Source organism: Babylonia areolata, chromosome 25 (genome assembly GCF_041734735.1).
Source record: "Babylonia areolata isolate BAREFJ2019XMU chromosome 25, ASM4173473v1, whole genome shotgun sequence".
NCBI lineage: Eukaryota > Metazoa > Mollusca > Gastropoda > Neogastropoda > Buccinidae > Babylonia > Babylonia areolata.
Window position 1 is genome coordinate 13,166,919 of NC_134900.1, and position 68,756 is coordinate 13,235,674.

At 42.5% G+C, this 68,756-nt stretch overlaps 4 protein-coding genes across 5 annotated transcripts in view; 3 read left to right on the forward strand and 1 right to left on the reverse strand.

Annotated features, from left to right (window-relative positions):
• Window positions 1-4,462, forward strand: part of LOC143300044 (nuclear receptor subfamily 1 group D member 1-like) — a 12,188-nt gene extending 7,726 nt beyond the window's left edge. The window contains exons 4-5 of the mRNA XM_076613599.1: window positions 1,858-1,950; window positions 3,732-4,462. Of these exons, the coding sequence (XP_076469714.1) occupies window positions 1,858-1,950; window positions 3,732-3,910 (272 nt within the window). The 3' untranslated portion in view covers window positions 3,911-4,462. The remainder of the gene's footprint in view (window positions 1-1,857; window positions 1,951-3,731) is intronic.
• Window positions 4,463-28,145: 23,683 nt separating this feature from the next.
• Window positions 28,146-52,991, forward strand: LOC143299403 (transketolase-like protein 2). The gene is made up of 11 exons (XM_076612584.1): window positions 28,146-28,339; window positions 36,233-36,464; window positions 38,109-38,206; window positions 39,867-40,058; window positions 41,359-41,486; window positions 42,299-42,495; window positions 45,862-45,975; window positions 47,016-47,223; window positions 48,700-48,914; window positions 49,687-49,903; window positions 50,955-52,991. Exons 1-11 carry the CDS (start codon window positions 28,227-28,229, stop codon window positions 51,143-51,145), a joined length of 1,905 nt encoding a protein of 634 aa, XP_076468699.1. The 5' UTR covers window positions 28,146-28,226; the 3' UTR covers window positions 51,146-52,991.
• A 2,326-nt stretch (window positions 52,992-55,317) lies between these two features.
• LOC143299494 (large ribosomal subunit protein eL20-like) lies at window positions 55,318-59,416 on the reverse strand. The gene is made up of 5 exons (XM_076612735.1): window positions 59,334-59,416; window positions 57,525-57,704; window positions 56,873-57,002; window positions 56,196-56,305; window positions 55,318-55,473 (listed from the first exon to the last, which is right to left on the reverse strand). The coding sequence occupies exons 1-5, from the start codon at window positions 59,349-59,351 to the stop codon at window positions 55,381-55,383; spliced, it is 531 nt and encodes a 176-aa protein (XP_076468850.1). The 5' UTR covers window positions 59,352-59,416; the 3' UTR covers window positions 55,318-55,380.
• Window positions 59,417-63,912: 4,496 nt separating this feature from the next.
• The window catches only part of LOC143299413 (gelsolin-like protein 2), a 36,111-nt gene continuing 31,267 nt past the window's right edge, over window positions 63,913-68,756 (forward strand). Inside the window, exon 1 of one of the 2 annotated variants that reach the window (XM_076612596.1) lies at window positions 63,913-64,066. The gene's annotated coding sequence lies outside the window, so the exon portion shown is untranslated. Of the gene's footprint in view, window positions 64,067-64,415; window positions 64,613-68,756 lie in introns of those variants that run through there. The other variant, XM_076612597.1, reaches the window with a different exon arrangement.

The following is a 68,756-nucleotide window of genomic DNA, read 5'->3' on the forward strand; positions in this document are numbered from 1 at the left end:
CTTTTTGCGGTTATAGTGTGTGCATGTGCACCTCAAATGTTTACAGGCTGGTGGTCTAACATAAAATTCTTTGAGTCCTTGAGTCTCTCTCTCTCTCTCTTGCACGCACGTACGCACGCACACACCACAGGTGTGTGATGTTATCTCAGGACTAACACTACCGCGGTGTGTACAGTGATGTCAGGACTAACACTACAGGTGTGTACAGTGATGTCAGGACTAACACTGCAGGTGTGTACAGTGATGTCAGGACTAACACTACAGGTGTGTACAGTGATGTCAGGACTAACACTACAGGTGTGTACAATGATGTCAGGACTAACACTATAGGTGTGTACAGTGATCTCAGGACTAACACTACAGGTGTGTACAGTGATGACAGGACTAACACTACAGGTGTGTACAGTGATGACAGGACAAACACTACAGGTGTGTACAGTGATGTCAGGACTAACACTACAGGTGTGTACAGTGATGTCAGGACTAACACTACAGGTGTGTACAGTGATGTCAGGACTAACACTACAGGTGTGTACAGTGATGTCAGGACTAACACTACAGGTGTGTACAGTGATGACAGGACTAACGCTACAGGTGTGTACAGTGATGTCATGACTAACACTACAGGTGTGTACAGTGATGTCACGACTAACACTACAGGTGTGTGCAGTGATGACAGGACTAACACTACAGGTGTGTACAGTGATGTCAGGACTAACACTACAGGTGTGTACAGTGATGTCACGACTAACACTACAGGTGTGTACTGTGATGTCAGGACTAACATTACAGGTGTGTACAATGATGTCACGACTAACACTACAGGTGTGTACAGTGATGTCACGACTAACACTACAGGTGTGTACAGTGATGTCAGGACTAACACTACAGGTGTGTACAGTGATCTCAGGACTAACATTACAGGTGTGTACAGTGATGTCACGACTAACACTACAGGTGTGTACAGTGATGTCAGGACTAACACTACAGGTGTGTACAGTGATGACACGACTAACACTACAGGTGTGTACAGTGATCTCAGGACTAACATTACAGGTGTGTACAGTGATGTCACGACTAACACTACAGGTGTGTACAGTGATGACAGGACAAACACTACAGGTGTGTACAATGATGTCATGACTAACACTACAGGTGTGTACAGTGATGACACGACTAACACTACAGGTGTGTACAGTGATGTCACGACTAACACTACAGGTGTGTACAGTGATGACACGACTAACACTACAGGTGTGTACAGTGATCTCAGGACTAACACTACAGGTGTGTACAGTGATGACACGACTAACACTACAGGTGTGTACAGTGATCTCAGGACTAACATTACAGGTGTGTACAGTGATGTCACGACTAACACTACAGGTGTGTACAGTGATGACAGGACTAACACTATAGGTGTGTACAGTGATGACAGGACTAACACTATAGGTGTGTACAGTGATGACAGGACTAACACTACAGGTGTGTACAGTGATCTCAGGACTAACACTACAGGTGTGTACAGTGATGTCAGGACTAACACTAAGTGTGTGACATGATCTGAGGACTAACACTACAGGTGTGTACAGTCATCTCAGAACTAACACAAAAGGAGTGTACAGTGATCTCAGGACTAACACTACAAGTGTGTGACGTGATCTGAGGACTAACACTACAGGTATGTACCGTGATCTCCGGACTAACACTACAGGTGTGTACAGTGATGTCAGGACTAACACTACACACTACACAACACACACACACACACACACACACACACACACACAGACACATACAACACACACATACACACATCACGTGATTAAAAGAAGATGACTTTGTTTTTACCCACAGCTCGCAAGGGTCTGAAGAACCAGCGTGCTATCAGCAAGATCCAGTCCTTGTTCCAGCAGGCCCTCTACTTCCTGATGAAACACAACCATTCAGGTCAGTACCTGAAAAAAACGTGAAGAAACGTAGAGGTGAGTTTAACAACCTGTCGGCACTTCGCCCTTACGGTCAAGGTGTTTATGCCTGCGGTCTGTTCCGTGAAGGGTTGGTATGGTTGAGGTGAGTATCACTTGTGTGTGGCCTCCGTGTTGCTGTACTGAAGGTCTGACATGCACATGTTTTTGCTCTCGCAGCGCCAAATTCACTTTGACTTGCCCATGCCATACATGCAGCTCTCGGCGCAAGGATTTTCCTGACTTGCTGTCTACTTTGGTTTTTTTCTTGTTGTTGTGAAATTGGAAGACCTGTCTGTGACATCAGTGTTCAGATAAGGTGAAATAACTCTGTTTGCGTTTGATCTATGTATGTTGAGAAAATGAAAGAAATTTCTGTGACGTTAATGTCAGATAAGGTGAAATAACTCTGTTTGCGTTTGGTCCATGCATGTCGTGAGCATGTTGCCGGAATGTTTCTGTCAGAACTGTGCTGACTGAAAGCTCTGCTGCAGGTACAAAACATGGACTAAGCAGGGGAAAAGCCCCCTGTCTTTGACTGCATGTAAACAGGTGCCCTAAGGACTGCCACCTTGACATGGTGCGGGGGTGGGAGGGTGGGGGGCTTGCGTGCCTCAGGGACCCCTAGACCTTTGCTGGCGGGAGCTTATGCACCTGGCAGGGCCACCCAAGCAGGACAGGTTGTAGTGTAGAGGCTGGATGACAGGCGCAATAGCCGAGTGGTTAAAGCATTGGACTTTCAATCTGAGGGTCCCGGGTTCGAATCACGGTGACAGCGCCTGGTGGGTAAAGGGTGGAGATTTTTACGATCTCCCAGGTCAACATATGTACAGACCTGCTAGTGCCTGAACCCCCTTCGTGTATATATGCAAGCAGAAGATCAAATACACACGTTAAAGATCCTGTAATCCATGTCAGCGTTCGGTGGGTTATGGAAACCAGAACATTCCCAGCATGCACACCCCCGAAAGCGGAGTATGGCTGCCTATATGGCTGGGTCAAAACGGTCATACACGTAAAAGCCCATTCGTGTGTGCATACGAGTGAACGTGGGAGTTGCAGCCCACGAACGAAGAAGAAGAAGAAGGAGGAGGCTGGACAAAGCACGATCCGCTGGTCCTCCAGGTTGGGAGTTGGGCGCAGGGCTAACAACCAGGTCCCATGAAAGAAAAGCTTTGTTACAGAAACGGCAACAGAAGAAATCATATCCGTTGCTGCCCAACATGCTGGAGGGCTTTATGGGCATTGTCAGCAAGTGAGTAGAGGGCACAGATTGACATAAGCTTACAGCCGGGCCAACGGCAAAGTGAGAGCTGTATTATCAGTGGTTTCTCCATTGCAGTGGGAAATCATTTACAGTTTATTCTTTATGAAGGACTATGACTCTCAAACTAGGAGGCAAAATTGCACTGGCTCTTAGTGCTGCAGCCTTGGGGTCCAGTTGGCCTTTGGGAACTATTCCAGCGCCAACTGTCCTAAAACCCTCTTGGCCGAGAGAGTGGGGATGTAACTTGGGCAACACACTCCCCATTATAGTCAGATTCTTCCATTGACTGTTTTTACCGCGCCAAATAGGCAGCCATACTCCGCTTTCGGGGATGTAGTCAGAATTCTAGCCCAGATAGTCGAGACAGCAGCTGCCGCCTCTGCTGTTCTGACGGTCATAGTGGATCACAACTGACTATCATTATAAAAAATTTTTAAAAAGGTAGAGGGAGGAAGGAGGAGGGACTGACAGTTAGCTGATGTGTGTGCGTGTTGCAGATCCAGATCAGAAGTTCACCCAGCTGATGAGCCTGATCACCACCTTCCATCGCATCAACGAGGAGCACTTCAAGGCCCTCAACAACATCCGTATGAACACCAACAGTGACCTGTCCAACCAGTTCCCAGAGCTTCACAGAGAGATCTTCAGCACCCAGGACTTTGACGACAATGATTAACAGGGCACTGGGAGAAACCAGGCATCGTAGTTTGTTGTTGGAAAGATTCTAACAGGAAGATTCTAACAACAAAATTCTGCACACTATGATGATTTTCCGAAGCCAGGCGCTGCAGATGTAACAACAAAATTCTGTGTGCGATGATGATTAACAGGGGGCTGAGAGAAACCAGGCATTGCAATTGTTGCTGGAAAGATTCAAACGACCAAATTCTGCGTGCGATGATGATGAACAGGAACCAGGCATTGTAGTTGTTGTTGGAAAGATTCAAACAACAAAATTCTGCATGCGATGATGATTAACTGAGGACTGGAAGAAATCAGGTGTTGTTGTTGTCGTTGGAAAAGTTCAAACAACAAAACACACACACACACACACAGAGTCTGGCAAATTCAATTGTCAGACGTGTTAATTTGTTACAACTGTCGCATCGTGAGCTTAGTGACAGAAGTTGCGTATTATTAAGTGTCAGTTTGTTGGAGTTGGGTTGAGAGTGTGAAAGGAACGGGGACTGCACAAAGCGGTGGGCTTGTTCCAATGCGGCGAACCAGAAGGGGATGGACGGAAGAGGAAGTAAAACAACTGGGGGTAGAACAGACCTTGAACCTTAGCTTGGCTGAAACGGGAACGACAGACGACTGCAAGCCATCAACGTTTTTTTTTTGTTTTTTTTTTTTGTCTGAAGAGGTGAAAAAGACTCTTGAGATTAAAACAACTGTGCCATACTTATACATACATCGGGTGTAAATTTACTACAAGGAAAACAACTACCCTGCCCCAGTGATGATGACCATGATCGTGAAGGTGAACGGAAGACGGCGTCAGCAGAACATCTTAAGAGACCAGAAAGGTGGGGTCCACAAATCATCCCTTTCACAGAGAAAAAAACTGGACTCTGTGAGACTGTTCTTGCTTGGCAGGGCGATGAACAACAACATCGGGAGGAAGATCCAAGTCGACGACCATGAGTGAGAGGGGAGTGCGGAGTGAAAGGAAGACGACTGCAGTGAGCGAGCACACCATCAGTGGAGACATGACAAATTATTCCAGACACACATCATCCCAAATCCTGATTCCAAGACCATGGGCGTTACGAGGATCACAACATCAGTGGGGAGTTACAAAAATAACAACTAAAAAAAGATATATATATATATATATATATATATATATATATATATATATATATATATATATATATATATATATAAACACCCATATTTTGGCATCAGTGGGGAGTTACAAAAATAACAACTAAAAAAAATATATATATATATAACCCATATTTTGGCAATGAAATCTTAATGGCAAAGAAAAAGAAAAGTTTTTATGGTTTGAGCGAGAATGACAACTAACCTGCATCCAGATTCTTAGCGTGAAGAATCTGAAAACCACACGCAGGAAGGAGTGGAGAGAAAAACAGTCTCCAAGGACGCGAGAACAACACTAGGTGACCTGAGTGAAAGTCATGTTCAGATCAAAAAGTGGTGTACAGCTGTGTGTGTGCGTGTGTGAAAACTACCTGTGGAATGGGAGAACCACAGACTGGTCTTTCACATCTTGATGCCAAGGAAGGACTGGGAAGAAAGGAGGAGGGGAATGCTGAATAAAAATTTTTTTTTTTTTTTTTTTTTTAACTCCAACACATTTTGGATGGTCTCGGTGGTACCGTGTACTTGTGTATAAAAAGAAAAAAGTGACGTTACAGAAGAGAGAGACTGGAATTTTTTTTTTTTTTTTTTTTTTTTTTTTTTTTTTTTGTAATGAGATCTGTCTGTGTTGATGCCAAGAGAACGTTGTGGTGTTGATGGTGACAGCTGTGTGAGAGAGGGAGAGGTAGAGGGAGACCTGCAGTTGTCCCCCCCTTGGTGCTATGTGCGGAAGCCAGCAGTGCAGCATGAGTGACAGTCATGACATCCCACCACATCCTGACGAGGTGACGATAGATCACCACATCCCAGTGAGGTGACGATAGATCACCACATCCCAGTGAGGTGACGGTCCGTGTCATTCCACATACAAGAGAGCCGAGTGATGATGACGACGATGACGAGGATGCCGATGACAAACTGTCACATCACATCTGTGTGCCAAGAAGTGTGGCGGGGATCTGAGAAAGGTGAGAACAACATCAGTCAAGCACAAGACATCAGTCAGCTCCCCTTGCCGCACTCTACAAACAGAACACACACACACACACACACACACAAACCTTGACAGCTGAGCTGCAGAACAGGAGGAGAACAACATCGAGTGCGGTGAAGAACTTCATCAGAGAAACACGTCCAGAACTTGTTGCTGCCAACAACAACAAAAAAACCCATGAATGTACACGTGCCAGAGTTTCCTGTATAAAAGGATGAGCATTCCATCAGAGAGACCTTGATGTTAATAATGATGATTGGAGAAACAAAAACAAAAATTGTACAAACGACTGTGAGGATGTAAGGGAAAAGATAGTGCAGATTGGGGTTTACCATCAGAGCCGGTGTGTTGGCGCTGCGAGTAGTTTAGTTTGTGCAGTTCATGGGAACTGGGGAGTGGGAGGGGGGAGGTTACAATATAGGTCACCTGTCTGTCTGTCCACAGACTGTATTCTCTCCCTACTGGTTTTTTTTGTTTAAATTTTTTTTTGTTTGTTTGTTTTAATCCAGGGTCAGTGTGACTCGAGACTGGTAAGTGTACAAGTTGGAATATATTTATTGAAGGTGAACCTTGAAATTGATTCGCAGTCACAGGATGCAAGAAGCTGAACCAGTTGCTGCAGTATGGTATTTTTTGTTGTTGTTTTTTTTGGGGGGTTTTTTCTTCGTCTCTCAAAGAGTGTTGGACTGACTGGGGACAAAATGAAACATCACAGAGGGGCTGTCAAAATCGTCAAAGGTGGATGCAAGAAGAGGGGGGGGGGGGGAGACGGGGTTATGTAGATTGTTTCATGGTCTTCTTCCAGTCCTTAAGTGACATGATACACCATAGTGGACTGATGGGGTTTTTTGGGGGGTTTTTTGTTTGTTTGTTTGTTGTTGTTTTTTGCACCAGGCAGGAAAGTTATTATTAACTTAAGCATCCATATGTGGCACTTTGGGGTTTTTTCTTAAGTGTACTTATTTTAAAGATTGTTTTAAGGGAAAATGATCCCCCCCCCCCCCCCTCCCCCCCTCCCTCCCATGTGGATAAAGATTTCTGGCGCATTACGGACCGACGTTTTGTGTGACATTTGCACAGGGGGTTGTTGTCATCATGAATTCAGAATATTCAACAATGCAACTTCACACAGGTTTTTTTTACCCCCCCCAGGGTTATTTTGAACTGAAAAAAAAGAAAGTGGCAATGGAGAACCATTGTCAGATCTGCATTCTTGCGTTTGTTCTTTCCCAGTTTAAATCAACACAGAGAGAGAGGGAGAGAGAGAGAGAAAAGGGGAGAGAGAGAGAGAAGGTGTAGGCTGGCTGTTAACGCCCTTTCTTCCGACGTAGCGTGTCAATGATCAACAATTTTCCCCCTGAAATTTGGCTCAAAGGTTGATGAGGTGGAAAGCTAACGCCGTTTTTTTTATAAGTGACATTGTTAAAGAAATGTGACTGTTTGCACTGATTATCTGGGGGAGACAGGTGAAATAGAAATGGGAGCCATCTTGGTGGTGCCATGTTGAGGTGAAGTTTTCTGTGGCTTGTGGTTTTGTTTGTTTGTATATTTGGTTGGGTTTTTTTTTCCCTGTCGCATTTTCGTATTTTGACAGATGGGGAAAGAAAAACAAGAAAAGGAAATAAGGTGTTTGAAGAGGAAAGGAAGCCATTTCTGTCCCTTTGCAAAATAGTTTTCTTATGAAAATAATTTTTAAGATTGTGTTCAAAGGTAGAATAAAAAAAAAATTTTTTTAAAGACAGAGAGGGTTGAAGTGAAATAAAAGTCATGAATTAATTGAGAAAAATGAAAACAGGTCAGAGACTTTGATGGGAATGAAATCTAAAAGAAAGCATAGCAAGAGAGAGAGAGTGTGTGTGTGTGTTTATATGTGTATGAGCGTGTGTGTTGATAGAGAGGGAGATGATTAGCTGATGGAGAATGCAAGAACAGCATTTGACAAGTTGTGCCCTTTTTAAGGTGTTTATGGTGAAAGAAGATTGTTAGATGGTCAAAATGTTCTAGCATTGACACCGTGCAGGGGTATGCATGCCCCCAGAAAGATAGGTAAATAATCCAGCATGTTTGCCTCTTTCTTTAACTCACTCAGTACGGCCAGTCCTCTCTTCTCTTCTACACAGACCCCTTGGATGTCCAGTGATTAAATGAATCAAAGAAAAAGAAAGGAAGAAGAAAAAGAAATTGGATGATGTTTGCCGACTATGCCAAATACAGAAAAGAGGACAGAATCTAATCTCGTACAGAGTTTATTATTTGCAAGAGTACTGACTGTCTTGTTTTGGTTATTTCAGGGATGGGGATAGATAATGCAGAGAATGTTTTTAACTCTCTCCATACGAACGGCGAAAGAGACGATGTTAACAGCGTTTCACCCCAATTACCACCATCAAAATATTGCAAGCGGAAGGTTCTTGTGCTGAAGAGGTGAATGTTGACAAAGAATACCACAATTCTGACGATGGAAGCTAAAGGTTGGGTCATTCAGACACCCACTGGACATCCGAGGGGTCTGTGTAGAGGAGAAGAGAGGACTGGCCGTACTGAGTGAGTTAACAGTTCTTATTAAACAAAGAATTGGTGTCATTATGACGGCAAAACTGACAGAAGACAATGGCAGAGACTGCCGGCAGGGTTTATGGGATGGGCAGACCTTGACCTGAAACCCAGCACATTTTTTTTTTACAGTGGGTCAGACTGTGAAAGTTTTTTTCTTGTGTGTGTGTCTGTCTTTCTCTCTAATCTGTGATTACTTTTCTTTTAAGAAAACGTTGAGAAAGCAGGTGATTCATTTTACGTGAACAGTTACTCAGGAATTTTTTTTTTTTTTTTTTTTTTTTTTTTAAATGCCAAAAAACAACAAAACAAAAAAATTAGAAAGATACACTGGATTTTTCTCATAAATCTTCTCCAGAGAAATAGCACTAAGCACTTCAGTCTGTTGACTGACTGGTGAAAAGATTTGTACGAATACTTATGAAGATAGGTAACTGTATTCTTTCTCAGAAGGGAAACGAGTAACCTTCACTGTCATTGGCGAAATTAGCAGCTCAAGATTTACTTTGAGAAGAGAGAACATTTAGAAAGGAACGGCCAGAACGTTATTCTGATCGAAAGAGAACACGCACACACAGAAATGAAAAAGTGAACAAGTTTGGTGACACTGAACTAGGTAAAAGACCAAAGGGGGCACAAGGCAAAGTGTGGCTGTGAGTGTGTTAATAATCTGCAGGAACTGTTCAGAATTCATGACGTATGTGGAGTGATGGCCTAGAGGTAACGCGTCCGCCTAGGAAGCGAGAGAATCTGAGCTCGCTGGTTTGAATCACGGTTCAGCCGCCGATATTTTCTCCCCCTCCAATAGACCTTGAGTGGTGGTCTGGACGCTAGTCATTCGGATAAGACGATAAACCGAGGTCCTGTATGCAGCATGCACTTAGCACACGTAAAAGAACCCACGGCAACGAAAGGGTTATTCCTGGCAAAATTCTGTAGAAAAATCCACACCGATAGGAAAAACAAATAAAACTGCATGCAGGAAAAAATATAAAAAAATGGGTGGCACTGTAGTGTAGCGATGCGCTCTCCCTGGGGAGAGCAGCCTGAACTTCACACAGAGAAATCTGTTGTGATAAAAAGAAATACAAACAAATACAAATACATAACACGTATCTGTTGTGGTCTGCCATGTCAGAGGAGAATGAGTCCCATTGGGTAAAGGGTTTTTTGTGGAGGTGGGGGTAGAATAAAGGTGAGGATCTGTTAGAAGGACTCGAATCCACAACTTCAGTCGCCCACAGGTAAAGAATTGTTCTCTATATTGGTCATTATCAGAATGGACAGTGTGGTCTGTATTGATTTAACCAAACCTTTTACTGATATTGTCGCTGATGTTTTTAATTAAGACACCTGAAGGAATGATGTGCTTGTTACATTTTAGGAAACAAAGTCAACTTTGGACGTTTTATTTGCTGATGGAGGGAAGATGGGGAAAAAAAGGCATTGCGGAGGTGTGATCTGTTGTTTGTGTAGAACGATGCAATATAATAATAATAATAATGGTATTTATATAGCGCTGAATCTTGTGCAGAGGCAAATCAAAGCGCTTTCGCACCAGTCATTCACACGCATGCATAACTCTAAAACTGTAGAAACTAAAGACCAGGAAGAGGCAGGCAAGGGAGGCTATTTTTGGGAAGAGGTGGGTTTTAAGGCCAGACTTGAAAGAGCTGAGTGTGGAGACTTGACGAAGCGAAAGAGGAAGTTCATTCCAATTGCAAGGTCCAGAGACAGAGAAGGAACGGCAGCCAGCAGTCAGGTGTTTGAATCTGATGGAGAGAAGGGTGTGGGGGATGGGTGGTGGGTGGGAGTTGGAAGTAGGGGGTTGCTGGTATACATGTGACTGTCTCTCCTGTCACCTACACTGCTGTCAGGAGCATGCGTGCGTTTGTGAGACTCCCCTCTCCCTCTCTCTCTCTCTCTTTCTCTCTCTCTTTCTCTCTGCCCTCATTATGTGTCAACAGTTGTGCATGTGACATTTGTCTCCGGACTCACGATTTCAGGTGTGTCTCCTCCCCCCCCCTTTGTATTTAGTTTCCAACTGCGCTTTGTTTACATCGGCGTGTGCGTAAGACGTGTCTCTGAACTTGTAGGCTGCTTTAGATGTGTACTATGATATATATATGTGTGGGGAACATGAGTGTGTCTATAGATACATATACACACGCACATACCTAAGTTTTTAACAGACATTTCTTGTGTATAGTTCATAATATTGCTTTATCATTTTTATGTGCTTGTCTGTTTTGTTTCAAGGGGGGGGGGGGTTTTGTTGTTGTTTTTTTTAACTGTATATGATAAAGGTGTTCAATTCACACTTTGTGAAATGACTTGTCCTTGTTCTGCATTGTTACTGCAAACCATGGTGCCTGTGGCCGTTGTTAAGACTTGTTCAAAACACATCATTTAGTGTTCAAAACACATCATTTAGGCTTGTTCAAAACACATCATTTAGACTTGTTCAAAAAGCATCATTGCTACTCATTCAAGACGCTTCTTCATCAAGATTTGTTCAAAACGCTACTTCATCAAGATTTGTTCAAAACGCTACTTCATAAAGATTTGTTCAAAATGCTTCTTCATTAAGGGTTGTTCAGAATGCGTCGTTACGACTTGTTGAGAATGCGTCGTTCAGACGTGTTCAAAAACACGTCAGCATTGTGGACTGCAAGGGAAACCCTTTCAGCAGTGAAGACAGCTTTAGTCATGAGTGTCTAAAAGTTTCCAGGTTCTTTGTTGGGTTTTTTTGTTGTTGGTTTGCCTGCGTGTTTGTTTTTTGTGTCACCGGTGGCACTGTGGATGATGTAATGTTGCGGTTTGTTGCATTTTTTTTTTGTGGCGGGGGGTCTCTCTCCACATCGGAGAGACCGGATTTGTTTTTTTGTTGTTTTTTTTATATCAGAATAGGGAGGGCATCAAAAACTTGACAGACGGACCGGGTTTGTTATGCGTTTTTTTGTTTTGTTTTATCAGAACAGGGAGGGCATCTCGTGTTGGAGCGGATGGAGGAGGACAGGGAAAGGGAATAAACTGTTGTTACATGTGGATGTGGGGTGCGTGTTCATGCGCCACGCATGCACGCACTTTGAGGGATGTACGGCGTGTTATTCTTCGTTGTGTGAGTGCGCAACGTGTGTGCAAGATTTTTTTTTTTTTTTTTTTTTTTTTAAATGAAGATATGTACAGTTTTGGATAAGATATATCATTGCCACATATTCAATCTTGTTAAAAGTTCAGATGTGGAAAGGAAGAAAAAAAAAAAAAAAGCAGAGATGTATTTGTTCTTGCGTTGATTTGGTGTTACATGTGTGAAATGTCAAGATTTATTATATATAAAAAAAAAAAACTTTAAAAAAAACTTGTACTTGTTTGTCGACAGCATGGTTACCTCCTGACAAGGATTGTATTGGGTATGAGCAATAGGGCATGGCCAAGGCTGTCACCTTTGTTATTGGGTTTCTCTGGATGGCGAATTTTCACAGCTCAATTTACTGGTTTGATAATAAAAAAAAAATTAAAAAAATGATAGTTTGTAGTTTCGGATCGGAATGAAATGTAGTGATGCGTTTTGTTGCTGGTTCATTTGGATGATGTTTTTTTGTGTTTGATTTTTTTTTGTTTTTTTTTTTTTGTTTTTTGGTCATTCACTTCGACAAAGCATGTTCTGATTTCTGTGTGTGTGTATGTGTGCGTGTGTGTGTGCATGCGTGCGCACGCACGCACGTGCACGTGTGTGTATGAGCTGTAGCACAGGTGTTTGAAGCTGTGGTATTGATGAGTGGTCAGTATTTTTTCTGTCAAAAATGACTAAGTTAAGTGTTGAAAATATCATTTGAATTTTGATGAAGTCTTTGTGTGTGTGTGTGTGTGTATATATATCTATATATGTATATATATATATGAAGATAACAGTTGTATAACTACTACAGAAAGGATGAAGACTTTTGTTGATCGTTTACAAGTTGCTTATTATTTGTCTTGATTGATAATTGCATATGTCGTATGGGGTTATGACAATGTGTAATCTGCGTTTGTCGTTACAACTGTTTTGCTTCTTTTTCTTTTTTTTTCTTTTTTTTTTTCTTTACTGCAAGTCTTATTATACCTAAGCTTTTTTTTTTTTCTTGCTTTTTTTTTTTCGCCTTTCATTTCTTAAAGCTTTTTTTTTTTTTTCTTTACCTTTCTCTCTTTGAATTAACAGGCATGTTGGTTTTTCAAGTTTCCTTGAAGAAGATGTGGACTCTCCTTCCGCTCCTCCTCCTCCTCCTTTTCGCAGTTGCCTGCCTTTCCATCAGCTACACAGTTCATCCACAGATGTGAACTTTTTGTTGTCAGAAACTGTGGTTAATAAGTTCATTGAAAAGAACATGACAGCGACAAAAAAAGAAAAAAAAAGAAAAAAAAAAAGTTCATTGAGAAGAACAAGGACAAAGAAAGAAAAAAAAAAATTTTTAATCTTCAGTTTAATGTCTATTCACTATAAGTGGTTTTTTGTTGTTTTTTTTAGTGAATAGACGTTAAACTGAAGATAAAAAATTTAAAAAATATTTAAAAAATAAAAATTCTCTTTGTCCTTGTTCTTTGTTTTTCTGACTCCATAGATGTCCCCCTCCCACCCTCCCGGTTTTTTTGTTTTTGTTTTTGTTTGTCTCTTTCTGTCTGTCTCTCGGTGTCTTTCCCTGTCTTTCTCTCTCTTTTTTTTTTTTTCTTTCTTTCTTTTTTTTTTTTTTTTTTTTTTTTTTTTTTTTTTTTTTTTTTCCCAGAGGGACGACTGTAAACAAGCACACTATGCTTTATTCCATTAACCCTCTTGAAATGAAAAATTTGGTCATTCATTTTTTTTGTATATTCTCTCTCTCTCTCTCTCTCTCTCTCTCTCTCTCTCCCTCCCCCTCCCCCTCTCTCACTCTCCCCCCACCCCCACACCCTCTGTTTCTTCCTCCTTCTTATAGCCCACCCATGTTCCCACCCACAGTCATTTTGATGAGTTTCAGGACCTCTGCAAAGAAAGAGAGTAACTGCTGTCTAACCGATTTCTTCTTGTTGTTGGGTTGGGGTTTTTTTTTAAGGCGCAAAGTCAGGAAATGCTCACAGCAGAGGCAGAGAGAGAGTTCATTCTTTTTGGTTTGAACATGACTGTGGAATGCTGATAAGTGTGGCCCTGTCTTACGTCTGTGGGTCTGCACAGATCAGGGAAAGGTGTATGGGAGAGAGAGAGAGAGAGAGAGAGGTCTGTCGTTAATTCCTTAAAAATAAAATGAACTCTTCTTTCTTTTCTCCTTTTTTTTTTTTTTTTTTTTTTTTTTTTTTTTGGCCAATGGTAATTGGAAAATGAGGTACTCCCAAGCCCGGTGTTTTTCGGCTTTGTTAAAACAGAGCTGTGAAAAAGCTGGTGATCTCAAACACAATGAAAAAAAAAAACTTGCCGATTTGACACAGTGCAGGATAGTCTGCAACACAGTGAGATCGGAAAGGATAAGGCAAATTGACTTCTTCTCTCTCTTTTTTTTTTTTTTTTTTTTTTTTTTTTTTTTTTTTTTAAAGTGGAAAGGACTGACTCCCAAGTAATAAGTAGTATTAACATGAAAACGAAATTATTTATGTGTGTAGGTACTGGTAGGTATCTGGATAGAATTTATAGGTTTTGTGCTACATGTTTATATATGTATCTCAGCAAGGCTTCTGCTGAGAGGGGAGATGAATCTACGCTTGAGAAAGGACACTTTGAGACAGTATTGCCCTCCCTTTGTTAATTTCGCCTTGTCGACAGCAGATAAGGCGCTTTGAGGCAAGATTGGTCTCCCTTGTTAATTATGTGTTGTTGACAGCAGATAAGACATTTGAGGCAAGGTTGGTCTCCCTTGTTAATTGTACCATGTTGACAGCATACAGTTTTAGATACCTAAAGAATCGTACATCAATTTCTGTTTAATTTAGGTGTTCAGACAGATTTCTCTTCGTTTAGTCTTGAACTTGCTGGATAATGGCAGTTTGGCTGAAACGTTTTTGACCGTCCAGATTGTGCTTTTTTTTTCTTCTTCTTCTTCTTTTTTTTTTTTTTTTTTCTCACTCCTTCTTTTCTTTTCTTTTTCTTCTCTAAACGACAGTGTTCTAAAAATCGATCTTTGTCTTGTCGAGTTGTAGATGCAAAATTGTTGGATTTCTGTTCAGAAGGAAAAGGTGCTTGTGGAGACGGAAAACAGGAGAAGAAACAAATGTTTCAGTCCGTGCTATCCATAGCCTGTCAGCAGAAGATGGAACACATTTTAGGCTTGTACTTCAGAGCAGACATTTCACTCGCCCTGGATAACTTGCAGTTCAGTTCCGTGCAGACACTCAAGGAGGCATCACTGCGTTCGGACAAGCAGATGCCTGACCAGCAGCTTAACCTAACGTGCTTATTCAGGCCAAGTGGGGCTGGATCGGACACAGCCTCAGGAAGCCAGCGTCCAGCATCACACGCCAAGCCCTGACCTGGAACCCGCAGGGAAAGAGGAAGAGAGGCCATCCTCGCAACAGCTGGAGGCGAGATACTGAGGCAGAGCTGAAGCAGCAAGGGACCAGCTGGACTGGGATGGCCAGAACAGCCCAGAACAGAGTGCGATGGCGAGGGGTCGTCGATGGCCTATGCTCCACCAGGAGCGATGGGCATAATGAATGAATGATGCTTAGTCAGGCCATAAGGGAAAATACTTAGTCAGACCTTAAGGGAAGATATCAGAAATAAAAAGAAATAGACAAACGGCTGTTACTGGTCATGTCGACTGTGGAACTTGGCGCTGTAGAGACATGTTTGTAAGGGAGTTCTGTGGAGAAGAGAGGACAGAGACCAGTTCTTGTTGAAGAAGCAGTGACGGGCGCAATAGCCGAGTGGTTAAAGCCTTGGACTGTCAATCTGAGGGTCCCGGGTTCGAATCACGGTGACGGCGCCTGGTGGGTAAAGGGTGGAGATTTTTACGATCTCCCAGGTCAACATATGTGCGGACCTGCTAGTGCCTGAACCCCCTTCGTGTGTATATGCAAGCAGAAGATCAAATACGCACGTTAAAGATCCTGTAATCCATGTCAGCGTTCGGTGGGTTATTGAAACAAGAACATACCCAGCATGCACACCCCCAGAAAACGGAGTATGGCTGCCTACATGGCGGGGTAAAAACGGTCATACACGTAAAAGCCCACTCGTGTGCATACGAGTGAACGCAGAAGAAGAAGGAAGAAGAAGCAGCAGCGCTCTCAACTGTACCATTTACCTTTGCCGTTTCTTGCTTTGCATCACATTTCAAGCTGTTGTGGCCCTTTTTCATTAGGTCGATGCCTTCTTTTCTTCTTCCTTAATGATGATTGTTACACAGGTCTAAAAGCTGTATTGATTTAGATAAGGACTTCACCATTTCTCCACTCTCTTTTTTTCTTTTTTCTTTTTTTTTTTTTTCTTCTTTTTCCCCTTAGTCCTTAACAAACTGATTCATTGTGTCTTAAATGCATACTTAACTGCTAGATTTGTCGAAACCTTGCATCTGTTGTAGATAATTAAGGACTCTGACAGTGTAGTATTTTGAGTCAGTTTGATTCCTCCGCACCCCCCACCCACCACATTCCCCTCATAAGACGTTAGTCTCCCATTTTGTTGTAATTGATATAGTTCATGATAGACAGAACCAGATTTTACACGTTTCAAGAAAGTTGATTTTACACGCAGCCAAGGATATATTTCTTCTTTGTTTCTGTGTGACTTGGGGGAACTTGTATATGCAATATATTTATACATGCACAACACTTCACAGCAAACAGCATTATTATGACTATTATATTACTATTATTACTATTATCACGATGATCATTATTATTATTATTATTATTTTCTTGTGCCTTTTCACAGTTTCAGGAATTGATTGAATGCCTTACGAAATCTTCAGCTACTGATGACTTGTTATGTACTCAGTGAGAAATGACCTTAGGCAAACTGAATGTGGGGGTTATGGGGATTGAACTGAACCAGGTGGAAAGAATTGTGGATGACCCAAGCGGTGGGTTTTCCTCAAGTGAGGGGGGCCGTCGACGGCACGATTGTAGAAGCTGTTGTTGCAGGCATTTGTGCGTGCAGTTTGAGAATGGTATGCCTTTTCCATGAACTTTGAGAAATGTAGTTTGCGTATTCAGGAAATCGTGTATGGTTGGTAGGTTTCCTTCTTGGTTTTGAGTACATAATATTGTTGATAATTGTCTCCCTTTTTTTTTCTTCTTTTTTTTTCTTTTTTTTTATTATAAATTATTGCTCACATTTACAACTTTCTATGATAATGATACATGCTTTTCTATGAACTTGAAAGTTAAGAAATCAAGTCTGTACATTTATGAGCTCTTGATATTTGTAGGTTTATTCCCTGGAAAGAAATGTTTGGCATTATGTACTGACTCAGGTTCTGTCGTAGTCCACAAGAAACCATGTGTATGTGTTCACAGCCTTTCACAAGTTAAGGGTCACAGGTGTAAAGTTCTTTCAATTTTTTTTTCTTTTCTGTTCTCTTCCACACATAATTGTAAGGGTGGAACGGTGCGTGTGTGTGTATGTGTCTAAGTAAAACAATCCTTCAAAATGTCGCCGAAATATATATATATACATATACTCTATGAAAGTTCAAACCTATATGTGACTTTACTACTCTTGCTGATTCTTTTCAGGATAAACATTGGTGGTACTTTAATTTTTTTTTTTTTTTTTTTTTAAACCCCTGCAGAGAGTAGCGGATGTTCATCAGACATGATTATTTCTGTTGTCTGGCAAGTGGCTTGCATGGAAACTGTGCTTCCTTTCTCTGCACTGCTAAAAGTAAACGGGTAGTGCACTGTTTGTTCTGTCGGCCAACACTGTGTGGTGGGGAATGGTGAGGTTCCCCTCATCCTGTACCGTTCAGCTGTCCTTTGGGTGGGGGGGGGTTGTGTCCATCTCTGTTCTTCCGCCCACACTCAGAGAATTAGCTAGAAACACGGTGATGTAGCCCGCGTTAAGTAGCTGAATGCCTGGACAGATCAGTACGTAGGTGGATGCATGGCTTTTTTTTTTTAGTTTAGAGTCTTCGCTTCTTTGTTTTTCATGGGGGGGGTGGGTTTCTTTTGAGAATCGATGGAGGCATCAGACGAGAGGAGATAGGTGTGCTTTATTGAAGTTGGATCGCTAGGTAATAGAGCATGTAGTAAACTCCTGTTCTTTCCACGTGTTGTTTTTTTTCCCCCCCCCCCCCCCCCCCCAGGCATGAGTCTAGAAATTTGGTGCTCTTAGATATAGTGGCGCTTACTGACCTGGTAATTAAAAAAAAAAAAAAAAATTTTTTTTAAAGGGTTGGTTCAGGGCTCTAGACTCATGTACAGACTGGCCATGCTCACACAGCAGACCTCCGGGTTTAAACATTTTTTGTGGCTCGTATTTGCTCAACTGCATACACAGCCCAGCCAGTGGCAAGGCGGCTGGCTATTCCATGATGAGGCCAAGACTGCGAGTCCAAGTAGATGTCTTTTCTCTTTTTTTTCTTTTTTTTTTTTTTTTTAAATTTCTGTACTTCTGCTTCTTGCCGACTTTTAGCTGTTTTACAAGTGGACATGTGTATGTTAGTATTTGTACATAGTAATGAAATATGCCTGTGTAATATAATCTTGGTCTCCATCTGTGACATATGATTTGTATAAAAAAAATTTAAAAAAAAACAATTTTGAAAAAACAAAATCCCATACTTCTTTCAGACTGTGAAAGTGCTTCACAAAAAAAAAAAAAAAAAAAAAAAAGAAAGAAAGAAAAAAACAAACAACCGAGTGTTCTTCTTCTTCTTTGGATGTCAAGTTTTTTGTTGTTGGTTTTTTGTGTGTGTGTGTGTGTGTGCACAGTGTGTTGAGATGATAGTTGGAGAGGACTGATGCTGTACTGGCCAGCAGTATTGTGTGTGTGTGTGTGTGTGCATTCGTTCGTTCACAGACCTTTTCCTCAAGTTAGAGAATATGTGACAGGTGGGGGTGTTGGTTTGAGAGAAAGGGGGTGGGAAGGAGGAGGAGGAGGGAGACGTGGATTTTCTCTTTTAACCAGAAGATGCTTCTCTGTTTTATGCCAGAAAGTCTTCATTGTCATCATCAGAATCTATAGAAATATAACAGGAGATTATCTGATCTGCTTTTGTTTTTCGTGGTGGGAGGGTGGGGTGTGGGGGGGGGGGGGAGAGGAGGGGGGAAGAAGGGAGTGCATGGGGGCGGGGGGGGGGGGGGGTCCTTTTCTCTGCTTTTCAGCTTTGTGATTACTGCAGGAGTGACTGCTTTTTTCGGTGAATGCTGTGTAAATTCAGGGAATTCACTTTGCAGAGCCCTTTTTTCGGATCAAAGTTACCTGTGAGTATTTGCTATTGTTTTGTTTTTGTAACTCTCTTTCTCTCTCTCTCTGTCTGTCTGTCTGTCTCTCTCTCTCTCTCTCTCTTGTCTCTCACTCTTCTTTGCCTGTCTATCTTGTTGTAACTAAAAAAAAAAAAAAAAATGCCTGTGATTCTGTTTTCAGTGACTTTGCCTTTTCTAATTTTTTTTTGTTTTTTTTTTTTTTTTTTTTTTTTTGACAATTCATGTGCATCTGACACACCCAAACTGTGCACACATTGTGTATGTTTGTTTGTTTGTTTTGTTTTTTGGCGCTTCTGTCTTAATTCCTCCTGGGTGGGTTTTTTTTTTTTTGTTTTTTTTTTTGTTGAAACTGGTAGGTGTTGTTCATCGGATACACAGCATTTTGCGTTTCAGGAACGCAGTGGAACCTGTTTGTTCTGCAGGTTGGGTATCATCATTGGCATCATCACCACCAAGAGGATGTGTGTGTGTGTGTCCATGCATGGTGTATGTGTGTACATATATACACATACATACATACATACCATCAGCCAGCCAGCATGGGTGTACACACAATGAGATCTTCTATATTATTATAACAAGATGTGATTTGACGACATGCTGTTGTTGTTGTTTTTTGTGTGTGTGTGTGTGTGTTTGTGTTGAGTTCACTTTCTTTTCTTTTATTTTGGAAAAGACTTTTGAGGAGACAGAAAAACAACTACCCCTCCCTTCTGAAGAAAAAAAAAGAAAAGAAAAAAGAAGAAGAAGAATTGTTTTAGAATTATAATGCATCTTATTATTGTGTGCTTTTGTGTGTGTGTGTGTGTTTGTGAATGTGTGCGTGAGTACATGTGGAAAAAGAGAAGCAAGAGAAAGTTTGGTGCGGTGATGATTGTGTTTGAACAAGTGTTTTAACTACACTGGATCAATAAAATGATTTTTTTTTTTTTTTTTTTTAATGAATGCTACGCTGTCTTTTGGCGGGTGGGGGAAGGGGACGGTGCATGTGTCGTGTGTGTATGTGTTGTGGGGGTGGGGATTGTTGGGAATGGGGGGAGAGAGGGGCAGTGGAGGGGGCCTTTGTAGGAGGGCCCCCCCCCCCACCCACCCCCTGGAAGATTGCCTCCTGTGTTGAAGACTGGTTGTTGAGTGATCGAGTGTGTTGTTGTTGTTGTTGTTGTAGTGATTGGAGCTGAGAGAGGGGTTGTGTGTGTGTGTGTGTGTGTGTGGAGGGGTGGTGTGGTGGTGTTGTTTCTGTGCTGAACTGTTGCCGTGGTGCAGCCGGTCAGCCTTGTTAAGATTGTTACTGAAAGCGAAATAAATAAAAACAAAAAAAAAACATTTGTCCAGGAAACGTGTTTTGGGTGTTGTGTGTGTGTGTGTGTGTGTGTGTGTTTGATTGCATTTGGGGTTCTAACTGTGGTCTCCTCTCAGTCTCTGTGTTTCTTCTGCTCTCTCTCTCTCTCCCTCTCTCTGTGTCTGTCTCGCTTCCAGTCTCTCTGCATCTGTCTCTCCATCTGCCTGTCTCAGGCTCAGTCTCTCTGTCTCCCCCTTTGTCTCTCTCTCTCCATTTCTGCCTTCCTCTCTCTCTCTCTCTCTCTCTCTCATCCGCTCTTTTTCTTCGTCTCTCACTCTCTCCTTCCCTCACTCCATCCACCCCCACACCCTCCCTCTCATATTTTTCACATCTCTTTCTGTTTCTGCTTTCACTTTTGTTTTGATTTGCAAAATAATTTTCTCAGCCTGAACCCCCAACAAATGTGAATAATGTCCAATGATAGTGATATGCTTATGGAAAAAAACAACAACAAAAAACAGCAACAACAACAACAAAACAAGAGGAAATGTACACAATTGTGTATTAAAGCCGATCCATAAAGTGGATAATCAATAGGACTTTCGCAGCTGACAAATGCTCAAAGAACGAGATTTTGTAATTCAGCGGTAGGCATTGTTTATTATTCATGCATTTTTGGGATTGATGAATTAACAGCACCTAAAACATGCAATCCACCGAAAGAAAGCATGTGACACTGTTTCTGTAGCCTAGCTGAAAACTGTGCAAAACGTAATATTGCATTATCCAAGGAGAGTTCAAACAATAACAAGAATTTGTCCAAAATGTGCAACTCTTCACGAGATTAAAAATCGGGGCCTTGCTATATATAGGCTATACATTGGCCAACATATTATGTTGAGAAACTGGTGAAGCAAATCTGTGACTCTTTACGAAGATAAAAAATAGGGGCCTAGGTTGGTTATATATATATATATATATATATATATATATATATATATTGTTGAGAAACCGATAAAACCTTTCCTCTGTGAAGCAATTGTACATGAAAAGAGTAAACACACACACACACACACATAGTTGAGAAACCGATATAACCTTTCCTCTGTGAAGCAGTTGTACACGGAAAGAGTATATTTGTTTAGCTGTCTTGTGTGTCAGTGGTTTGAAGAAACTGAAAGGGGGTCAAGGACTTCTTTTTTAATATAAATAATTGGATAGGCATGGGAGCTAAATCTTCCAAGTTAAAGGTAAAGAGGAACATCATTGTTGTCTGCAAGGTTTGGTCTGCTTAGTTTTGAAATTCTTTGCTCCAAACCAGAGCAAATTCCTCGCACGAGAATTTTTCACAGGTGTGAACTGTACGCAGGAAATTGAAAATCCTCCTCGTGCTCCAACGACAACTCTGATGCTTGAATGCTCAGCACCACTGAAGGTCAAACAGGCCGCCTTCACACTGGCTTTTGAGTTTGACCACAGCCATTTAGCTTTGACGATAGCCATTAATATACATGGCTCTCCCACATCGTGTCGCTTGGAGGTCAGGGTAGTTCAGCCGTTCAGATCTTTCTCTTTCCCTCGACACCAGTGGTAGAAACACAACGCAGGGCAGAACTAAACTGGCACTTTGCCAGGAGCCGATTTTCGTACAACAGGTGTTGGACACGCACTTCTTCCTTCAAAGTCGCGACGGGGTTGCTCTTTATGTGGGCCTGCGGTATTGTCTGTATTATATCTGTCCACTTCACTGTCTGCCACAGAGACTACAAGGTCTGCCGATCCATTGGAAACTACCAGAGAAGCCAGCGGTTTTTTTGGGGTTTTTTTTTGTTTTTTTCTTATCTTTTAACTTGTAATGTGAGGTGCTGGTAACTTCTCTGTTCTGTCCCGTGCTAGTGTTTGCAACCCACTCAGTTGTCGAGCTGATATCGGTATACTATAAGCAGCATGCACCAGTGACGCAGGCAGACTGGAAGTTTTACGACATATTGGCTTGAGCCCTCAAGGTCAAGTTATTGTGGCAGGGATTGGGACCTGGTTTTGTAAAGCTTGCGTTGTTCGAGGGTGTGAGTCTTCGGTATCTGTCCCGATGGGACGAGGTCCGTTTGGCGTTCCAAGGGGAGTTTTAGCTGTCTGAAGGAAGGGTGTTCCTGGCTGTTCTTCTGACGTTCCAAGGGGAGTTTTAGCTGTCTGAAGGAGGGGTGTACCTGGCTGTTCTTCTGACGTTCCAAGGGGAGTTTTAGCTGTCTGAAGGAAGGGTGTTCCTGGCTGTTCTTCTGACGTTCCAAGGGGAGTTTTAGCTGTCTCAAGGAGGAAGTCCTGGGCGTTCTTCTGGCGTTTCCAAGGGGAGTTTTAGCTGTCTGAACGACGGGTGAAATCCTGGCTGTTCCAACGTTCCAAGGGGAGTTTTAGCTGTCTGAACGAGGGGTGAAGTCCTGGCAGTTCTTCTGGCGTTCCAATGGGAGTTTTAGCTGTCTGAAGGAAGGGTGTTCCTGGCTGTTCTTCTGACGTTCCAAGGGGAGTATTAGCTGTCGGAGGGGTGGTCCTGGCTGTTCTTCTGACGTTCCAGGGGGAATTCTAGCTGGGTTAAAGAAGATGAAGTCCTGGCTGTTCTTCTGACGTTCCAAGGGGAGTTTGAGCTGTCTGAAGAAGGGGTGAAGTCTTGGCTGTTCTGGCGTTCCAAGGGGGATTTTAGCTGTCTGAAGGAGGGGTGAAATCCTGGCTGTTCTTCTGGCGTTCCAAGGGGAGTTTTAGCTGTCTGAAGGAGGGGTGAAGTCATGGCTGTTCTTCTGGCGTTTCAAGGGGAGTTTTAGCTGTCTGAAGGAGGGGTGAAGTCCTAGCAGTTCTTCTGGCGTTCCAAGGGGAGTTTTAGCTGTCTGAACGAGGGGCCGGTGAAGTCCTGACTGTTCTTCTGGCGTTTCAAGGGCTGGGTGGCACTGCTGCCGATCAGTGGGACATGGTGGTACTCCACACCCGGTCCGGAAAACAACCCGCCGTGGCATCGGTCAACTCCACCAAGTGTCTTAACTTGTGACCCATTGACAGCTTGGCCAGGCCTCGCGTATTGTGTCCACGCTTTTCAAGCGAAGGCAAATACAGAGCGGCTTCTCTGGCAGTGGTCGGCGTAAGCCAGGACTATATATTGTATGAAAACCCTGGGTTGTCCAGTCCGTCAGGGTCCCCTTCAGTCTCAGCCTCAGTGGCAGCTAATGTCATGGTGACCCAGGCCAGAGGAGAGCAGCTCAGTGCAGCCCACCTGGTGCCAGCCATAGGTATGTATCAGATGTAAACCGCGTCAGTATATCTCAAGTGGCGCCAACCTGCACTGATGTCCCTGCTGGCTTCCACTGACACACCACGTCTAGGAGCTCTGCTTCTTCTTCTTCTTCTTCGTTCGTGGGCTGCAACTCCCACGTTCACTCGTATGCACACGAGTGGGCTTTTCCGTGTATGACCGTTTTTACCCCCGCCATGTAGGCAGCCATACTCCGTTTTCGGGGTGTGCAAGCTGGGTATGTTCTTGTTTCCATAACCCACCGAACGCTGACATGGATTACAGGATCTTTAACGTGCGTATTTGATCTTCTGCTTGCATATACACACGAAGGGGGTTCAGGCACTAGCAGGTCTGCACATATGTTGACCTGGGAGATCGTAAAAACCTCCACCCTTTACCCACCAGGCGCCATCACCGTGATTCGAACCCGGGACCCTCAGATTGACAGTCCAACGCTTTAACCACTCGGCTATTGCGCCCGTCAGCTCTGCTTCAATTTTAGTTCTTGTCCAGGTTTACCGTGAGTCCCATTCCTTTCTTCATCTCCTGATGATGGGTTCACGAAAGATAAGCCAAGATATATATATATATATGCTTACCAGAGACCCTGCATATATGTATATGGGGTCTTGGGGTTTACTCTCATAACCCTTTTTTTCTGAGTACTCCTGATGATGATTTTACTCCCCGTAGACCTTTGTTCTCCTGATGACGGGTTCACGAAAGATGCAAGATATGTGTTTACCAAAGAACCTGTACATATGTATTTGTATTTGTATTTCTTTTTATCACAACAGATTTCTCTGTGTGAAATTCGGGCTGCTCTCCCCAGGGAGAGCGCGTCGCTACACTACAGCGCCACCCATTTTTTTGTATTTTTTCCTGCGTGCAGTTTTATTTGTTTTTCCTATCGAAGTGGATTTTTCTACAGAATTTTGCCAGGAACAAAACTTTTGTTGCCGTGGGTTCTTTTACGTGCGCTAAGTGCATGCTGCACACGGGACCTCGGTTTATCGTCTCATCCGAATGACTAGCGTCCAGACCACCACTCAAGGTCTAGTGGAGGGGGAGAAAATATCGGCGGCTGAGTCGTGATTCGAACCAGCGCGCTTAGATTCTCTCGTTTCCTAGGCGGACGCGTTACCTCTAGGCCATCACTCCACTCGTATATTGGGTCTTGGGGGTTAACTCTCACAGCCCTTTTTTTTTCTTTTCTTAGTACTCCTGATGATGGTTTTACTCCCTGGAAACCTTGGTTCTTCTTCTGACGATGGTTTTACCAAAGACCCTACACTGATAATATTATATATGTACGTTTATCAAAGACTTACGTATATTGGGTTTTGGGGTTTAGCGTGGCTCTACTACTGCCGAACTGATACCTTTTCTCTACTCCTGATCACTGGGTTTACTCCTAGAGTACCCTCTTTCTTGTGATGGGGAGTTTACCAAATACCCCGCTACATATAACTGTATGTCTTCTTTTTCAGTTTTAACTCACTCAGTACGGCCAGTCCTCTCTTCTCCTCTACACAGACCCCTCGGATGTCCAGTGGGTGTCTGAATGACCCAACCTTTAGCTTCCGTCGTCAGAATTGTGGTATTCTTTGTCAACATTCACCTCTTCAGTATAACTTGAGAGCCTTCCGCTTGCGATATTTTGATGATGGTAACTGGGGTGAAACGCTGTTAACGTCGTCTCTTTCGCCGTTTGTATGGAGAGAGTTAAAACTCCCGATGACTCAGTAGTGGGTTTACTCCCATAATACCGGGCTTTTTCTCAGTCGTCAGTGGTTTGGTTATAGGAACTCGCATGGCAGTGGGACCACTTATACCTACCCATGATGAAAGTGTTGAATACGAGTATATATGAAATCAGACATTTGCGCGCACACACACACTCACACACACACACACACACACACACACACACACACACACACACTGACACACACACGGCACCCCCGAATGTTATTATACGTGTAATCACTACCTGCTATTTTCGATTAGTTAATCAGTAAGCACGGCGTGAGGTTCAAATTAAAAACTGAACAACAACTGTACCTGTTTTTTGTTGTTTTTTTGTTTTGTTTTGTTTTGTTTTTTCTTCTTCTCTTTTTCCCCCCGTCAGTACATGCACCGACCGTGAGGATCCGAGGCAAATGCTCCACTTAGTGATACCCCGTGTCACAGCTGCCGGCCCGGCTGCACCGACGGAGGTATGTGTATTAATAATACATGTCACAGTTTACTCAGTGATGTATATTCCCGGCTGTCGATTACTACACACGGGGGCCAATCTCAGTCAGGAGTGTGATAGGGGAGGGGACGACAAAAGTATTTGGGGAAGAGGACTGGAGGGGAGGGGGAGGGGGGGTGGTGGAGCGATACCTCGTCCCGGCCGCAGATTGAACCGGGGAAACAATTGAGGCTGGGACTCCCTGTGGTTTGATGTAGAAGTTTACTGTGTCCCCTCCGCATAACTTGTTTCTGGTCCGACGTTCGCTACTCAGCTCATAAGCCCCCCTCCCCCCTTCCCACCCTCCCTCCATGCCCCCCACCCTCCCCCCTACCCCCACCCCCAGCTTTAGTTCCCATCGGCTTATGAGCCAGAACATATTGGGGATCCGCTCAAGTGTGAGGAATGTCCCACACTAATGTGCTAATCAAGCGTTCGTTTCCGAGTCCTTCCCGCGTGCAGCCCGGCCAGCGCATCGTCATCGTGACAAAGCCAAAACGAGCCGCTCTGAATTCATCGGTACACGGCGGGTTCAAAGCGCCGACAAGGGAACGAATAGAAATTTGGGCGAATCCATGGGCTTGATGTGACGGAGGAACGTATTTATACCGTGTGTGCTGACTACCCCGACTGTATTCATCATGCATTCATTCTTCTGTGGGTTGTGGATTATGGAAACAAGAACATACCCAGCATGCACGCCCCCCGAAAACGGAGTGTGGCTGCCTACATGGCGGGGTAAAAACGGTCATTCACGTAAAAGCCCACTCGATACATACGAGTGAACTGACCGCGCAGCCGGCCGGCGGCCACTGACGGAGGGGCCTCCGCGGCCGGGCCGGGACCGAGTTGCAGCCGGCGGCCCTGCGAACTTCGTAAGTTATTCTCTCTCTCTCTCTCTCTCTCTCTCTCTCCGTCATGCACAGATGCAAACATTGTCAGTGTGACGCCACTCTCAGTCAGTGTAGCGACGCGCAGGCTCACGGCTGTTTCAGTCCTCAGTCAGTGGGGCCGAGACTGCCGGAGTACTGAGCCCGAACTAGTTTCACACAGACTGAGACTGAAATCTGTTGTGACAAAAAGAGTCAGTAATACTACACACACACACACACACACACACACACACAGTGCCGCCGGGACACACACACACACACACTGACTGACACATACACACACACACCGTACACACACACTGCCGGCGTCAGTGACACGCGCCGTCAGTGACACACTGCACACCGGCACACACTGACACTGCGTGACTGACACCGTCACACACACACACACACACACACTGACACACACACTGACACACACACACACACTGACACACACACACACACACACACACACTGACACACACACACACACACACACACACACACACTGTGACACAGGGGGTCATGCACTGGTTTGAAAACAACATGACTGAGAGTATATAAAATGAGTGAAAACACTCTTGGCTTTCTCCTTTTCTTTGCTCACTACCACTGATCAATGCCTCAACTGAAGTAAAAGCAGTTCACTGACAACCGAGTTTTCTCGGCGGCACGGACTGACGGCACGGGCCGTAGTATCAGTAGCTCAAAGAGGCGTCACTGCGTTCGGTAAAATCCATATACGTTACACCACATCTGCCAAGCAGATGCTTGACCACTGAGCAGCAAAACCCAACGCGCGGAGACTGAGACAGGCACCGTCCGCACCGGCGAAAACGGCGGCTGAGCTGCACTATAGTATTACAGTGCACTGTGCCCTTAGAACAATTAAGTCACTGTATATTGAAACAACTGAAACATATTAAAAACGTTGTTAAAATGAATCAAGCAATGGAAATTTCTCACTTAATTTTTTTTTTTTTTTTTTTTAAAGAAGACTGAAGAAAGCCGGATGGGAAAACTGAGGCTCAGTGCAAATCAAAGGCCGGGGGACGCGTGGGGGGAAAAGATTTTCATAAGATTGTACTTCGCTCCAACACCAAACAGAAAATAGAAATGATGTCTAAGTGAATTAACGTTTAAGAAATGAACAGATCAGTAAATACACGCCGAGCGGAAAATTACAGGTGACTCACTTCAGTTGGTCTTTTTGCCCGTTGGCCAAAAGCGGTTTACAGGGAGAGAGAGAAAAAAAAAAGATGAATTACTAATATAAAGGATTAACGAAAACTGAAAAAAAGGAGGAAGCTGACAGAAACAATCCTTGTCAACTTGCTGAGTAGTTTTGTAAGAGGATGGGTGTGAAACCACGGACTTATAATGGGTGAAACAAGAAGAGTGAGAGGTAGGGGTGGGGGTGTGCGTGATGGCGCTTGGAGACGGTGATTGCAAGTGATGACCCCGCACCCCAAGGTCAAAGTGGAGTTGAAGGCCGTTCCCCTGCCGGATAGGAGGCTTGACTGCGCGTGTGTGGTACGATCACTTTGCTTCACCGAACGACAACCAGCAACATGTCAGGCGACAGCTACCACTGCCTCGATGCCAAGCGGCTTCAGACATTGAAGGATATTGCCAACAATCTACGTATCCATTCCATTGAAGCTACCTGCGCCAGTAATTCCGGGTGAGTCGTGGAGTTTGTTAGGCGTGATTACCGGTGTGTGTGTCCCCCCCTCAAGCCCCTTGCCTTCTGCTTCTCGAAACTTGGCCAGATCTGTCGAGGTCACAATAATTGTTAAGTAAATCACAGTCGGCCGATTAGAACGCGTAAATTATCTTGCACTCGCCCGTTGAAGCATAGAAATAAATAACTGTTCCAGTAATGAATGTGCGACTAATGAGACCAACCGGTTTTAGTTGTTGAGAAACGCCGGCCAATCATTCTTGGTTATGCGAAAAAGCGTGCTTTAGGTGTCGTGAACAGTGACGAAACGATTAAATCACGTGTGCCGGCGGGCATGATCCGCTCCGCGTTATCAGTGTGTGTGTGTGTGTGTGTGTGTGTAACCCTGTCGCTGAGATCAGCCCTGAAGGCCACGTTCGAACGTGCATGGTCACACTCAATCAGAGACACAGAGAAAGAGGGGGCGGGGAGTGGAGGGACGCCCCCACCCCCCTTTTTCTTTTCATTTTTTACATACTGTCATGGGGGAAAGGGTTTGGGTGCCGTGTACACATACAATGCAATCTCAAACATGAATTGGAAAGACCCAAAACCAGCCAGCTGCCACATGTTACCATCTCTCAGTTTATAGCACTACAAAGATTTTTCTTTCATTGTCAGTTGACCCATTCTTACTGTCTCACCTCTCTCTCTCAGTCTCTGTCATTAATCTGTTTAAATACCGGTGTATATATCAGTCATACATGTAAAAGTCCACTTGCTGTTCCAAGTGATTGGAGGAATAATTCCCACTAGAGGCAAACCTGTATGGGCTTTTTTGGTCTGTGGTCCATCCCTGCTGATAAAGTGGGTTTCAGGCTAAAATGGGACCACACAGTCTAGTGTCTTTCACTTCATGAAGATATGTGGAAATATAATGTGTGTGTGTGTGTGTGTTACAGTAAGTCTGTGAAACCAGTAAATTCATGAAATCCTGAACGTTTGTGAATTTAATGGAGCCACTGGGCATATAGATTTTCATTAGATCACTTAAATTCTTTGTGAATTAATGAAATCTTTGACAGGGTATGTCAGCTACTTCACAAAATGACTGAATCACATTGCCATAACACTTAATGAATCATAAAAAAAAATCTGTTTGTGACAAAACAGGTTTCATTCAGTATCGGTATGCTGTGCAAACATTAACTCTCTTGATACGAATGGCGAAAGGGACGACGTTAACAGCGTTTCACCCCAGTTACCATCATCAAAATATTGCAAGCGGAAGGCTCTTATACTGAAGAGGTGAATGTTGACAGAGATACCACAATTCTGACGACGGAAGCTAAAGGTTGGGTCATTCAGACACCCACTGGACATCCGAGGGGTCTATGTAGAGGAGAAGAGAGGACTGGCCATACTGAGTTAAACCGTTCAGCCCTTTAATGTCTTCTACCAGTACAGCCCTCCCAGCCTGGTTGGTTTTGGCATGGCTGCATCAATGGGGAGGGATGGTTCACTTCAGGCACAATTTTTTTTTTAGCAACTGATAAACCAACAGCTACCAAATTTGACAAAATCATTGAAACAGAATTTTGACACAGGGTGCTGAAGTCTGACTCAAGACAATAGAATAGATGCAGTATTTTATAAACAGCTTTAAATTAAAAACAGAAATAGTCAAATGTCAGCTCCTGTCAATGAATGGTCAGGTTGTTGTTGGGATGTTATGAAAGGAAGCACAGTAGAATTTGAATGTAATTTCATAGCAGCAACATCAGTCTTCCTCATCCTTGTCGTTCATCTGAAAATAGAATTCTCCCCGTCTCAGTATGAATACTTGTATCTGTGGAACTACCTGATCAGTTCCTGTGGTGCCTTATCTCAGATTCCATTCCCCAAACACCAGTGGTGAACTTGTGTTAGAAGTGTTTGCTGTGGGCAGATAATTTAGGGGAGGTGTCTCAGAAAAGACTTGAGGGCCCTCCAGAGGGAGCATGGAGTCTGATTTACTCAGTGAAGCAATTTGTGACAACAGTGTGTGTGATCGCTACCCACTTCCTATGTGTCAAGTCACTGGGCAGTTCCTATAATGGTCACTTTGCAGAATACTGGTTCAGGGGACTGGGAGGGAGTGACACTGACCATGGGGTCAAACCAGGAAGGAGAGTGTGACACAGGCAGCCACCAAGTACTTAGTTCGGGTGGGACAATTGTTTGAGCAGCAGCACCTGTCCATTTTTGGTGGATGGTGTTTGCTCTATTTGTGGCAAGCGTACGTTTAAGCCCTGCATGCACTTGCCTTCTTGTTGACTGAAACACTTTACAGCTATTTGACTGAGCTGCAGTTTTTTCACTTGTGATCAAGCTCTGTCATTGAAGTGTGTTATATGCAGTGGGCTAGCTGATCAAATCTCTCCATTGCTGCAAAAAGTTATGAGTAACTAACTCTATTGAGATACTTTTGGTGTTCAACAGTTTACCATTAAAATCTACCAAATACATACACTGTTTTAGTGCTTTTGTTCTTTGTATCGCCATAATGTCATACTTTTAAAAATGTACAGGATGTAAATTTATCAGCACTGCTGTTGAGCCTTCGCTCAGATATGGTGACCCATGGTTGTTCCCACTCCCCCGCGAAACCATTATTCAGTGGGGTGACGGTTTGGGACTGAGAAGTGAAGTATTGTCTTGACAAATATATGAAATTATTTGCCTGGCAGGTGTGAGCATTGTTATGTTGGCAGGTTGGAAAGGGATGTCAGAGGATAAATTAGCAATGCAAATTGCCTCCTAATGGATGTGGTAGAGACAGTCTTTGTGCTGTGTGTAATCAAGGCCTGTTTTCAGTGAATGTGTGGTTTGAGGATTTATTGCTTGCAGCTCAGCAGAATTATAACACACAAGTTCACACACACAGATGCATGTACACACACACACATACTCATGTACTCGTGAGTGTCAATAACACACAAGCAGTCATTTTATTGTATTTTATTTTCTTTAGAAATTTAGATCTTACGACCCCCAGTCATTCAGATTTCATGTGGGGGAAGAGGGAAAAAAAAGTAGACGTGTAGACCCCATTATTGTGCAGATTTATGTATGAACAATCCTTGAGCATGGGTGGGTTTGTGCATTTGTATGAGCATGCATTTTTAACTCACTCAGTACGGCCAGTCCTCTCTTCTCCTCTACACAGACCCCTCGGATGTCCAGTGGGTATCTGAATGACCCAACTTTTAGCTTCCGTCATCAGAATTGTGGTATTCTTTGTCAACATTCACCTCATCAGTGTAAGAGCCTTCCGCTTGTAATATTTTGATGGTGGTAATTGGGCTGAAACGCTGTTAACGTCGTCTCTTTCGCCGTTCATATGGAAAGAGTTAATAAAGACAGCAACCTATTAAAATAAATAAATAAATTATAAAAAAAAAAAAACAACCCAGTGAATGTACTTGGGTATTTTACTTCTGTGAATGATTATCTATATTACATTTGTCAAAAGGTACCATAGAAAGTTTCACTCCACAGGGGTAACTGCGCTCTTTATAAAAGTCCTGAAAACATAACTTTATGTATACATTTTTTTTTTTTCTCTTTTTTTTTTAAGTAGTCTGTTTTATAGAGAGTAGGAGATACTGAACAAGACTCAAAAGTATTAGAATAAATCAGCAGTCCAGCAGAAATCAAGCTGGCAGCTGTCTTTCTTGAGTTGGTAGATTGCTTTTGAGACCAGATCTTGTATGTGACACACATGGCAGTGACATCTGTTTGGGACAGAATTCAGTTGTGGATTACAGGCAGCTGTTATGGTTGAAAAGTTGGTGAAAAATGAATTATGCTATACACCAGTGTGATGTCTGTCTGTGTGACATTCCCTTCATGTGGGATATGTTCGTTGCTGTACCACATGATGTTACACTTGAGTATTTTGAGTTAGCAGATTACTGTTACATTTTTGACTCACTTGTGTAAACAAAGTGAGTCTATGTTTTAACCCGGTGTTCGGTTGTCTGTGTGTGTGTGTGTGTGTCCGTGGTAAACTTTAACATTGATATTTTCTCTGCAAATACTTTGTCAGTTGACACCAAATTAGGCATAAAAATAGGAAAAATTCAGTTCTTTCCAGTCATCTTGTTTAAAACAATATTGCACCTCTGGGATGGGCACAAAAAAATTAAAAAAAGAAGCCTAATTATATGCAAACTGCATTTACTGTTATATTTATATTTTTTGTATTCTCTAAACTTGGCACTGTGACCTCTTATTCTGACACAACAACAAGAGGAGTCATTATTATCATTTTTTGTTCAAACAGAAACTTCTTTTGCTAAGCATGGAATTTTTATTTATTTTGCAAACGTTTTGGTGCAGAGGATAAAAATGGGAAATTACCCTGTAATTAATGCTAGGGGACTTAATTTATCACAAGTGAGTCTTGAAGGCCTTGCCTCTCTTGTTCTTGTTGTTGTTGTGTAGAGTGGTGTAAAACGTATTGTCTGCACAGTAAAAATTTACAGAGGTGCTCGTTTTTAATGTTCAGTTTGCTTTGTATGATTATTGTATGTTAACCCTGCCAACCTTGCATACAATGAATTTTAACAATTTTAATTAATTTAATTTTTAATGCAAGAAAATCACCCACTGTGGAAATAGATCATTACTGTTTTCATCCAGCATTACTTTCCCTGTGACCAGTGACACCATTTTCTCCACCATGATTTATCTTTTCTTTTTTTCCTTTCTTTTTTTTAATTTTTATTTTTTTATATTTTTTATATATATATATATTTTTTTAGCAGGGCAAAATTTCACCCCTTGGACATCCTATAAATTATAATATGTAACACAAAGCTAGACGGGCGCAATAGCCGAGTGGTTAAAGCGTTGGACTCTCAATCTGAGGATCCCGGGTTCGAATCACGGTGATGGCGCCTGGTGGGTAAAGGGTGGAGATTTTTACGATTTCTCAGGTCAACGTATGTGCAGACCTGCTAGTGCGTCAACCCCCTTCGTGTGTATACGCAAGCAGAAAATCAAATACGCACGTTAAAGATCCTGTAATCCATGTCAGCGTTCGGTGGGTTATGGAAACAAGAACAGACCCAGCATGCACACCCCTGAAAGCAGAGTATGGCTGCCTACATGGCGGGGTAAAAACGGTCGTACACATAAAAGCCCTCTCGTGTACTCAAGTGAACGTGGGAGTTGCAGCCCATGAACGCATAAGAAGAAGAAGAAGAACGCAAAGCTAAAGGTTTTATTGATATGTGAAGACACAAGTAACAAAAACAAAGGTTTTTCAGGTTATGTGAAGTGACAGACAGTGCAAAGTAAGTGGTTATTAAGTACTGTCTGTGTGTGTGTGTTGGATAAGAATCTGTGGTGATTTGATCAAAACAACATATTTCGCTCCCCGGTCCTAAAATATTATGTTCCAACTTGCCTTTGAACAAAAAAAAACAAACAAAAAAAACAAACAGAAAAAGCAACCCACCATTCACTCCTTTGTTCATTGAGCAAAAGTCATGAACCACTGATTTGTTCATTGAGCAAAAGTCATGAACCACTGATTTATTCATTCAGCAAAAGTCATGAACCACTGATTTGTTCATTCAGCAAAAGTCATGGACCACTGATTTGTTCATCATGAACCACTGATTTGTTCATTCAGCAAAAGTCATGAACCACTGATTTGTTCATTCAGCTAAGGGCATGAACCACTGCACACGCTTTTAAATCAGTTTATGAAACAGAAATGGAGATGAGTGTATGGTGTCCGTTCTGGTGTTTTTGTGGTGTTTTTTTTTTTTGCTTTGCTGAAATTTTGCCACCTGATATTCAGCAAATTGTTTTGTGGTTGTTGTCCATGTATGTTATTTAGATCCAGGAGAAAAATATGTTATTTAGCTCATATCAAGATAACTATTGTTAATTTCCATGTGGATTAATAAAGTGTTTTTGAATTTGGATTTTGAGATGCATTTATCATGTGTATATGACTGAGCATATTCTCCTTCGTGTCAGATAAGTCTTTTACTCCATGTTGTCAATTGTGGCAGGTCCACTTCCTTTGCATTAGCTGTGCTTGACTGTGTGTGTATACATATGTATATGTACATAACTGCATGCATGTATATGAAAGTGTATTGTGTGTGCTTGTGTTTATGTAAGTTTGTGCCTGCCTATATCAGTATATGTGCATATGTGTTAGGGTAGCTGTTAGATACGCATGTATGTTAAAATGTATGTATGCAGTTTGTGTGTGTGTGTGTAGTCACATTTTGGTGTGTAACATTGATGTAATGTTTTATGTTAACAAAAGTGTTTTTGAAAAGCACCTGGAGCAGATTTCTAGATAGTGTGCTATATGAGTATCCATTATTATTAATATTATTATTATGTTGATGTGGTTACAGGGAGGTTTGTGTATGTCTTGTATGTGCGAAGAGAGAGGTTGTGTGTGTGTGTGTGTGTGTGTGCACGCAGAGTGTGTGTATTGTTCAGAAGCCTGAAGGATTGGCAGCAGCTTGAAACGAATAGGTGCTGCCCTCTGTTGATGGACGTTTGCCATTAAATTATTCTGCCCATGTCTAAATTGAGGAGCATCAATGTGTATAATTGGAAGTTGGAGTGACCTTTTCTTAATTAATTTTTACAGGTGTTCCAATACCCAGAGTGACTGCTGTAAAAAAAAACAAATAAAAAAAACAAATAAAAAAAACAAAAAAACACCCATATTGAATCATTTTAGTCGAGCAGAAAAAAAAAAGTATTAACGCTTTTGTAACAGGGGCCAAATGTATATGTCATGGTTGGATTGGAGCAGAGCATGAAAGGCCATGGAACTGGGGGATTTTTTTTTTACTTCTTCATTTGATGATGAATGAGGATGATGACAGTGCAGCTGTGGAGGTCCGTGTATGTTTTAGGACTGTGACAAGGCTGTACTCTATACTCTTTTATATATATCATAGTGTATCCTGGTGTCAGCCAGGCCTGAGAGATACAGATACCTGCAGTTTTGGTGTTGGTCAGGAAATTTGAGCAACACTCACGAAGATAATATGAAAAGAGGATGCATTTGATTGTTTTGTCCCAGCCTTCCCATCTTAGCCCAATTAGCACAAGGTAGGAGCTGGGTCACAGGCTGAAAAAAAATTCCACATTGTTTGCCTCTAGTGATCAAGAGTTTTGAACCTGCATCCTGCCAGTTCTGTCCACAGTGTTAACCACTTCACCACAGCAGACTGACGTGCTTAAAATATTTATTTAGACAAGCTTTTCTTTAATCATATAGCAAGCTCTGTATGTGTGTGTACATATGTGTGTGCCTTGAATGTCCATGCATGTGTGTTTGTGAGTGGGTATATAATCATGCATTATATGCATTGGGAGAGAGGGGGGGGGGGTTACAGCCTTGGCAGACTTCTCTGCCATATTGATAAGGAAAAATGAAGAAAAAAAAAAGTACTGTAATCAACCAATTTTTGCCTCAAAATCAACACATGTGGACAAGCCAGAAACACTATAGAAGTTCGTCGTCTTTGTTGTGCTTTTATGCTATTGTAAGAATGTGGAAACCATTTTAATGAAACAAATTTTGACACTTCAGCAGTACTGGGGCACAGGGTTGAGCAAGTTTTTTTGCTTTTGTTTTCAAATGGCTACTCATGTTTGGGGGGGCTTAATGATAATAATGTGGATGCTTATATAGTACGGTTCCCTGCCTTCAAGAGCAGGCTCACCACATTTTACAGTATTAAAAAGAAAAAGGATATGTAACGTTTTGAAAATGTAATAATGAAAATAAGATAAAATGATTCACCTGCCATGTATGGTTCAGAGCACACAAAAAATGGCACGTCACACACTGTCTATTAATCATCATCATCGTTGTTTCAGACATCCCACATCATGTGCGTCGGCGGCGGAGGTAATGTCGGTGCTGTTTTTCCACGTGATGAAGTACTCGGTCAAGGAGCCGCGGGGCGCCAGCAATGACCGCTTCGTGCTGTCCAAGGGCCACGCCGCCCCTGTGCTGTATGCCGCCTGGGCCGAGGCTGGCCTCTTCCCGGCCTCCAAACTCATGGACCTGCGGAAGTTGTCGTCTGACCTGGAGGGTCACCCCACCCCCGTGAGTGTTCGGCAGAGAACTGGTTGTGTGTGTGATTTAATATTTGTTCATTGTAGGTCTGGTTGGTTATATCTCCTCTTCAGTTTTTTTTCTTTTGAGGAAAATAAATTTTGCAGTTTCAACAGTTATGAAGTTCGTTTATAACCTTTGGTAATAGTTTTGGTACTGGGAGTTGTTATATCTCCTCTTTTTTCTTTTGAGGGGGGAAAATTAGTTTCAACAATTATCATGGAATTGATTTACAACCTTTGGTAATATTTTTTTTTAGTACTGGCAGTTGGTAAAACCTCAGAGTGATACATTTCATAATGGATCAAATGGCTCAAGTCTCAAGGCTTAACCCCTTAACAAATGAGAAAATATGTAAAGATGTTGACCTCCGCTAGTTTTATCACAACTGCGGTGTGCGATGGGTTATCAGCTCACTAATTAATGCTAATTACTTTAATTTTGAAAGTCATATCATCTCCGAAACCTCAGCAAAGACACAGTTTTGGTGCCAAAGGGTTAAAAAAAACCCCAAAAAACAACAACCTAGCATGAGGCTGATTAATGCAGCACTTAAGTGGAGTAAGCAAACAAAGCTTGCCCAATTTTGACTTCACTTGGCCATTAGGCATTTTTTATGTTTGATTGATTGCAGTACAGTGAGAATAATTTTCAGTTCATCTGCATGAAGAATTAGATTATTTCAAATTAATTGGATTTGTGTCCACAAATGTTTATCAGTCCAGCAGTTTCAGCTTGTGTGTGTGTGTGGGGGGGTGGGGGGGGTTGGCAGGGGTAGGATTATGAGCTCACTGTGATATTGATTGAAGATTTTGTGATCAATATTCAGATAGACATTGATTTAAGCAAACACATGATGCAAACTGTTTTAACTGCATGCTCTGAAACAGATCCACACACAGAGAAACACATTGATTGTGCATTTATTTATGCATGAATGTGTGTGGGCTTGTATGTGCATATAATGATGCAGGTGGGTGTGAATGTGTGTATTTGTTTTCTGCATGATTGTTATAGCCGACCTGATCACACAGGGCTCTATGGGACCTGAAAACATTGTCAATATTGATCCGATAGAACTGGGGGGTGGGGTTAGGGGGCGTACTGGAAAAGAAAATAAGGCACAAGCACATGCCTCTGACATGACCATTCTGTCAATTATATATATATATACATGTGTGTGTAAAGAGGGAGAACCTAATTACATTAAACATTATATACAAAAGTTTATGATGATAAGAGGCGTGCAAAATCATAAAATGCTAGTGAGCAACTCACACATCCTGGGTGCAAAAAGGAACAGAAAATAGTAAGAATGTCCAGTTATCAAGTCTAGAATAAGACAGAAAATCAAGCCTAGACTAAGAGAGAAACTATTTAAGGCTTTCTAGAAACCAAAGTATAGGTGAATGGACCAGCAAGGCAGTAGATCTGATTAAAACTCTTACTTTTGATAAAACGTCCCCAGGACCACACAGCCAGAAACACTTCATGATTACAAACATCAGTCCTCCCAACCATTGAAATGAACTTGTTTTAGTGTGATAGGACTGAATCTTGTAACAAGAATATACTACTAATAAAAGTAGTGTACTGGTATTAACTGCTATGCTGTTGGTGTGTCAACCTTTTCAGCGTCTGAACTTTGTGGACGTGGCCACAGGGTCGTTGGGTCAGGGGCTGAGCTGTGCCTCTGGGATGGCCTACACTGGCAAATACTTCGATAAATCTGGGTGAGTGGGACTCTGTGGTGATGTATGGGTGAGTGGGACACTGTAGTGATATATGGGTGAGTGGGACTCTGGTGATGTATGGGTGAGTGGGACTCTGGTGATATATGGGTGAGTGGGACTCAATGGTGACATATGGGTGAGTGGGACTCTGTGGTGATATATGGGTGAGTGGGACTCTATGGTGACATATGGGTGAGTGGGACTCTATGGTGATATATGGGTGAGTGGGACTCTATGGTGACATATGGGTGAGTGGGACTCTATGGTGACATATGGGTGAGTGGGACTCTGTGGTGACATATGGGTGAGTGGGACTCTATGGTGACAGATGGGTGAGTGGGACTCTATGGTGACAGATGGGTGAGTGGGACTCTATGGTGACATATGGGTGAGTGGGACTCTATGGTGACAGATGGGTGAGTGGGACTCTATGGTGATATATGGGTGAGTGGGACTCTATGGTGACATATGGGTGAGTGGGACTCTATGGTGACAGATGGGTGAGTGGGACTCTATGGTGACAGATGGGTGAGTGGGACTCTGTGGTGACATATGGGTGAGTGGGACTCTGTGGTGATGTATGGGTGAGTGGGACTCTATGGTGATAGATGGGTGAGTGGGACTCTGTGGTGATGTATGGGTGAGTGGGACTCTATGGTGATAGATGGGTGAGTGGGACTCTGTGGTGATGTATGGGTGAGTGGGACTCTATGGTGATATATGTTGACTTACACTTTGATGAATCTGGGTAAATGGAAACTTGAGGGTCCCAGGTTTAAGTCACGGTCATGACGCCTGGTGGGTAAAGGGTGGAGATTTTTATGATCTCCCGGGTCAACATATGTGCAGACCCGCTAGTACCTGAACTCCCTTCTTGTGTATATGCGTGCATAAGATCAAATACGCGCATTTAAGATCCTATAATTCATGTTGGTGTTTGGTGGGTTATGGAAGCAAGAACATGCACAGCATGCACACCCCTGAAAATGGAGTATGGCTGCCTATATGGCAGAGTAAATAATCAAAATGGTCATAGTTGTCTGTCTGAGTGTGTATGTGTGCGTGACTGAAACCTGATTGAATGACACAGGAAAAGAATGATGAGCACCCAGTGGCAGCTGTCAGTAGGCTCTGCCTAGGAAGGCGACATGTTGTGCAAATGACTCCATGTTTGTAAAGCATTTAGAGCTTGGTGTCTGACCAAGGATAGGCGCTGTGTAAGCATCCATATCAGTCACTCAATCGACGGGCGCAAAAGCCGAGTGGTTAAAGCTTTGGACTGTCAATCTGAGGGTCCCGGGTTCGAATCACGGTGACAGCACCTGGTGGGTAAAGGGTGAAGATTTTTACGATCTCCCAGGTCAACATATGTGCAGACCTGCTAGTGCCTGAACCCCTTTCGTGTGTATATGCAAGCAGAAGATCAAATACGCACGTTAAAGATCCTGTAATCCATGTCAGTGTTCGGTGGGTTATGGAAACAAGAACATACCCAGCATGCACACCCCCGAAAACGGAGTATGGCTGCCTACATGGCAGGGTAAAAACGGTCATACATGTAAAAGCCCACTCGTGTGCATACGAGTGAACGCAGAAGAAGAAGAAGGAGAGTCACTCAATCCAGAACATTGTTTTACCCCAGCCTGCTGTTTTTATCCAGGTACCGTGTGTACTGTCTGGTGGGGGACGGAGAGAGCGCGGAGGGGTCCATCTGGGAGGCGATGCACTTCGCCAGCTACTACAAGCTGGACAACCTTGTGGCCATCTTTGACATCAACCGACTGGGGCAGAGCGAGGAGACCAGCCTGGGCCACCAGATGGAGGTCTACAAGGCCAGGGCTGAGGCCTTTGGGTACCTGCCTTTTTTTTTTCTTCTTCTTTTTTTTGTTTCTGTCCATAATGCACTGTTTCTAGTGGCGTTACTCTCATGCAATTCCAAGTCTCCCCATACATGGCAGAGCACAGGGAACTATTGGTATTTAGGTTGCCAGGAGGCCATGTACCAGAGGAGTCCCTTCATCCTTTCTGTCCATAATGCAGTGTTTTCAGTGGCATTACTCCCATGGTTCTGTTTCCAAGTTTCCCCATACATGGCAGTCCACAGGGAACTATTGGTATTTAGGTTGCCAGGAGGCCATGAACCAGAGGAGACCCTCTTATTGCCTGCTTTTTCTTTTCTTTTTATAAAGGACAGCATTGAAAATTTCTCTCTTTTTTAAAGGTTATGTCTTTTGCCTGGTTCCTTTTCTTTTTTCTTTTCATACATGGCTTCAGAATAAACTTCTTTTTTGAAAAAGGAATTGTGTTTTTTTACGTTCTGGTTCCTATCTTTTGCTCTTTTCCTTCGATAAAGGATTAAAAAAAAAAAAAAAAAAAGTTTAAGAAAATGAAGGAAATTAATGGAAATTTTTTTTTTTTAATGAATTATGACTGGTATTGGGTGTGTGTTCAGTTTTACAGGCTTTTACAAATGTTTTTCTTTGGCTTACGTCATTTTTTATTCCAGTGCTCCTGTATTGTTTTCTAGTGGAAGTTATTTCTGTGTTACACAGATTTCCATATTGACATTTTGGCATTTGAAAAAAAAAAAAAAAAAAGTCCCTATATTTTACTTTGTTTCAGTATTAAGATGCTCACTTCAGTTAAGCAGACCCTGGATTCTTGTCACAAAAGTTTTCAGTGATACAAAAAGCAGTCACTCCCACCCGTCTGTATGTTTCGAAAGGGCGCAATAGCCGAATGGTTAAAGCGTTGGACTTTCAATCTGAGGGTCCCGGGTTCGAATCACGGTGACGGCGCCTGGTGGGTAAAGGGTGGAGATTTTTACGATCTCCCAGGTCAACATATGTGCAGACCTGCTAGTGCCTGAACCCCCTTCGTGTGTATACGCAAGCAGAAAATCAAATACGCACATTAAAGATCCTGTAATCCATGTCAGCGTTCGGTGGGTTATGGAAACAAGAACATACCCAGCATGCACACCCCCGAAAGCGGAGTATGGCTGCCTACATGGCGGGGTAAAAACGGTCATACACGTAAAAGCCCACTCGCGTATATACGAGTGAACGTGGGAGTTGCAGCCCACGAACGCAGAAGAAGAAAAAAGGCCACAATGTAAGTGTTGGAAACAATCGTGTCATGTGTTTTGACAGGTGGCATGCTTTGGTGGTCGACGGACACGACGTTGAGGCTTTGTCACGAGCGTTCTTTGAGGCGTCGCAGGTGACCGAAAAACCTACCTGTATCCTGGCCAAGACCTTCAAGGGACAGGGCATTGTAGGTGAGTGTGTCTCGTCTCTTTCACTATGATGCCAGCGTGGCAGCAACAGTTCCGTGCAGCCAACACCAACAGGGGAAAAAAAAGCGATGATTGAGAGAGAACATTTTACTGATAATGTCTTCTGCTGAAGGACACAAAATGAATTTGTGCCTGCATGCTGGTCCTTGGGAATCAAGTCTTCTGCTGTTAATAATACATGTTTAATAGCACCCTAGGTCTGAGCTCTTTACATGAACGTGTGTGCGCATAAACACATGTACATGCTGACATACACACACACACTCTCACACTCTCTCACAAACACACACCCCACCACACACACACACACACACCCCACCACACCAAATACACACATACCATTAGTACAGAAAAAAACATAACATCGAATAATGAATAGTATCTTGCTGTGAAAAGCATCAAAAATTCCATTTGACCCAGACACATCTTTCTTTTGATAATCATTATCCTCTTGATGAAAATAAGTTTGCGAATGAACATCTTTTGGATGGGTCCATCTGAAAATAGCCTCATCGTCTTGATGAAAATAAGTTTGAGGATGAATATATATTGGATCAATACTTTTTCTAATGATAACAACATCCTCTTCAGGAAAATGAGTTTGCAAATAAACATACATTAGATCGGTCCTTCTGATGATAGCATCATCCTCTGATGAAAATAAGTTTGCAAATGAACATCTATTGGATTGGTCCTTCTTCTGATGATAACATCATCCTCTGATGAAAATAAGTTTGCAAATGAACAACACCTATCGGGTCAGTCACCGAAGGCTTTTGCTGAACCTCCCACAGGCATTGCAGACAAGGATAACTGGCACGGCAAGGCCCTGGGCGACAAGGCCAGCGACGCACTGGCAGAGCTGAAGAAACAGCTGGCCAACAAAGGAGCTCACGGTTTGGTGCCTGCCTCCCCAGAAACTGTGGCTCCCACCATCAAGACCACAGACATCAAACTGGCGGCGCCGCCCAGCTACAAGATGGGACAGATGGTGAGCGTGGCGTCAGTGACAGGGTTTCTTTGTTGTGCAGGGACGTAACTTAGCCACCACTGTAATCATGTTGTAGTCCATGTAGTCGTGGACAGCAGTTGCCTCCTCTGCTGTTCTGATGGTCATAGTTGGACACAAGTGACTATTATATACACATACGTACAGATTTCCACATTGCTATTTTCAGCAGTGTTTCCCCCCCACCCCCTTTCAGTTTACTTTGTTTTAGAATCGAGACGGACTAAGAATAATTTAAGTCATTCAATAAAACCCAAGCATTGCTCTAGCAGTGAAATTTGTTTTATCAAAATGGTTTTCGCATCCCTGCATATGTATAAACCACAAGGAAAGAGAACCAACTTGTACAGTATTTCCAGCTGTGTTCACACGTTTCAAGTTGGAGCGAAAAAAATGGTGGGTTTCAGTATATTTTCTGCGTTTTTTTCTGTGTCAGTGTGACAGGGAAGCCAGTGGAGGCTGTGAACTCTGAAGGGTTGAGTGGCCCCTGGACCTTAAATGTAAATCTTTCTGTATTACAAAAAATGAGTCATTGTCACCAATGGTATGGCGTGAAGGCGACGGTTTGCTGGGCGAGAGGCTGATAAAATATTGGAAGGTGTTTGGGATTTTTTCCCTGCTGTTTTCTGTTTACATTTATTTCTCTGTTAAAAAGTTTGTTCTTTCTTCAGTTAACATCTTTTCATTTGTATTTTTTGTGTACGTTTGGTTGAAAAGAAAAAAAAAAACCCTGAAACAAAACAAAATACATCATTTGTTTTACAAAGTAATGAAAAGAAATTTAGCAACAAGCTCAGGGCTTAAATCATGCTCATTGTCAAGGTTTACATTTTTTTAGAGATAGCACACATTTTGTGTGGAATTTTTTAAGAACGAAAACGTCTTCTTGAGTGAAAAGATTGCAGCAATGATTAGTCTTTTTTTGGTACCTTTGAATTGATAGCCTTGAGATGGCCCTAGTGGTTGGCGAGGCTCTGAGCACCATGATTTGATTTGATTTGAGTTTTGGGTCAAGAATATTTGATATTATATGGTTTTGTGTGCACAAACAAATATACATGATATTTAAGCTTCGATGACAGTAAACATGTGGTCATACAACATCACAGCAGGAGAATGTTTTGAACAATGCTAAACTTGATTTCTGGTTTGGTAGTCTCTTTTTATTTTTTCGTTCTCTGTATTCATCCTGACATGACTGCATCATTTAGACCAGAGTCCTCAACCCTGCCTCCCCCACACCCCCCAACACCTAAGATCTCCACCCCTCCCTCACCTACCCACCCCACCACTCTCCCCCTCCTGCCCCCCCAACCTAATCTCTGCTCCCCCCCCTCACCTACCCACCACTCTCCCCCTCCTGCCCCCCCCCCCCCCCAACCCAGTCTCCGCCCCTCCCTCACCTACTCACCCCACCACTCTCCCCCTCCTGCCCCACCAACCCAATCTCAGCCCCTCCCTCACCTACCCACCACTCTCCCCCTCCTGCCCCCCCCAACCCAATCTCAGCCCCTCCCTCACCTACCCACCACTCTCCCCCTCCTGCCCCCCCCCAACCCAATCTCTGCTCCCCCCCCTCACCTACCCACCACTCTCCCCTTCCTGCCCCCCAACCCAATCTCAGCCCCTCCCTCACCTACCCACCCCACCACTCTCCCCCTCCTCCCCCCCCCCCCCAACCCAATCTCAGCCCCCCCCCCCCCTCACCTACCCACCACTCTCCCCCTTTCTGCCCCCCAACCCAATCTCCGCCCCTCCCTCACCTACCCACCCCACCACTCTCCCCCTCCTGCCCCCCAACCCAATCTCCGCCCCTCCCTCACCTACCCACCCCACCACTCTCCCCCTCCTGCCCCCCAACCCAATCTCCGCCCCTCCCTCACCTACCCACCCCACCACTCTCCCCCTCCTGCCCCCCCCATCCCAATCTCAGCCCCCCCCCTCACCAACCCACCACTCTCCCCCTCCTGCCCCCCAAACCCAATCTCAGCCCCTCCCTCACCTACTCACCCCACCACTCTCCCCCTCCTGCCCCCCCCCATCCCAATCTCCACCCCTCCCTCACTTACCCACCCCCCACCCCCTTCCTGCCCCCCAACCCAATCTCTGCCCTCCCCCCACCCCCTTCCTGCCCCCCAACCCAATCTCTGCCCTCCCCCCTCCCCCTTCCTGCCTCCCCTTGCCCCCCCTCCCCACCCACCCCCTGAACCGAACCCCTTCCTGCCCTCCAATCCAATCTCCGCCCCTCCCACACCTACCCACCACTCTCCCCCTCCTACCCCTTAACCCAGTCTCGTCCCCTCCCTCTCCTACTCACCACTGTCCCCCCACCCCCTTTTAATACGAGGGTCATTCAGTAAATAAGGTGAATTTTTCGGTATAAGGACTTCTAATACAGATAGAAGCTGACTTTAAAAAAAAAAATTTTTTTGTTTTACTTCTTTTTCACATGGATTTAATTTGTTTTGCAGATTAAAAAAGACTTTGAGAGTTTTGGCGATTAACAAAGATGGCCGACCAAGAAGCATGCTCCAGGATTGAACAGCGGTCAGTTATCAAGTTTTTGGTTGCTGAAGGGTGCAAACCAGTTGAAATTCATAGGAGAATGTCAACTGTGTATGGTGCCACATGTTTCAGCCGAAAAAATGTCTACAAGTGGGCTAAATTGTTTAAAGAAGGACGGAGCAGTGTTGAGGATGAAGACAGGCCTGGAAGGCCTACAGAAGTGAGGTCTCCTGAGGTGATCAAATCAGTCAGTGACCTCATTCAGTCTGACAGAAGGGTGACAGTGGATGACATTGCAAGGACTTTGAGCTTATCTGTTGGGACAGCACACAAAATTGTCCATGATGACCTTGGCTACTCGAAGGTCAGCTGCCGGTGGGTGCCAAAGATGCAAGGCCTCACATAGCAGCCCGAACGGTGCAGACCATCAATGAGCTGGGCTGGGAACTGCTCCCTCTTCCCCTTTACAGCCCAGACCTTGCCCCTTCAGACTTTCACCTGTTTGGTCCCTTGAAAGCGTTCACGAGAGGCACGAAGTTTGAAAGTGACGATGAAGTCAAAAGTGTTGTGAGCGACTGGCTGAGACATCAGTCCAAAGATTTTTACGCTGAGGGAATACGGAAGCTTGTGCACAGATGGGAAAAGTGTGTGACAGTGCTGGGAGACTACGTTGAAAAATTTAAAAAAAGTAAGCTTCTATCTGTATTAGAAGTCCTTATACCGAAAAATTCACCTTATTTATTGAATGACCCTCGTGTATATATATATATTTTTTTTTTTTTTTTTTCATAATTATTAATTGAAATGTGTGGGGAAATAATTGAGTGTTGTGTGTGTGTGAAGGTTGCCACCAGGGCAGCCTATGGCACAGCCCTTGTCAGCCTGGGTAAAAACAATGATCGTGTCGTTTCTCTGGACGCTGACGTCAAAAACTCCACCTTCTCCATAAAGTTCAAGGTGAGTCGTTCGTTCCCTGTTAGTTGTTCTTGTGAATATAGATTGGAAGGGTGGTGCTCACGCATGGTGCTGTACGCACTTGCGGATGCACAGCCTCGCAGAGACAGACATGCATGTGCACATGAGAATGCATTGCTGTCAGTGAGTCAGACTTGCTGACTGACCGAAGGAAAACAGTGTGGAAAAGAATGAGGTTTCAGGGACCTTTGGGAGGTCCCAGGATGATGTCCCTTAAACTGAACTCTTGACAGGAAAAATGCTTTAAAAGCCGCTTGAAACAAGTTGGTGTACCTTTTTCAAAATTGTCAAGTACTAGTCCTTACATAAGATGTCAAAGACGGTCAGTTGGTCGGCGAGGAGGTTAGTGAGAAGGAAACATAACACACTTTACCTTCCAATATTGCCTACCTTAAGCATTCATATTTCTCCTAAAATGGTGCGATATAAAAAGAGAAGTCTGTGATGAGGTTATCCCTCTTTAAATAGGTTATGATACCTTAGCAGTGCTGGGCTTATGTTTATTATGAATGGGTGGTCTTTGCTGGAATGTGGGAGCATGGTCAGTCTTTGTGTTGTTCTGTGGAACAAATGCATTTGTCACCTGTCAACAATTTTCTCGTTTAGAGATTATAGCGTATTGTATTTGTATTTGTATTTCTTTTTATCACAACAGATTTCTGTGTGTGAAATTCAGGCTCGTCTCCCCAGGGAGAGCACGTCGCTACACTACAGCGCCACCCATTTTTTTTTGTGTTTTTTCCTGTGTGCAGCTTTATTTGTTTTTCCTATCGAAGTGCCAGGAACACCCTTTTGTTGCCGTGGGTTCTTTTACATGCGCTAAGTGCTTGTTGTACACAGGACCTCGGTTTATCGTCTCATCCGAATGACTAGCGTCCAGACCACCACTCAAGGTCTAGTGGAGGGGGAGAAAATATCGGCGGCTGAGCCGTGATTCGAACCAGCGCGCTCAGATTCTCTCGCTTCCTAGGTGGACGCGTTACCACTAGGCCATCACTCCACATCTTGTATGTTGTAATCAGGAAGCCTTCCCGGACCGCTACGTGGAGTGCTTCATCGCCGAGCAGAACCTGGTGGGCGTGGCTGTGGGGTGTGAGACCCGGCGTCGCACGGTTCCCTTTGTGTCCACCTTCGCTGCTTTCCTCTCTCGGGCCTTTGACCAGATCCGTATGGCTGCCATCTCCCAGTCCAACGTCAACTTCTGTGGCTCGCATGCTGGTATTTCCATCGGTGAGTTGGTCTTTTGGGGGAAGGAGTGGAAGGGGGTGGGTAAGGGGCTAATTCAAGTTTCATTCTCATTTATTCATTCCGTGGTGAAATGTATATTTTTTTAAAACTCATGATCTTTGGTTTAAACATAATTTTTTTTTTTTTTTGTTTGTTTTTTTGTTTTGTTTTTTTTGCTGCCCCATCATCTGCACCGTTTCAGTGGCATTACTCCCACGCCGCTCATTTAGATTCCCCCATACACGGCCACACCCGGGTTCGTCCGTCGCAGTTCCAGCGTCGGCAGTCCACAGGGAACCATCGATGTTAGGTCGCCTGGACGCCACACACCAGAGGAGACCCTGCACTGCTGCTGAGTCACTTCGGTGGTGTTCAGTGGTGCCTGTTCTGATTTTTACATACTTAGGACACCACCTACTAAGCCCCCTACTAACGACAATAATGGCTTAGTCGCGGAGCCAGACTGAGTGAGCGTCCCTCCCAAAGTGGAGACCGCCACCACGTCCCTCAAACAACAGCCCCCGACGAATCTGCCGATACTGACGACATTGACAGGACTCACCCCAAGCACAGAAGTGGAGGGGTATCGAAACTGAGGTCACCATGAGAGCAGGGCATGAAAGGCCACAGACTTTGAGACTATTTTGTTTATATTGATGACGATGAAGGAGGAGGAGGATGACGATGATGATGACGATGTTGCTATGGAGGTCCATTTTGGTTTGGGACTGCGTGACAAGGCTGCACTCTACGCTTCCTGTCATAATGATATCCCGGCGTTAACCAGGCCCGAGAGATACAGACACTTGCAGTGTTGGTCAAGTAATTAGAGCAACACACCCAAAGACGCATCCTTGAAGTGGATGACACTCGACTGTGTGGTCCCAGTCTCCCCATTTAAGCCCACAGCACACTCAACTCTGGGTAGGAGCCGGCCACGGGCCGAAAAACCCACCTCCGCTGGGATTCGAACCCGCGTCCTCCCAGCCGTCAGTCCGCGACGCTAACCACTTCGCCACGTCGGCTGGTGTTTAAACATAATTTTATTCTCAAAAGCAAGTAGACACATTGTGAACACGTAGAGCAGCAACAAGAAGTTTATGATGTGCTTGGAAAACTGCTCATGCACACAGTGAACACTTGACACAGCGGCAGTATTATAAACAACATTAAATATCATGATCTTTGATGATGATGAAGTGAGAACTTAGTGACCGCTTGAAAATGTTAATGACCTGACCACTAAAGTTAACATGGTTATGTTCAGGTTCTAGTTCTAGAAATAATGATGATTATGAATTACCAGATTTTTTGGCACTTGTGTGTGTGTATGTGTATAAAAATGACTAGTTTTAGCAGAATTTGACATCAAAATATATTAACAGGCGTGTGAGGAGACACACAAAAAAAAATGTCTCTGACTGGGTTTTGCTATTTGAGACGTAGAAACGTTTCTGACAGGAATTTCGCTGTTTTCAGGTGAGGACGGTCCTTCCCAGATGGCGCTGGAAGACATCTCCATGTTCCGCACCATCCCAGACTGCACGGTATTCTACCCCAGCGACGCTGTGTCGACGGAGCGTGCGTGCGAGATAGCGGCCAACACCAAGGGGATGTGCTTCATCCGCACCAGCCGGCCCAACGTCCCTGTCATCTATGAGGCTTCTGAACAGTTTGCTGCCGGAAAGGCAAAGGTGGGTGACACTGAGCAACAATGCACATTGCTGCCCAGTTCTGCTGAGTTTTGAACAGAGACCCAGGCTTTGAACTCGGGCTTACAGGATTAATTGGGCTTCTGCCTGTTTGGTGGAGTAAATTAATGAGCCGTCAGTCGGCTCTACCCTGGTAGGCAGCTTGTTGAGCAAAGAACCTCATGTTTGTGAAGCGCTTATAGCTTGGTCTCCAACCAAGGATAGGTGCTATTTCAGTATCCATATCAATCATTTATTATTCTTTCATTACAGGCCTGGGTTTGGGTTGCATGAGCGAATTTAGTGCTGCTGAGTTTGCTTATCGTTAAGAATGTTCCTAACTCCTTGGTAAATTCCATATACCTAAGAACATTCTTAACTCTAAGCCAACTTAGCGCTGCAAAGATCATCTCATGAAACTCGGCCCTGGAGTTATCTGGTGAACAGTTCTTCTCTGTGGTGTCCCATTGACTCTTCACAGTTGAGGGAGAGGAAGATAGTGATATATGGTGGATAGTTTGATTTTCTGAGCAATAAAGTGATTGGAGTCACATAATGGCAACTGGGAAGTTGTGTTAGAACCTCACCGCAGGCATTAGCATTGTAGGATATTTTTTTTTCATCGCCATTATACCCATTTTGTCATGACGTATGTACGTTTTGCTGGCTGACGGGCATGAAATACAAACAGCCTGGAGTGTTTGGATGTTGTGACAAAAAAAGAATAATACAATACAATACAGTGCAATTAAAATGGAACTGTTTGTTCCCACAGGTGGTGAAGCAGTCAGATAACGACCAGGTGACGGTGATCGGGGCGTGTGTGACCCTGGTGGAGGCTATGAAGGCAGCGGAGGAGCTAGCAAAGGCCGGCATCAACGTCCGCGTCATGGACCTCTTCACCATCAAACCTATCGACGCCGACGCCATCATCAAGAATGCCAGGCAGACCGGCGGGAGAATCCTCACTGTGGAGGATCACTATCAGGAAGGTAAAGGATGACGGGAATGATGATGATGATGATTAGAAATAACGATGATTATAATTATTGATACTTGTGTAGTGCAAATCTTTGGTCAGAGATGTGCTTTACAAACACGAAAAAGTCCACTCATACAGTCATACTAGTCAGCGAGGGAGTTGCAGCCCATGAACGCAGAAGAATAGCTGTTGTGGACTTGTGTTGGGAACCTTCCCAACACCAACTGCCCAAAAAACGCTCTTGGCTGAGAGAGTTGGATTGTAACTTGGACAAGACTCTCTCCACTATAATCAAACCCTACTTGGACAAGACACTCTCCACTATAATCAAACCCTACTTGGACAAGACACTCTCTACTATAATCAGACCCTTCTTGGACAAGACACTCTCCACTATAATCAAACCCTAGACCAGATAGTCATGACTGCAGCTGCCTGCTCTGCTGTTTTGATGACATGACTGACTATCATACATAATACAGTGGTATGCTTTTTGTTGACTCACTTGTGTAAACAAAGTGAGCCTATGTTTTAACCCGGTGTTCGGTTGTCTGTGTGTGTGTGTGTGTGTCCATGGTAAACTTTAACATTGACATTTTCTCTGCAAATACTTTGTCAGTTGACACCAAATTTGGCATAAAAATAGGAAAAATTCAGTTCTTTCCAGTCATCTTGTTTAAAACAATATTGCACCTCTGGGATGGGCACAAAAATTTTTTAAAAAGAAGTCTAATTATATGCAAACTGCATTTACTGTTACATTTATATTTTTTGTATTCTCTAAACTTGGCACTTTGACCTCTTATTCTGACACAACAACAAGAGGAGTCATTATTATCATTTTTTTGTTCAAACAGGAACTTCTTTTGCTAAGCATGGAATTTTTATTTATTTTGCAAACGTTTTGGGGCAGATAGTAAAAAAGGGAAATTACTCTGAAATTAATGTTAGGGGACTTAATCTATCACAAGTGAGTCTTGAAGGCCTTGCCTCTCTTGTTTTCTTTCTCTTTTTTTCCACTTCTGAAAATCTGATGGAACATTGCCCCCAACTGTTTTCAGGAGGCATCGGCGAAGCGGTGAGTGGTGCAGTGAGTGATTGTCGTGACATCACGGTGAAGAAACTGGCCGTACGTGAGATTCCCCGCAGTGGAAAATCAGCTGAGCTGCTGGATCGCTATGGCATCAGTGCCAGCTGCATCGTGAAGGCTGTCCAACAGATCCTGGCCGATAATCAGCTGGAGTCGGCTTAGGAACGAAAAGGCGGGGCGGTTCTTTTCTCGAGCTGATGCCTCCTTTGGTGGAGCCAGAGATCTGCTGTTTTTCTCTGCCTCCTGTCTCCTGAAATAATTTGTAGAGGATTTTTTCTTTTCCCTTCTCACCATAGTTACACTTGTTAATGTTATTTTCTGGGGGTTTTTGGTTTTTTTCTGCATTTCCTGTTCATCATGGTAAGGTCTTATAGGTGCACAATTTGTGATCACATCATCATCTTCATTTTGTCAGTTTTGTTGTTGTTGTTTTTTATATTTCTTTTATGCATTCTGGTTCATACAATGTTCAGATGTTGCCCCCCCCTCCATACTGTTATACTGTGAAAGTGATGACAAGAATGACACTGTTTATTCCATGGGAGATAAACTTTTTACATGCTTTCTGTCCACCACCCCCACTTTTTTTTCTTCCCAACTTCTTTTCCCCTGTGAGGTGAAGGTTTGACACGCGCATGTGGTTCAGTTTTTTTTCTACTGCAGGGATGTGACGACCATTGCATTTAAACTTTGATATAAAGTTAGCATTATTAATGCGTTTGAGAAAATAAATAAATAAATAAATGAAAAAAGTAATCATGTTAAACAGAGTTTGCTTTCTGTTGCTGAAGATGCTTGGGCAAGTATTGCTGCCTATCGTAACAGTTAATCACAGATCTTGCACTGTTTAGCCCATTGGTTATTTTTTATTATTTTTATGGTATAGCTCTGTTCACCATATATGGTAATACTGATATCATTGCCTATGCTTGAATATTAGACATGTATTTGTAAGGTATAAACACAGTAACCTCATACCCACTGATAGCAGTTGTGCAAACAAATGGCTTCGCTTTGACATGAGAAATCGACACAGCAAGCAATCAAAAACTGTTAGCTCTGACAAACATTTATCAGAAATCATATCATCATTCTTTGATCATGCTTTAAAGGATTCAAGTAACACCGAAGACTTTTCATTGGTACTGTTTAATGACCATCTCTGTTGTAACTGCTGCAGCCTGCGCTGTTGGAAAAAAAATCATTCTTCTAATTTTGACTTTGACAGACTTGCGGACAAAAGTTTGATGACGGCACTTTTGGCTCAACTTTGGTGATGAGATCATTCCGTAAGAACAAGTGGATTCCTTGTCGATGAAAATGAGTCTTCAAATTTTGCATGGACTGTTGAAAAAGAATGGCATGTTAAAGAGTGTTGGGTTTGAAAAACAGGGCACAAAGGTGTGAAACTTAGAAAAGTTTAATTACATAGTCTTTGACACTTGGAATGTGTTCAACGTGGACCTAAAAAGGGTGGCAGTTGTGTGATGGAATATTTGTCTCCTGATAGTACATACGTGTTGTTCACTATCATCAGTTGACTTTTGTTCTTGAATTGTTACACAATTATTGTCGTCAGTAGCACTTGTCACTCCACATCTTTTCATTTATCTATTCAACCATTCATTATTTGTACTTCTGAAGTATGTCTCCCCAGGTTCAGGAATACGGTAAGTTTTAATTTGACCACTGTCAAGTGTTTTGAAAAATAAAAGCTAAATGATGTTTGAAATATAAAAGCAAAACAATATGTGTCATATTTAAATGTTAACCATTGTTTGGTGAGGATTATGCATTTTACTGGGGTTACTGTATGCTTATTCGCGTACTTTGGCGGTCAAGGTTGCTTGGAAGAAAAGTACTATGTGAGATTTGTTGTTACAGTGTCAGAATCAAGCATTTTTTACAAGCACTGTTGTTGATGATCAGTTCTTGACCATATGTGTTTATAGGCAGTCCATTTCACTTGGAAGATGCTAATAGTAATAAAACAAATACCAAAAAAGCAGTTTGTTTTCAGTGTTGTCTGTTACAAAATATTTCTATATCTGTCTTTTGCATTTCCTGATCTAGATTGCAGTGTTCTGTGAGAACTACAAACAATATGTTGTTGCTTTTTTTTTCTAATGGGTTAGTGTATCTTTCTCGTCATAACTGACTGCTTTTTATGGGTAGAGCTTGTTTCTGGAGGATAGTCCATAATGTGAATATGTGTGCATGTATTTTGTTAGCTGACCAATTAAAGTGTGCTTGCATAATATTTGCTAACTAATCAAAGTGTTGTTTGTATTTTTGTGGTCTAGACAGAACTTCTCTTCAGATTTGTGTTAGACAGCTGTCTCTTTACTGCAGATTAATTTAAATGCTCTGAATGCATGTAGCGCTTAGAACCCTGGTTTATCATTGCCTTTAAGAGAGACCCCTAGACAACCTCAAGGTCTTGTGAATGTGGGAGATGAAATTTAGCCCACTCGTGACTTTAGCTCAACTCATTCAGACCTAAAACCCAAGCACCCAAGCACTGCTTATAGTTTGATGCCAGTGCATGTATTTTAGAGCATGTACTGCTATGGAATTGAATACTGATTGATCATACTGTTATTTTTTTTTCAAGTGTGTGTAAACAATCATGTGACATGACTCTTGATATAATTACCAGTCAGCAGGGAGCAGTTTATTTTCCATGCACTTAATTTATTTTAAATAAAACAACATTTATAATTATTATATGATCTTGGCCAGAAAATTTCACTTCTTACAAAGAATCCGAGATATACATTTATAGTTCTGTTGACCATGACAGTGATTATAGAAGTTGTGAGCATAGACAGGTGAGGCAATAAATATGTATTAATACGCGAGTTTTGTGTGATTCTGTTAAGTTTTTCAAACATTGTTGAAACCTCCCTCGCTGGGAATGTTGCACAAGCTATCATCCTTGTGGTGCTGAAAGGTTAAATCATAAGAAGAGATCTTTCCATTTCCTATATTGTTCTTCGTTAAACCACTGTTCCAATATTTCAGTTTGGATTTCTTGCAACAGCAGTCCTGGAGACTAGGTTCCTGATTTCCATCAGGGCACCCTACTGTTCAGTTACTTGTAGAAGTTGCAATCTTTTGGAGGGCTTTTCAGAGAATCTGTACAGTATGCTGTTGGCATTGCCTTGTAGCAGAATAAAGACTATTTGCTTTTGGGGGGAAAGAGATGGACTCAGCAAGGTGCCTTTTTTTTTTTAGGTAAAAGTTGACAGAACTAATGTTTGGGTGTGTTTTTTTTTAATCCATTTTTCATGAACTAGGTTTCCAACCGGGATAGTCGTCCTTTTTGTGTTGGATTGTCTAACAGTATGCTTTGTGAGCTTAACCATCAGCTCTATGCTGTTTATGTATAATGTGGGTAAGAGTTCTTTATAAGTGACTTGGTGGTACTGGTGATGTGTGTGTGTACTTGAAAACCTCCCAAATTCAGTGACAATTCTTAAAATTATTTCTAAGTCTGGAAAACTACAGAAAAAATTCTAACCTAGCACATATTAAGGCTTGTTTCACTTGCTAATGGTAAACTAGCACATATTAGGCTTCTGTTTCACTTGCTAACTAACGGTAAACTAGCACATATTAGGCTTCTGTTTCACTTGCTAATGGTAAACCCAGGTTGTCAATACTTTACTCATAACTAAGGTATTCACTGAGCCCGACAATCTAAAAACCAAAAGTAAAAGCATGACAAATGTGAACTTGGTCTTTTAACATACATGCCTAAGATGAACTTGGTATTTCACAAAACCAGCAGAATTTGAATAGTAAAACGGTCCTCATCTCGGAATACTCTGCTTATCATTTTCCAGATGCTTTTGATTGTCTCTGCAGTGTTAGTTCAAAGTGAGAAATCAGTCTACCTTTGTACAAAGAATCTGGAAATTGTGAACAATTACCAGTTAGACTTATTTTACCTTATTTTTATATTTGGTGTGTTCTTGTCAAAAAGTGTACTACTCAAACTAGTGTAACAAGCAAACATATCCCAAACTGTAATTCAGTAACTTCCACAATTCAACTGTAATATTTATTTATATGGGAGGTAGTGTCTGGAGGAGGGGAGAAAGTGAGAGATGGGGTGAAGGAATGAGAAGGGAAGAGGGAGGATTGTGGAAGTCATGAGAAAGAGTGGAGAGAGAGAGAGTGGTGTGAGGGTGACAGGCTGCCAGTGAGGTGGAGGCGGAGGAAGAGTGAGTGGGGCATGCACAACTTGTTTAGAATGAAACCATATTCTTTGTACCACTTTCAACATCCTCATCCACATGCGTACAATTAGAAGCAAAACATTTCCAAAATCACTTTTCAACAGGCTTTATTCTCCATTTGCCAACCAGCAGACACACAGAGCACAGTCCAGCTTAGAAGGTGGTGTGAGGCCGACTGGCACAGAAGCGAGGAGCGTGCAGTTTCTGGTTGACACGGTGGGGCAGGGGGAACTTGATGTTGCTATTCTGTAAACACACAAGTAGTAGTCCATTAGCACAGCTGCTTCACCCTTACTCCTTGCATCTGTTTTGTTTTGGGTTTTTTTTTTCATAATGGAAGAACTTCCAAACGATATGGTTATGAAAAGAAACCACAATGGCAGTTTTCTTTTAACACAACTTTGTAAATGTAAGCAAAGTATTTAAACAGAGAGAGCATCAAAGAAATACCACAGAATTCCAAGTGACTGACATAAATATAAGAAAACAATTTTACTGCGTGAATATTATCTTTTTACTGTATGATTGTGTTCACTGTAAATTTATCCAACATCTAAATGATTGTAGAGTCAAAATGTGTTGCCTTTTGTTTTTGTAACTGGCAAGTGGAGAATTTGTTTTGTTAACTTCATTTAACCCTTTCACCGCCAGTCAATTTAGAGTGCAAAATTCCCTTGTGCTCTAAACCTAGAAAACGTGTCAAAGAACAGCTTGGGACTCCCCCTGCGATGTGTAGAAAATATGTCCTGTCCTGCCACCGAACATTAAAAGCAGTAAGTTCATGATTAACAGATCCGTGATCTGGTCACCCTTCAGTGACATGGGTGCTCTGACTGCTGCATAAATGCGAGTTTGGCAATGAAAGGGTTAACCCCTCACATGCAATCATTTTCCATTTAGTAATCTTACAATTCTTAAATCAATCCATGAATTTTTATTTTTTTTTAATTTTTTAACCCACAACTTACAAGGAACTGCAGGATGTTGGGGCGCCGACACTTGGCAGCAGCCACCTCCTCCACGCGGATGATGTGGATGGATGAGGCCCTGGCTCTGTGACGGGCAGCCATGTCCGTGTCTGCACATCACAAATGCAAAAAATCAGCATAGTGAAAAAACAAACAACTGTTACAGAAGAAGTGCAGATGACATACGCAATAAGCACAGGAAAAACAAACATCATAGAAGCCCTTCATAAAGCTGGCATCAGAATTCTCCAATCCTCTGAAATTTGCGGATCCACAGACCATTCTGATGCTTGCATGAAGGTTTGATTCCACTGCTGCATTTACAGATATCAAAGAAAGGGGTGAAGCACAGCACTAGAGTTCAAAGAGTTAGCATGCTTGCGCAGTTGCAACAGATTATGGCTACCAGATAATAATTACCAATGTCAAAAAGAAGATCCATCTCCTCCAAAATATAAGACTGTAACACTTGCATATGAGACACTTCCTAGTAAGATCCAAAAATGTATTCATAAGGGATTTCCAAGGGAACAGGGGACTGAAGCATAATTGTTCAACGGTTACGCTTTTGATTTAGAAGAATCACACAAATTTTTTTTTAAATATGTATACCAGCTATGTTACTATTATATCTGGCCACATTAGTTATTCCCTTTATTTAGTGTGATGATACTTACAGCAAGCAGTAACAGCCTTGGCAGCTGTAAGATCTCTGTATTCACGGTACATGTTGTGAGTTCCAGACCGCGAGTTGTATCTCAGCCACACACCAAAATTCTTGATTTTCAGTGGTCGCTTCTCATACACCTGCACATGTACATACAGCAACCTGATGAAAAATCAGTCCAAAACTATCACACAGGCAGCCTTTCCTTGGTACAGCTATCTGCAACTAGTTCAAGCAAATTATGCACATTCTCATACACACACGCACAAAGAAGCAAAACAGATTCACTGAGCGAATATTAAGACCATCATGAACAGCAAGCAGTTTCAACACCCACACTATAGTATCATCTAAATTTGTTTGGTTTCTCTTATTTTATAGATTGCAAAAACATGATGAGACTGGCATTACCTAGTGAATATTTGTTATCATACAAGCCAAAACTCAAACTGGTAATACCTGGTGAATATTTGTTAAAAGCCACTATTCGTGAAAATAATATTAAAAACTAGTAATTAGTACTAGCATACTCATTAAGATATTTCGAGTACTTATAAAAAAAAAATCTTTTACGGCTTGAGATGCTTTTCAGTAATATATAATGAATCGTCAAAAAGATATTGAATCATCAAAAAGATATTGATAAGAAAATATAAACCAACCCTGCTGCAAGAAAGGATCTCCCCAGTGGCCTTCTTCAGCTTCCGCAGCTGACTAAGGAAATACCAGAAACGTGACTTAGCGGTGGCTTGGTCCGGGGCGAAGATCCTCATCTGGTACAGGGTAGGGGTTCGTACCTTGGAGCTGGGCAAGCCCCTCCCCACCACTTTGTACTCTCTCAGCTGGAAAAAATAATAAACAATTTGGTTCAAATTTATGCATGCTGTGTGTAATTTTCGTAACATGTTTTTTTTAGAGACTAGAAATGGAAGGGGAAAACAATCACATACTGCAAGTCAGCCTCACCTTTACTTTTTCTTTTAGCTTCCTTATTCATCATACTGGCCAACATTTAATACTTCTATTTGAAAAACACAGTAAAAGTAAAACTTTTTAAATATCTGACCCTAGTGAATTATTACAAATAATGGCAAATAAAGCTCCTTGCATTCCTAAAAATCAAGATAGTTATTAAATTTGATCAAATCAGACATAAATCTTCTGATGTCCTGCAGATAACAAATGAGCTTTCATTTTCAGAATGCTTCTATTGTGCAGTTTTGTTATTAGTGGAGAAATTTAGGTGTGTGGTTGGTTGGTTGGTTTTACTGATGCTGCAGTTATGGAGGTCCATATAGGTTTAGGACTATTTGACAAAGCTGAAATCTACACTTTCTAATCATAACCTATACTGACATCAACCAGGCCTGAGACAGAGACACAGACATCTGCAGTGTTTGTCCAAACTTGTCAGCAACACTCCGAAGACACACTGTGAAGTGGGTGACTCATGACCATGAAATCGTAATTCTTCCTTTTAACTTAAAGTCACTGAATGAAAAAAGTCCCACCTCAGAATGGGCCCAAACCAGCATTCTCCCAGTCATAAGTATGCAACAATAACTGCTCCACCCTAGTGTTTGGCTACACTTACACTAGTTACAGTCATCATCATTACACTTTCTTTTCTTTTTTTAACTCTTGAACTATTCCACTTTCCAGCAAAATTAATTATCTAAGTATCCTTGGGTAATCAAATCCCATCTTAAGTTACAGTGCTTGAAACTGAAAAAAGAAAATGTACATTAAAAAAAAGAGTGATTACAGTTGGGGATATAAATTGGGCATGGCTATGTCTATGGGCTCCTTTCTTGACGATACGCACACACACAAAATTAAGACTAAAAAATACATAATCTAACAAGAGTAACAGTGACAGAAACATGGCTTTACTCCATGGACATTCCACAGTCCGCTTTAGTCACTACAACAGAAATGTACTTTGATGGAGAGGTGTTTTTTTTATTTTTTTCTTTTCTCTTTAATGTGCAGGGTTCTCCAGATTTCAATTTATATAATAATATAAAAGTTATAGAAAAATTATAACAATGCCCGTTCTGACGTCAATAAAGCTTTGAAATTTAAATTTGATTATAAATTTATATTGTACTGTAGTACTTTTAAAATACCCCCTCCGAAACAAACACATATTTCATTTTAATCACATTTAAAAATAGAATGTTCTGTCCGGAGCCTTCACTGGTTCATAACAATTCGTTGCCTGTAAATATCACGCAAAAGTCATGAAGACCTCAGTCCCCAAAAACGGTCATGGACAGAACACGCCGTCACCGTCAGTGAAACAACTCGACCATTTGCTTGCATGTTGATGAAGTTGTAAAGTGGCAGATCGCGAACCAATTAACGATTTTGGGTCAAAATTTCTCAAGCATGGTACTTAAGACACCGATACAAATATGATAAACGATTGCATGGATTAGTGAACAGTGATAAAAATAAAGAAAATATACCTGTCCCTTCACTTTCATGTTGGTCAAGACAATGTGGCCGGCAAAGGAAGTCTCGATTTGTCTCGCGAGGCGACATCCGGGAATTGTGTCTTTTTGCCATTTTCAGAACAAAATTGTGACAGGTCCACCTGTTTTTGCATCACACAAAAACGCACCTACACACAAACGCACACTTACATGCATACATACATATGCATGTGCGTGATACTTGCTCGACTGTGATTAAGCACGTAAGATTATGAACTCAATTAATTCAGAGAGACAATTCGAAAGCAATTGTTTGTATGGAACAAAGGGGAAAAATCAGTAGTCAAATTTCAAACAGCGAAGTCAAGTTATAATTTTATATAGAAAAAAACAACTGATTTTGTATATATGGGTTACTACAAACAAAAACTCAGATGATATTGATTTCAAAGTTTATATGTCTTCCTCATTTATTCATCATCCTACTAGTAATCCTTTTATTACATCCAGTCGAACAGCTCAGTACTGCCGGTGCTCAGTCAGTTTCACTGAAGTCACTGGGTTTACCGTGATTCATTTACTGTTTTTTTCTTTATTCATTCATTCAAGTTACTGATTTATTTACCTATTGATATTGATATATATATATATATATATATATATATATATATATATATCAGATTCAGATTTAGATTCAGATGGTTTATTTATTAAGGCCATAGCCCCACTATATGAAGGAGGCCGGGGCCGGCGATAACAACAGTATTGTATGTTACCAGAACAATAGCCATTAATTATGACATAACTATTTCTCTTAAGTGAAAAGCTTTTATATAAATACAATGCCAAATTACTCATAACTCCGTCATCCGTAGATGCCATCAACAAATTAAATCGAAATAAACGAGAGAGAGAGAGAGAGAGAGAGAGAGAGAACATTCTCCGTCGGTTTATCTACGAAGCATAATAACCTCTCTTGCACCGTTGATGGCGGTATAACCCCTACCCCACCTTATTTCAACTGAGTTTTTTTCCCCGGACCAGCGTTGTTTTGTTTTTTGTTTTTTTTAAACTAGGTTTAAGGGTTTTTGTTGTTGTTTTGATTAATATCTACGAAGACTATATGATAGTATACAGTCTTCAGTGCCGCGGTACCATTGATGGCGGTATAACCCCAACCCCCAATGGCACACACACCCCACCTTTTTTTTTTTTTTTTTTTTTTTTTTTTTTTTTTTTTTTTTTTTAACATAGTACTCCGCGGCTTTGGGATAACGTCTATGATACGAAATAACTTGATGAATTACACTGATGATATCGCCGTACTGATCAAAATCAAATACAACAAATCACAAGGGAATAAATAAGCTGCCGATAACAATTTAACAAGCAGAGATAAAAGAGAAGCAAGGGGGAGGTTGGGGCAGGGGTCGGGGAGGTGGGGGTGGGGGGATGGAGAGGGCATCAGCTGGTGGTAGATGAAATGTCCAACCATGAACTGAATACCCCTCGCCTCTCAAGTAATCAAGCCATCGGCCCATCACGGTTCCGGCTTTTCCCCTGCACTGGCTTTCCCCCACCAACCCCGCGGCCGATCATTGAATCTATCAGCAAACTGTTAAGTGAATCAAAGGATGATGGAAGCAGATTTTTACAATAACAGTCGTTGTAAACCGGCTGATTATCATTGACTGGTAAACTTGAAAGCCGACACCATTCAACTAAACTTGAGGACCTGTCAACACACATCTTGAGTGTCTGTGGCTTACGTTATGAAATCAATAGCCTGGCATTAAGCGAATACCGCACTGATTACTGATGGACACGGAAGATTCTCTCAGTCACGGCTCACGCTTCATTCAGTTGAATATGTCTCAATATCTATGCATAAGTCAGTGTGTTAGAGGTCACTGAATCACTGAGTGGTTCACAAAGCCGGTTTCAATCAGTGCACAACTGTGAAGGAAGGGTGAGAGTGTAGAAAGCCTCAAGTTATTTAGAGCGGGCGTAGGAAGGTTCAACTAATAACTGAGGATGGACTGATGGGCCCGGGTAAGTGAAGGGTACTACTGATTAGACAGGTGTAACTTGAAAATTAAAATTCAGTTATGCAAAGGGGAGGGTCCGGACGAATAGGACCTTCAATTATGGTACGTGGCGCCCCGCTTGTCCGGCAGGCGGAGGTAATCTCGATCCTTTCTTCAGTCTGCCAAATCACTATAACGACTTTAAGTTCAACTCATGGTGTAAGTCTGAAGTCATTTGTATTTACTAGTATTGCCCTGATAATTTATGCACTGATAGCTTGTATGTGTCACAGACTGAGGTGGCCGGGGATGCCGAGATATCATGTGTGTGTGTGTGTGTGTGTGTCACAACTCATGACGATCTCGTGTGGAGTGTTTTGTACATGCCCTTCCCCACTCGCTCTCCCCGGCTTGTCTTTTTGTATGTGTGACTCCCGGTTGTACGTTTTTCACGTGCAATCGTGGAGTCATGTATGTGTTTGTGTCACTGCTGAGCAGAGTTTAAAATTTCTCTGTTCTGTCAGTGACACTTCTCTAGGCTTTTCGCCCGCGGCCTTCTTGGAGGAAGGTTGTGCCTGTTTGGTTTGGGGCTTTTTGCCCAGTTAGTTGGCACCTTCATGTGAGGATCGCTTTTCCTCCTGGTGGCCATGCTTATATGTTCTGTGTGCTCCAGCTCAGAGGGAGTGTCCTGCTGGACGTGTCTCGTCTTTGTTTTGGTTTTTTATTTCCAGCATCAGGGTAGTGGTACCCGGTTGGCAGTTTGCAGCATTCCACTTCCTGTGCCATCTGTCCTTCAGCCTGTGTTGGCCGGGCAGCGTTGTCGTTCCAGCTGCTGCTGACTGCTCTTCTTGCCCTCTTCTCATCACTGTTGTCTTTGTGCAACAGCTTCGTTTACTTCAGTCTTCGTTGTCCACATCATCGTTTTTTTATTTTTTATCTGGTGTTGTGCAGAGTGTTTCAGGTTTTCTTTATCAACTGTCCTGAGTGCACAACATTCTTCAGACTGTTTTTTTTCCGCTGGACGGACGTGTCTTCAAGCTCTGTTTTTTGTGGGTTATTTATCCATTCTGTTGTCGTTTAAGTGTATCAGTTGTTGTGGCTGGGATTGTGGTTAGTTTTATTTGGCAAGTTCTCTGTGTGACTGAATAAATGTATGTAAACCATGAATTATTTTAGTCTGTGTTTGTGTTGTCAGGGTGTTAGTGCTGGGTTGGGTGGGGGTTTCTAGTCCGCTCTCTTATAGAGCGTGACAGTGTGTTTAGCACCCTCTTCTCACGCGGCCCTCGGAGTCTCTCGGTCTCGGACTCATTGGGCTTCTTCTCTGACTGGAGACCTTGTATTGTCTTGAAGTGAATGTTATTTTTATTTCGCAATTAATTGATTTTGCCTTTTGCGCCACACTCTTTATATATAATCATTAACAACAACTCTTTTAGCTGAGACGGCGGCACAACTTGACTGGAAATCGACTCAATGAAGATGGAGTCAGTGAGACTTTCAGTTCTGACGACGTGAGAACTTGTCTCGTCCGAACCGCTTTTGCCGAGAGGCATGACTGATGTTTAATTGTTCTTGTGTGTCCAAAAGTGTCACAGTAGAACGGAGGGGTGGGTGGTACGGCTATGTCACAGGCGCGGCGGTGAGAGTAAGGAGGGGTGGGTAAGAACTTGACGAGGGGTGCCGGTACTTGGGTGTGAGGACAAGAACGAGGGGTGGGTGTGTCAGTGGGGGTGAGGTTAAGAACGAGGGTGGGTACTGTACTTGGGGGTGAGGGTAAGTACGAGGGGGGTGCCGGGTACTGTACATGACGTGGGGGTGAGGGTAAGAATGAGGGGCCGTGGGTACTGTACGTAGGGGTGAGGCCGGTAAGAACGTGGGGCGAGTACTGTATGTAGGGGTGAGGGTAAAAATGGCCGGGAGATGATGGTATTTCGATTCAGTCATACGTGGTGGCTCAGGTTACGCCGCTTGGCAGCACCGGCAGCCGGTCAATGATTGGCTTCAGTCAGTGTACTGTTTCTGCAGTTTCCTTTGATGCCCGTTAAAATCAGACTGTTCGACCCCTGCATTTGATTTGTTTAAAGCAAAATTACTTTCTATAAAGTATTCATTTTGATTGATGATACTGACAAGTTTTGCCGCCGCCGAATTCAGCCTGACTACAATAATATCAGTATTATGCCACAAAGTAAAACAGGGTTAAGGGCCAATCCAGTAACCAGTGGTAGAACAAAAGAATGTGTAACAAATAATCATGTGTTTAAACATAATCGTCATAATTGTTTTCATTATAAAAAAAAAAAATCTGGTATATATTTTTGCACAAAATTCTAAACAAATATCAAAAGCAGACAATGTTAAAAAAAAAAAGTATTGGAGGTAGAATAGAAAATGATATGGTTTTCCCCCAAGGGATAAAACCAAAAGAAACAGAACTAAATCAAACGTTATCTTGCAGCTTTGTTTAAAGAATTGTTCTACGACAACAGAAACACTGAAACAAACAATCAAACCACCAACAAAAGAACAGCAATGTTGCCAGTACAGCACGCGCGCGCGCGCACCGCACGATGAAAATCCACAGGCCAGGGCCCAGTGAGTCGGCCAGGAAGTTCACGCGAACGTGCGTACGGCCACCTCCACCTCCTCCGTACCGCCCCCAAGCGACAGAGAAAACTCGCATTCTGAAAAAAAAAAAGCCCTGCTCAACACAAAGGGTCAAGCACAGCGCTACTGTTGGTAAGTGTGATAAACCTTTTGACATTATTTGCTTCAAATCTATAGTAAAAGACCAGGAGGTGTGTAGGAAAATATGTCAGTGTTGCGTTGTTGGCTCGTGTATGTATCTTTTCTCAGCGTACTGTGTGGAAACAAATTTAATGCATGCCGGACTCGAGTCCATCGTGTTTACGGAACTGTACACATTGTTCAGTGGTGTGAAGCCCGATAATTCTGGTGTCAAAAGACGACAGAACAGTGTGTGATTTGATTTCACATAAAATTCAGATTTTGAACTAGTAATACGCACGCTGCGAACTTGGGGAAACCAAGAAGGGGGGTAGATAAGGCGATAACTGAGAACATGATTTCATTGAGACATGTGTAATGCATACACTGATCACATGAAAGTTTCATTTTCGAGGAGGTGTTTAAGCGTGCAGACCGATCCATATACGCTGCATTACAGCTGCTGTATGGAAGAAGACAGCATAAAAGAGGAAGCAAAAGTGTGTGAAAACAGTCAGCACATCATCCTGGCGTCACCGGTGTGTTTGTGAGCTCTCAGTAAGTGTAATACTTAATCACACCCACATACACGTTAGCGCACACACGCACATGCATGCATCCATACATGCTCACATGACAGACAAGCATACAAACCGGACTTGTGTGTGCATGCACGCGTTCATGGACACAACCACAGATTAACTGCTTGCATTGAATTTTGAAATGAAATTATGCCCAAAGCAGACGCTGACACAGACAAGGATGTACCATATATGACTGCTAAGTTTCCCCCTTGCTTCTGTTTAGCAGTTGCGAAATTTCACTGGTTGTCCCCTTGATGGGTTAGCTGATAGTTGACCCTCTTCCTGCCCTGTGGCTCACACAGCCCCCATCACAGATCCATTCTGTATCCTTCCGTGTGCTGTTGTAGCTGGGGCAATATCCACATTTCTTCCCCTGTGTTCTTTCCATTCAGTTTCGTTCCCCAAATGGAAAAATTGTAAATTTATTTCATTAACATTGTAATATGATGTACTCATTGTAATATGATATACTCTACTATATTAATTTTCTTTCTCTTTTAAGAGATGTAAAGATGGCCAGTCAAAGAGTGGAGGGGAAGAAATGTAGAGTATATATTACAGTGTTATTAACCAATTTACAAGTTTTTCTGTCTAAAAAAACAGAAAAGTACAGGGGAGGAAATGTGGATATTTCCATAGCTAGCTTCCCCCAGGGCGTTACAACTGTTTGACCTTCTGGTGAGGGATCAATTAATGTGAATGTTTTGGAATATGGTAAGAAAGAAAGAAAGAAAGATGGAGAGGAAAAAGATAAGTGACATGAAAGGCACAGCAAAAATTGCTCTGCTTTGTCTGTATTATTATAGTTATACTGAAACACACACTCTCTCTCTCTCTCTCTCTCTTCCACCCTCCCTCACACACACACACACACACACACACACACACACACACACACAGATAGAGAGACAGCTCTATGAAGCAGAACTGTACCTTTTTAGAAGATGCTTGGTTTTTGTGTGTTGTTCATTGCTTTAATGAACAAACTTTACTTTGAATATTCTTATTTTGTTTAGATTGTGTATTATTTATCATTGTCCCCTTGAAACAGCAACAACAACAATAAAAAAAACAAGGACAGTTTTGGCCTTTATCTACTGGAAATCCAAAGCTTTCACGGTTTCGCTGAGCAGAATTTGTATAAAAATTGCTGTCTCTTATTGGTGACAATAGGGGCCTCATATTCTTTCACTGGAAGGAAGGACTTTATTGGGGATGGAAGATATCACAATGGGTTTAACTCATTCAGCGCAAAACTTAGCAGTGGTTTGATGCTATCACAATGGACTTTACTTAACTCATTCAGCCCAAAACTTAGCAGTGGTTTGATGCCATCACAATGGACTTAACTCATTCAGCGCAAAACTTAGCATTGGTTTGATGCTATCACAATGGACTTTACTTAACTCATTCAGCCCAAAACTTAGCAGTGGTTTGATGCTATCACAATGGACTTAACTCATTCGGCCCCAAAATTAGCAGTGGTTTGATGCTATCACAATGGACTTAACTCATTCAGCCCAAAACTTAGCAGTGGTTTGATGCTATCACAATGGGCTTTACTTAACTCATTCAGCCCAAAACTTAGCAGTGGTTTGATGCTATGACAATGGGCTTGACTCATTCAGCCCAAAACTTAGCAGTAGTTTGATGCTATCACAATGGGCTTAACTCATTCAGCGCAAAACTTAGCAGTGGTTTGATGCTATCACAATGGGCTTAACTCATTCAGCGCAAAACTTAGCGGTGGTTTGATGCTATCACAATGGGCTTAACTCATTCAGCGCAAAACTTAGCAGTGGTTTGATGCTATCACAATGGACTTAACTCATTCAGCCCAAAACTTAGCAGTGGTTTGATGCTATCACAATGGGCTTAACTCATTCAGCGCAAAACTTAGCGGTGGTTTGATGCTATCACAATGGGCTTAACTCATTCAGCGCAAAACTTAGCAGTGGTTTGATGCTATCACAATGGACTTAAGGCCAGACACGGTAGTACAAATACGTATGAAATAAACTTGAAGTTTATGGTTTTCTGTGACATGGTATGCAAAGATATTGGACTAAACATGTCTAAAAAGGTCATTTTGTGCAATTTGTCATGACGGTTTCCATGGAAACGAATCCAAAATGGCTGACAAACAAAAACATTAAAAGCTTATAACTTCGGTACCTTTATAGATATGTTATTTCTGTTTATTTTATTTGATTTATTTGTATTTTTTCTTTATTATAGGGCAGTGGTATTTTGGAATTTGAATAAATACTCTTTTTTTTGTGGTTGAAATGAGTATAAATTCCTTGACATCATTTTTTTCAAATGAGTGTATATTCATTCTTTTACTAGTACTTTATAAACCACTGCACTACAATAAAGATGAATACATAAAGAAATAAAGTACTAAGTTTGAACATGCTATCTTTTAAAGTTTTTGAGCATTAGCATTTTGAAAAATGGTATTACGAGGACAAAACACAAAACTGAGAAAACAGGAAAAGAAAGAGATGTGCTTGTACTCACAAGAAATCACACATGTTGATGCTGTTTAAAGCTTTATTTAAGTGAATATAGTTCCCAGGTGAAACGAACTATAAAGATTAGATGTTGAAGAAGCAAATTATGCGAAAAAACGAAAATCACAAAAAATCATGATTTTGGTCAAAATTTTACTACCGTGTCTGGCCATAACTCATTCAGCCCAAAACTTAGCAGTGGTTTGATGCTATTGGTACTGCAATATTGTATTGCCGGCAAGAGAAAGAACAAAGAAGAATGATTCACCTGCACAAATAACAAACAAATGGTTTCAGATTTGTTTTATTTTGATGCTGAAAAGGAAGCGACGTGGAAAGCGTCTCTCGCCATTGTGTTGTGATGTCTCTTGACATGTAGCAGAATGGTGCACTTTGCTGTTACATTCTGTGTTTATTGCATGGCGTCCAAGGTGGTTGATGTGGTCATTCCTCAGTTACATGTTTCTGTTATGAAAGCCTAAAGCTTTGGCATCTCCAAAGACGGGCACAATAGCCGAGTGGTTAAAGCGTTGGACTGTCAATCTGAGGGTCCCGGGTTCGAATCATGGTGACGGCGCCTGGTGGGTGAAGGGTGGAGATTTTTACGATCTCCCAGGTCAACATATGTGCAGACCTGCTAGTGCCTGAACGCCCTTCGTGTGTATATGCAAGCAGAAGATCAAATACGCACGTTAAAGATCCTGTAATCCATGTCAGCGTTCGGTGGGTTATGGAAACAAGAACATACCCAGCATGCACACCCCCGAAAATGGAGTATGGCTGCCTACATGGCGGGGTAAAAACGATCATACACATAAAAGCCCACTCTTGTGCATACGAGTGAATGTGGGAGTTGCAGCCCACGAACGCAGAAGAAGAAGAAGAAGCATCTCCAAAATCATGTTTGTGGGCTTTTTTTTTCTTCAGAAAATAAAGTTGTTTCAGAACAATCACCCTAAACATTGACTGACTGAGAGAGGAAGATGGTGAACAAGCAGTGAACAAAACCAGTTATTTTGATTTTAAGTTTAGTTTTAGTTTTGATTTCCTTCGTCATCCTTCAGTGCTGGTGTGGAGCTACTAATTCCTGTCAGGAAGGAATACACAAGCTGACATTCTTGCATGGCTAAAAGGGTTCAAGAAAGTTGACAGAAGTTATCGTGTTTATTTGCTATTAAAGTGATTATTATCAGTTTGGTCACATTATGGTGCAAAATAAAACTGAGGTTGGTAGGATTCTGACGGGTGCAATAGCAGAGTGGTTAAAACGTTGGATTTTTCAATCTGAGGGTCCCGGGTTTGAATCTTGGTAATGGCGCCTGTTGGGTAAAGGGTGGAGATTTTTCTGATCTCCCAGGTCAACTTATGTGCAGACCTGCTTGTGCCTGAACCCCCTTCATGTGTCTACACAAGCAGAAGATAAAATACGTGTGTTAAAAAATCCTGTAATCCATGTTAGCGTTCGGTGGATTATGGAAACAAGAACATACCCAGCATGTATACCATGAAAACGGAGTACGGCTGCCTACATGGTGGGGGTAAAAACTGTCATGTATGTAAAAGTCCACTTGTGTACATATAAGTGAACGTAGGAGTTGCCGC

Bases quoted from the DNA above. Each gene is read 5' to 3' on its own strand.
- LOC143299403 (XM_076612584.1), top strand. From the start codon at position 28,227: ATGTCAGGCGACAGCTACCACTGCCTCGATGCCAAGCGGCTTCAGACA. The intron at 36,465-38,108 runs GTGAGTGTTCGG...CAACCTTTTCAG, and splicing joins TGGAGGGTCACCCCACCCCC to CGTCTGAACTTTGTGGACGT. The intron at 38,207-39,866 runs GTGAGTGGGACT...GTTTTTATCCAG, and splicing joins AAATACTTCGATAAATCTGG to GTACCGTGTGTACTGTCTGG.
- LOC143299494 (XM_076612735.1), bottom strand. The intron at 56,306-56,872 runs GTAAGTATCATC...TGTGATGTGCAG, and splicing joins CAAGGCTGTTACTGCTTGCT to ACACGGACATGGCTGCCCGT. The intron at 55,474-56,195 runs GTAAGTTGTGGG...GTGTGTTTACAG, and splicing joins CCAACATCCTGCAGTTCCTT to AATAGCAACATCAAGTTCCC.